Source organism: Dreissena polymorpha, chromosome 10, assembly GCF_020536995.1.
Source record: "Dreissena polymorpha isolate Duluth1 chromosome 10, UMN_Dpol_1.0, whole genome shotgun sequence".
NCBI classification, from domain to species: Eukaryota; Metazoa; Mollusca; class Bivalvia; order Myida; family Dreissenidae; genus Dreissena; species Dreissena polymorpha.
Window position 1 is genome coordinate 33,639,027 of NC_068364.1, and position 71,330 is coordinate 33,710,356.

Genomic DNA, 71,330 nt, shown 5'->3' on the forward strand with positions numbered 1-71,330 from the left:
TGTTGCCGGTGAACAGGGGCTGCCTGGAGTTGATGGGTTGCCGGGACCTAAAGGTGAAAGAGGGCTGCCCGGAGTTGATGGTTTGACGGGACCTCAAGGTGAACGAGGGCTGCCCGGAGTTGATGGTATGCCTGGTAAGCCGGGTAAAGATGGTTTACCGGGACCGGACGGAGAACCAGGCATCAACGGTGTCATGGTGAGTAGAGGTCATGTTGTTTAATACTGTTCTCTAATTGTCGTTAATTAAAAAAAATAGGTGTGTTGTCCCCTGCTAAAGGTGGTGTGATATAGAATTGGGGTTGTCCATCATTCCATTAGTATGTATGTCACAAAATTTTCAAATTGGCGGGGGATATTAATTCAATGAATTTGTATGTTTTGTTTGATTTTTATTTTAAGCTCAAACTTTTTTTTGGATTTTCATGCAGTGTAACTATACATGTATATTTGTTAAAATGTCAAAGTTTTAGCACATTTCTAGTTTAAAATTGTTTTTAAATGTTGTGGAGGCATAAGTTTCTTAGATTTTCTCGCATTGTACATCAAACAAAATGAAAGTTTGAGTACAATCTTTTTTTATAAGATTGTTCTTTAATAATTTAATGGAGGCTTTATATCCTATTGCAAGTTGTTGATGTTTTTTGTTATGCAAGTTGTTGTTGAAAGATTGGTTTTAATGTTACACAAGTTGTTGTTGTAAGATTGTTTATAAAGTTTTGCCAGTTGTTGTGAAAAGATTATTTTCAATGTCAAAGAGGCTTAATATCCTATAGCAAGTTGTTTTTGTTGTTTTACAGGGCCCTAAAGGAGACAAGGGAGATACGGGACCTGTTGGCCCCGTGGGACCCCCTGGTCCACCGGCGGGTCCTGGAAATCTGGTTTCTGGGGGGGCAGTAGTCACGGTAACCGGGCTTTCTTATTTCAAACAGTTTTTATTTGATTTTCACCAGACTTGACTAAAATGTTTTAGGTGAATCAATTGTAATCTTCACATATTTTAAGAATCTTTGTGTTGCTTGTTTTTAACAAACTATATATTTTTAATACTTTTATTTTATATTTTGATCTGGTAAAGTAACACTTGATGCCCATTGTTTTAAAAGGTGTCATGTAAACAGAGTTATTCACATTAACATTTTTAATTCACTCAAAAGTTGTTTCCAATTTAAATCTTTAATTCACACAAGATTTGTTTCCCATTTAAATCTTTAATTCACAGAAGAGTTGTTTCCCATTTGAATTTTAAATTCACTCAAGAGTTTTCTCCCTTTTAAATCTTAAATTCACACAAGAGTTGTTTCCCATTGAAATCTTAACATCACTCAAGAGTTGTTTCCCTTTTAATCTTTAATTTACTCTATAGTTGTTTCCCTTTTAAATCGTCAATTCACACATGCTTTGTTTCCCATTAACATTTTTAATTCACTCAAGAGTTGTTTACCTTTTTTGCTGGACAAGCCACTAAAACTTGAAGATTTCTTGTAAATTATATAAGCCTCTCTCTGTGAAAAGGGGGTTTAATATATTTGTTTCAAGTGTCGTCACAGATTAGTCTGTGCAGTCCACACAAGCTAATAAGGGAAAACATTTTCTGTGTGTATGATATATTTTGTTTGAAGTCTCTTCTAAGCAAAAATCAAATTGAGGCAGAAAGTGTTGTCGCTGATTAGCCTGTGCGGACTGCACAAGTTAATTTGGGACAACACTTTATGCACATGCATGAAACCCCATTTTCTCAGAGCACGACCCATGTAGATCATTATAATTTTTTTGTAAGCAGTGCTTGCTGTTTAAAAGGTGACATGTTCACCTTGCTTGCAGGGTTATTTCCATTTAAATCTTTAATTCACACAACATTTGTTTCTTATTTAAATCTTTATATCACACACAAGTTCTTTCAACTTGAATTTGTTTCTTATTTAAATCTTCAATTCACACAAGAGTTGTTTGCCATTTAAGCCTTTAATGCACACACAAGTTATTGCCATTGAAATATTTAATTCACACAAGAGTTGTTTCCCATGTAAATCTTTAATTCACACAAGAGTTGTTTCCCATTTAAATCTTAAATTCACTCAAGAGTTGTTTAATATTGAAATCCAATATTCACAAAACAGTTGTTTCCCATTTAAATCTTTATTTCACACAAGAGTTGTTTCCCTGTTGCAGGGCGAGCCTGGAAAACCGGGACCTATGGGACCACAGGGACCAATAGGACCAACGGGAAAACAGGGCGAAATCGGTTACCCTGGATTCCCGGTAAGATTGATAAATAATGACCTGTTTATATATAATCGACTCAAGTGGTGTAAAATGACTTTAGTTTTTAAAGAGACAACATGTACAAGCAATATGACATTTTTATGCCTCAGTCAAATGATTGGGGGTAAATTGTTTTTTGCCTGTCTGACATAGTATGTGTCTGTCATTTTATGTGTCTGTCGAAGTATGTGTCTGTCATTGTATGTGTCTGTCATTGTATGTGTCTGTCGAAGTATGTGTCTGTCATTGTATGTGTCTGTCATTTTATGTGTCTGTCATTTTATGTGTCTGTCGAAGTATGTGTCTGTCATTGTTTGTATCTCCTGGAGCTGCACTTTTTGAGCGGTGAAAGGTCAAGGTCATCCTTCAAGGTTTAAGGTCATTTTCAAGGTTAGAGGTCGAATATAATTAGGAGGTATTGTGTTTCACAAACACGGCTCTTGTTTAAAGTATACTCCAACATTTTTAGGTTGTTCAGTTAAGAGGTAAATAACCGGTTACAATAACAGATTTACCTGTTATTATTGTTTGCATACCTAATAAATATTACCTTGCTGTCATTATCTTTTGCAAAACATCAAAATGAAACTTTCTGGTCCTTTATTAGTTTTGTGTGTGTGTTCTTCTTCATAGAAGAAATAAAATAAGAAAAAAGGGCAAAGATATTAGACAAACTACACACTGAAGAAATCTTGTGCGAAAAGTGTCATCACAGGTTTACCTGTGCAGACACTTTCAGTTTTTATGGTGTTGTCTTTAAAGGAGGTCTCTTGTTAGATAAAATGCAGTTTTAGAGGGAAGTGTCATCTCTTATTAGATTTTAAAGATAAACATGCTTTAAAAAGAGATTAACATGTTATTTTGGAGATGAAAATGCTATTTTTGAGATAAAAATGTTATTTTTTTAGATAAAAATGCTATTTTAGAGACAAAAATGTTATTTTAGAGCTAAAAATGCTTTTTTTAAGATAAAAATTTTATTTGAGAGATAAAAATGCTATTTTAGAGATGAAAATGGTATTTGCGAGCTAAAAATGTTTTTTTTTAGAGATAGAAATGTTATTTGAGAGATAAAAATGCTATTTCAGGGTCCAAGAGGGGTCAGGGGCTTCGCAGGTCGTAAGGGTGATCCTGGAGTCGGAACTCCGGGCCGGAAAGGAGAGCCTGGACAAACAGGTGCACCTGGATTGCCTGGGACTGCTACTGGCGCGGGTGGCAAGGGAGATAAGGTATGGAGGTCATGATTGGTGACTTGGATAAAAGCGTGAGACAAAAGAATGAAGCTCAAAACAACTGTTAAAAATTGCAGATACATAAAAGTTATTTATTAGTTTCCACAGATCATAAATTTTAACCAACAAATGTTTAAACCTTTTTATTTTAAGGTTGATTGCATCAAAAGCCTAAGGCTTATTGAAAAGGTTATGAGTCTGTTTATTGTGTAGAAACAGTACTTGGTATATTTGAGGGAAGGATAAAGAACGCTACCAGAGAGGGGATTAAACCCGTGACCTCCTGGGGTCGTATTTCAGAAGCATCTTGTATTCTTATCCTTAAATTGGGGAATTTTCTTAAGTGTTTCATTTCATATTGCAATAGAGTGCATCAAGATAACCATTTAAATAAACATCTGTTTTCTATAATTGTTTACTTATTTAGTAAAGAAATACAAAACATTGTAATTTTGAACTTAAGGGAAATTATTTATGAAATGACTTAAGATGTTTCTTGAATACCACCCCTGGTTGCTAGGCGGACTCTATTCCTGCAATGCATTGGCCACCTCAAATTATTAGTTATTGGATTCGTTGTTGGAAGTTTTAAAAAAAAAGATCAAGCTGAAAACTATCGTAAATCATAAGCAGATACATAACCCTTTGCATGCTGGGAATTTTGTCTTCTGCTTAAATGTCGTCTGCTAAATTTCTAAAATTAGCATTTTCTTCGATTTTTTTCAAAGAATACTATCAGAATAGCAAACAGTTTGGATCCAGATGAGACGCCACATTCTGTGGCGTCTCATCTGGATCCAAACTGTTTGCAAAGGCCTTCAAAATTCGGTTCCCGCACTGAAAGAGATAGTGGATTTTTTTTGGGATCAATAGATTATTGATTTTAATACACCAATCAATAGATAATTGATTTTAATAAATCATTTTACAGCATATTAAATACTGTAAAATCATTTACAGAATTAATTATGTAACATTTGCATAACATTTTGTGTAAAAAAAAAGAGACTTACATGGAAAGCCTCTTTCTGTCATTTTTGAATGTGTTTGTGTGAAATTTGTGGATCTTCTATGTGACTAAAGATGACTTACTCTGTTTCTAGGGAGACCCTGGTAATGATGGAAAACCTGGACGGGATGTAAGTATTTTTTATAATGTACCCGCTTCATAAATAGCCCTGGGGGACTTACCATTTTCAAAAGAGAAGGGAATATACAAATGCCAGTGAACAAAGTAGTATATGCAGTTGGAATAACATCCATCTTAAATTAAACAGAAAAATCAACAATGAATTATATGCAGTTTTACCTATTGTATTTGTTAATTTTGACAACTTGAGACGCGTTTTGAGAAAACTTGGTATGATGCATATGCGTTATGTGTCGTCCCAGATTAGCCTGTGCAGTCCCCACAGGCTAATCAGGGACTGCACTTACCGCTTTTATGACATTTTTTGTTTAAATGAAGTCTCTAAGCAAAAATCCAATATAGGCGGAAAGTGTTGTCCCTGATTAGCCTGTGCCGACTGCACAGGCTAATCTGGGACGACACTTTTCGCACAAGCATTATGCCCAGTTTTCTCAGAACACTACAAAAATAAAAGTTTATAAGACGCTTGCCTTTTGTAATGGAATCAGTGTCAGCAGAAAATAAGCATGCTGCTACAGAAAAAAACCTGGACCTTTTGTGATCTATTTACAACGTAATCATGGACCATTGAAGCTTCTAGACCCTTGTAGACAACATCTATGGGTCTATTTAACCTTAATCCCCATTATCCTTTGTCCCTTGTGACCCATAGGGATCTAAGGGAGAAGCAGGTGCTAGGGGACCTCCGGGATTGCCTGGAATCCAAAGTGATGACGGTGGAAGGGAAATCGTGGGGCCTGAGGGACCTAAGGGAGAAAGGGTAAGTTTGTGTGGTCAATCAAAAACGTGTTTAATTGATCTTAAAGTTTTATATTCTTTATTGACCATGAAGTTTAATAGTATAATTTAATCTTGAAATTTAAAAGTTTATATTGAGCTTGAAGTTTGATATGTTATTTTGACCTTTAAGATGTATATTTCATATTGACCTTGAAGTTTTATATAAACCTTGCGGTTGTATTGTTTATAATTACCTTGAAGTTGTATAATTTATGTTGACCTTTCAGTTTTATATTTTATATTGATCTTTATTTTATTAATAGGAGATGAAATTCACTGTTTTATATAAGAACATTTGATTATGATCATTTTTATTTCATGCAATTCAATATTCAATGTTAGAAAACTTTAACAACCTTTAACCTTTCACCTCTCAGGGTCCACCTGGATACCCGGGTCAGAACGGTCTGCCAGGTCGGGATGGTGTGGGAGAGAGAGGACCCATGGGGCCACCGGGACCACCTGGAGATGCGACTGGACTGCGGGGCCCACCAGGGCCACCCGGAGCACCTGGTCTGCCCGGAACGGGATCTGGGTCTGGAGGTGACGGAGCTGCTGTAAGTATGGGATGTGTTGGTCCGGCCTCTGGTAAAGTTTAATTCAATGTTAGTATAGTATTCCAGCCGTGAGTTAAGTTTAATTCAATGTTGGTATAGTAGTCCAGCCGTGAGTTAAGTTTAATTCAATGTTGGTATAGTAGTCCAGCCGTGAGTAAAATTTAATTCAATGTTAGTATAGTATTCCAGCCGTGAGTTAAGTTTAATTCAATGTTGGTATAGTATTCTAGCCGTGAGTTAAGTTTAATTCAATGTTGGTATAGTAGTCCAGCCATGGATTAAGTTTACTCCAATTTAAGAAATAATATTTTTCTATCATGGTTTGTTGTCGAATAACCCTCAGTAAGGAGTATAGATGTGTAGGAATTAAATCATGAGTGCGAAGCACGAGTGATTTGATAACACGCATCTTTACAACTTACTGTGGGTTATTCGACAACAAACCACCATAGAAAAATATTATTTCGATTCTAACACCATTCTAATTGATTTGGTTCAAGTTTTAGGACGTGAACTCTATTTTTCAAATCCGCCCTTCTTAGTACAAAGTTCACTATTTAGTGACGTCATTGAATTGTACAAACATAATTATGACGTCGTTTTCATTCACAAATATTTTGCAAATGACGTCACTTTCATTGAAAACAACAATCGTAGAAACTTAATGATGTCACGTTTATTGATGCTTCTGAAAAGCTGACATGCTATAAATGTTTTCTGAATTACTTTTCCTAACAAATAACATTCTTAGTAGGCGTGGTTATGCCAATAATCACCAAATATACAATTAGTTGTTTCATTACACTTATATACATGCTACATTTATTACATTTCTTTTAGAGCGGGTTTTAGCACGTGCATTTTACTGCAATATTTTCTTTATTTATTCCGAACTACTTTCGCAACATTAAGCTCCAACCATAAGTTATTGCAGAATAACCCACACTTGATTTCCTTCTTTGTCTATAGAAAACAAGTCACGTGCCGTGTTAGAATTAAGTATAGTCATCTTGCAAATGAGTTTAATCAGATTAGCCTTGCTGTGGACAAAACTGGGCTTAATGCATGTGTGTGAAGTGAGGCTTAATGCATGTGTGTGAAGTGTAGTCCCTGATAAGCCTGTGCAGCCCACGCAGGCTTATCAGGGATGACACTTTCGACCAAAACTGAATGCTTGTTTGTAAAATATTTCCTATAAAAGCCAGATGTGTGGTCCCTAAGCATCCTGACTGCACAGGCAAATCTTGAACAATTCTTTGCAACATTCAATAAGCCTATTTTGTCAGTGCAAGGCTCGTTAATTTACTGCTAAAGTATTTTGATATATGCATTCAGTTTGTACTGTGTCTGGTCATATTTCAGACCCCAGCTCAATTTGTCATTTTAGTTCATTAATGACCCTAGTTAAGTTTGTCTTTGGATTTATTTCATACTCCAGTTAAATTTGTACTCTCTTTTGGCTCAGTTCAGACCTTACTTTTGTTTTTACTGTCTTTGGATTAATTTCATAAGTTTTTAGTGTCTTTGGGTTCATTTCAGACTCCCAGTTCAGTTTGTCATAATTGGGTTCATTTCAGACCCCAGTTCAGTTTGTCTTTGTGTTCATTTCAGACTTAAGTTCAGTTTGTCTTTGGGTTCCTTTCAGACTGGAGTTCAGACTGTTTTGGAGCTCATTATAGGTTACAATACACTAAATGATCGCTTCATATAGGGCTGTACTCTCTAAAAAAATATCATAGTTGACAGGAAGGCATGTTTTACACTTTTTACCATTATTCGGGTGTTATCTTGCGGAGATAATGGTAGGGCATGAATAGGTGTTCACTACTGAATCCCTGAAATATGATACACATGAAGACTATAGTAAACCATTGCACTAGAAAAGGTTACATTCCACTAAGAAACGGCCGGAAAAAAAAGTTGCAAAAACAGTCTATTTTGATTTGTGTCAAGTTCTTTCTTGCATTGTACATGACATATCTTTTTTATTGCATAAATCGATTCCGCTTAGAATGGCCTTTAAGAAAAGGTGTGGTTATGGGGGTCTCTATGTGCAAAATGTTGCATTTATTTTCGCTCAAAGTTGTCGCTTTTACATTGAATTATATAGGGAAACTATTTAGTGTATTATGACCTTCTAGACCCCTGTTTAGTTTGTAGGTACTATCTTTGGGTTGTTCTCAAACACCTGTTCAATTTGTCTTTGGCATTATCTCAGACCCTAGATCAGTTTGTCTTTGGGTTAATATCAGACTCCAGATCAGATTGCACTGAGTTTGGGTTTATCTAAGACCCAGTTCAGTGTGTCTTTGGGTTCATTTCAGACCCCGGTTCAGTTTGCTGACGAGTCTGAGCTCCAGAGAGCAGCTCGCAAAATTCCAATTGGAACGCTGGCCTTTGCACTGAACACAGAACAAGTGTATATACGCGTTTCCCAGGGTTGGAGAAGTATAACGGTGAGCATTTCAGAGTTATTTCCTTTAGTAAAAATGTGTACCTGCAAGGGGCAGATGAAAATAAACCCAGACTAGAATTTTTTTCTTATGATAAATGTATTTTACTTGCTGGAAAGAATTATTTATTCTGAGCACAATCAGCCGTTTTAATTGTTTTGTAAAAAATAATAATGCAGTTTTGTCTAAATGGAGTAATCTTTTAAGAAGGGGTATTGTATATATTGGGATTACGCACTTGGTTCTAAAGATGTGTCAATGTCGTGGGTAGAACTTGTTCTTGATGTCTTTGGGGAGATCTAAAGAATGCTGCCAAGGTGGGGATCAAACCTTTACCTCACAGATGCTGGACGGGCACCGTATCCACTACAACACCACAAATTCTTGTCAAAGCATGACAAATCTTGAATCTTTGTCAGAATTTGCATTTGAAAACAAAGATTACTTTTTGATATGTAATACTACAGTTATGTGTTGCATACAAATTGTTTTAATTCCTAATGATTCTACTTTGTAGCTTGGAAATGACTTAATTCGCTTGCTGCCAGAAACACCAGTGGTAAGTTACTTCCCTTGGCTGTAATCTTGCCATTTATAACTTAAATTACCTCCCTGTGCCATTATCTTACTATTTATATATAGACATGTTTTTCGTACCGGTATTCTACGTTAAATTTAATTCAAATGATCAACACGCACAAATAATTCACTTACACCAATTCACACAGAAGTAGTTAAGAAATCTGATTTTAACACATATTTAGGGATTTTGTTTGACTCCATAAACATGTAACTCGTGTACTCCTTACATATAAATAGAAGCATTTGATTTTTTATCAAACCAGCGTGAAATATAATTTGATAAAGTTCATGTTTAGTACTAGATGGAGTGTGGTATTGTAAAGTTATATTGTAAACTTATTCTAGAATGAATGACACTATTAACTAGTATTTTTGTTGCAAGCAAATGGTAGGTCCTATACATTTTTGCGTGTGACATGTTAGATTGTATGCATTGACTAGATGTGTAGGATTATACAAATAAAACAAAAGTATTGGAATGCCAATATTGCAAATACTAGGTTAGTGTCAAGTAGCGGTCTCTCTATTGGTCATTGTCGGCCTGGGTACTACATACAATGTACTTCGGGTATTCTCAAGTATACTTAAATGTACCCTGGATACGGAAAATATACTAGCACGTACCCGGCCAATTTAGACCATACCCGATTTTTATTCCGGCCTAAAATCCGATGTCATAAAAAGCGCTACGGAATGCAAAACAAAATTCTTGTTGAAAAAAAAACAACAAAAAAACCTCAAAATGTAATATAGAGGCCATTTTACACATTATTTTCATAAATATGAACATAATTAATTTGAAAAAAAAAGCCGACAAGGACCAATTTAGCGTAAGTATTCCTGGGTACGTTTCAGTATATTTTCTGTACCTGGGATACATGTAAGTATACTTTAGTGTACTCTGGGTACATTTAAGTATTACCCGAGCAGACGATGACCAATCGAGCTATTACTTTGGGGAGTTAATTTCTACAACTCAAGTCTTATGATATAATACAAAAATGATAGTATAGTTGTGACATAAAAGTATTAAATTTTTAACATGTCTTCATATCGTATAATTATGTTTTTACTATCATAATAATACAATTCTCTTAAACTTGAACATTCCTTGACAAATCATGTTTTTACCCATGTTTTTTCAGACCACTGACAATGTCCTCCCATTTAGAAAGGTTATATTTGTTTTGGCACATTATGTACTGGAACATGTCTCTACATACTGCTGTGCCCCCTTTCAAAGATTGCGGGGCACAGTAGTTGTTATAATCCGGCAGGGGCATGGCATTTTGGGGTCTGCTTTTTCAGTTTTGTAGCACAGTTTTAACCATGCACTTTTATATTTACTATGGAATTGAAGTTTTAACCATGCACTTTGTATTTACTATGAAATTCAAGTTGTAATCATACACTTTGTATTTACTATGAAATTAAAGTGTCAATCATATACTTACACTTTTTTCTATGAAATTCAAGTTTTAATCATTTACTTTATATTTACTATGGAATTCAAGTTTTAATCATGCACTTAATATTTACTATGGAATTGAGGTTTTAACCATGAACTTTGTATTTACTATGGAATTCAAGTTTTAATCATGCACTTAACATTTACTATGGAATTGAAGATTACAATCAATACTTTCTCAGAATAATTGTGTCTTGATCTGGAAAAAGTGGGCTTAATGCATGTGTGTTACAGTACTGTTACAGACTAGCCTTTGCAGTCTGCACAGGCTAATCAGTGAAGACTTTTTCTTTTTTTATGGAATTTTTCGTTTATAGAAAGTCTATTCTGCACGAAAGCCCAGTCTAGATGGAAAGTGTCTTTCCTGATTTAGCCTTGTGCACACTGCACAGGCTAATCTGGGACACGCACATGCATTAACCCAGTTTTCACAGAAGACTGCTCATTTCTATAATGCTATGCTGCGGTCTTCAAACCTCAAACAGTTGCTCAACTATTTTCTTATTCTTCTTTTCTGCTTTTGGTAAGGTTAATTATTGTCTGGCTTCATTTAAAATTCATGGTAATAAAAAATAATTGACTTCAGAAGCCATTACGAAACAAGACATTAATTAAGATGTGCTACAAAGATCTTAACTTTAATAATATTCCGTAAAATTATTTATATTTGTTGGCATAAATTACGTGTTGTTGTTTTTTTTTAAATTCATTTTTAGACTCGTTAAGTCGTGGATTTCTAATTTTTGTGGGGAAAAAAGAGGAATTTTCGTTAGTAATTTTCCTCTATTTTTGGGTTAAATGTATGGATCAGTAAACCCACTAATTGAAAATTATTTTCCCACAAATAATAAAGAGTTTACAGTATTTTAGTTTAAGCTACAAATGACAAGCGATGTTATCCATAGGAGTTGGGATCTTTGTCATTATTTATGGTGATATACAAAATTAACTTAACACTTTCCCACTCAGAAGCAAAGTTAAAATGGCTATGTGCCAACAGCATAAAACCAAAATAGCCTGCGAGTAACTCGCAGTCTGTTAAGGTTTTATGCTGTTTGCTGCTCATCAGTATCTAAGGGTTGGAAGTGAAGTCTTTAAAACTTAAATATATTAAGACAGGTCTTTAATTAAAATAAACTTTCTAAGGGACAAAACATGCATAAAAATACGTATCCAGTGCCTTCCCCAGGAATTTGTTCAGGCGCCCCGGGGGTGGGTTCGGGAGGGGTGTCCCCTGCCGAAGTTGATTTTTTTTTAATTTAACGTGTCAATTCACGTTCTGTGGTGCGTTATAACTCAAAGAAAAACAGCGTCAAAAGACGTCATTTGGTGCACTATGACTCTTCAAAAAAATCCCCCAGTCATTTAAAAATTTTTTTTTTTATTGTTTAATTGTTTTAAAACTTTTCCGCACAAATAGTAAAATCCCGACTCGAACGATTCCCCAATACATCCGTTTCAACCCGACTCTATTACTGTATGCTTACTATTTTTCAAGTTTCTATTTATTACCCGATAATCCCGTTTATTCCGTTTTTATCAATCTCTTTCTGGTAAATATTTACGATAAAAGCTTTCAGTTATTTCTTTAACACAAACCTTGCCATTTTTTAAGTGACTATTTATAGATTTGATGAAATATTGCCTCTGAATATGCGTCAATCCCCTGACCTGTTGTGTGCTTGTTAAAACGCTCAATACACGTCATTTGTATGCAATAGACGCGACGTTGTACATGCTGCATAATTTTCGCGCTCTTTTTAATTGAGAAAAAGATTCGACACAAAATAAATTTGCACTGCTTATTTGAAGCAAAAATATTTAACGTTGCGGTAACATTTACATTCGGAAGTGTGTTTCGGATTAAAAACGCGTTAACATCGACTTACGGTAATGGGTTTCGGATTACAAATTTAATTATTCCCATTTGAGATTTCAACAAATATTAACCGTTGCGTTATAAATTCAACGATAATTTGTTTACACACTTTACGAGTCGAATAAATGTTTTGACGGAATTATGCATGAAATTCACGTTGTCCACGAGGATCACGGCCGGTTGCCATCATCAGTCTTCTAACTATCGATTATCGGACGAAACATTTACAAGTGTGCGTAATTAATTCAACGAAAATTTGTTAAAGCGCATTACGTGTCGAATAAATGTCAAAAAAACGAGGTGAATCAGTTCTACAAATGGACATGTTGAAATATACATGTTCTTGAATTAAATAAATTGTTATTACATAATTGTAACCGCTATAATAATTAATTGTTTACCACTTGCAATTAATTTCTCGTATTAATTATGAGTCATAGGTAACACTTGTTTACAGTAAAAAGGTGTGATGATGATGCCCGAAACCGTCTTTAATGTTGTGCACTGTACTAATTACCGGTTTTATATTACTCAAATGGTACAACTATTTGCTAATCAAGCTGCGATAAACTCTTATTCATGCCCGACGTCAATCAAAAATAATGGTCGATAGTTAACCCCGCCCCCATAAGCATTCGCGTAACCGATTGGACGATGAACTTCACAGTTTGACGACTGGAAAGTTACCAGATACATCCTTGTCAGCATTTAAATGACCTTGTTATGATAGAATAATCGATACGCGCGTCATGCTATTCTCTTATCAGTGGATTATCCATTACCCCATGTGGTGTTTATGGCGATTACTTGTGAAAGTAGGTACCGAGTGCTCTGAATATTGATACACTGATAGGGAAACCTTGATTTTTTTGGACAATCTCCACTTTCTTTTACTGAAGAATACACTAATCGGAAAATTTCAAGCGCCCCGGGGACTCTGATTTCGAAATTCAAGCGCCCCGGCAAGGGGCGCTTAAATGGCCTGGGGAAGGCACTGGTATCTAAGTGGTTAAGGGTAAACCAAACACTATTTTTACTGGGTGACACTGTAGAGGGTTGAGTGTGAAACAATTGTATCTTGTATAGAAATGTGAAGCAGATACTTCAGTCTTGCATATTTGTAAAAAAAGTTATTAAACAATTGATCTCAAGAATTAAGTTGTTTTGTTTCTTACTTCTAATGTACAAACTTGACTCCTTGAGGTTATTATTTGTTCTTAATCTACCACATGTTGTGTGGAATTATTTAAATTTTGGAGATAAAAAAAGAATAATGTGTTGCTGATATTCTAAATTTAAGCACTGTGATTTTAAGTCTCTTACAGTCATTTATGCATTATTATAATGTATCAATTGCCTATATGTCTTGCTTGGTATTGCACACCAGCTTTGAAATATTTGTTAATCATACAGCATATACCCAGCTTCACAGGTTGTATAAATGGGTAATCATTTCATTTTCAATTTAAAGAGACCTCTTTGCATATTTGGCACGTATTGAAGTATTTTATTAAATGCTTTACATTTGACAATTTTAAACAGCTCCAGTAAAAATCAAGAATAAAATAGAAGGAAAAACAAAAAGAAAGAAAAAAAGTAATCCTTAACTGGACTTGAGCCCCTGAGCCATGGAGTAAAAGTCTTAAATGTTCAGTTTTACTGTTTCCTAGCAAATATCATTACGAAAAAGAAAATTTGCAAATCTGAGACAATTTTTTTCAATTCTGTATATACATTTTATTACATGATGACATTTCTTTAAAATGTTTTGCATTCCAGGTCATTGTTCCACCAACCTTGGTAATATAATGTTCTTAAATCAAAGTCTGTGTCCGTTCTTGTTTTTGTTCTAATATCGCATAATTTGTTATCATTTCTTTGATGCTTCATTTTTATGCATAAATGTCTCTTTATTTCCACATGTTAAATGCTATATTTTTTGTTGTAGAATTGTTTAGATACGTTTCTTAGCAATGCATTTTTTAACGGTTGATTGTGTTTCTCATAAGAGTGATACAATGATAAACTTATTCTAGGATAACGGGGCTTAATGCATGTGCTTAATTAAGTATCTACCCCAAAGGCTTATCAGGGATGATACTTTCCGTCTAGACGAGATTTTTGTTTAGAGAATACTTCCTTTAAGTGTTAACCTTGATTAGCCTGTGCTGAAAATACAGGCTAATTGGGAATGAGACTTTTTACACATGCATTAAGCCCAGTTTTCCCTGAACGAGGTTGAAAGTATAGCTTTATCTTTTAAGTTATAACATTGTAAACTAAATGATTTAAAATGATTTTAAGTCTTCACAATTTGTGTGTGTGACAAATTCTAGTTCAATACAAAATGAACAAATTATGGAAATTTCCTTACAAAAAGCAGTAAATGCTTAGCATTAGCATTAAGTGTTTATGTGTTATGTAAAAACTATTAAGTTTTCAGCAGCATACATACAATTTGCTGGTGATTTTCAAAAAAACTTGTACAAATACAACAAAATCATGTCAAGATGTTAAAGTTATGCAAATTTAAAAAGTAAGGTAACTCATCAAACAATTGAAATGTTCACCTTAGCACCGATCTCTTGTTGTGCATGAACAAATGTAATACATGTACAATGGTTTATTAACAAGTTTAAAAAATAGGAACAGATGTAATACATGTTAAAATTGTGAAAAAAAAAATAAACACTGAAAAAAGTTACTAATTGTTTAAGATGTAAAAAAGTAACACATGCTGAGAAAAAAACAAGAGGAAAAACTAGGGCCTGGAGCCAGTCAAGTTATCATATTTATTATAGAAATTGAACAAATTATTCATATGAATTTAACATAAAAATCACAGGTAGGAATTAAACATATTCATATGAATTGAACATATTAATCACAGGAATTAAACATATTATTCATATGAATTGAACATATTAATCACAGGAATTGAACATATTAATCATATGAATTGAACATATTAATCATATCGATCTAGCATATCAATAATATGAATTGAACATATTATTCACATGAATTGAACATATTAATCATAGGAATTGAACATATTGAACATATTAATCATTGGAATTAAACATCTTAATCATATGAAGTGAACATATTAATCATAGGAATCAAACATGTTAATAAAAGGAATTGAACATAAACCATAAATGGGACAATATTAATAATAAATATGAACATATATATAATACATGTGAACATATTAATCATAAATGCTAACATTTTAATCATGAATATTAACAAATGAATCATAAATGTGAACATTTCAATAATAAATGTGAACATTTAATTCATAAATGCGAACATTTTAATAGAAAATGTGAACATATTAATAGAAAATATGAACACATTAATTGTTAATGTGAATACATTAATAATACATGTGAACATATTATCATTAAAAAAACAACATATTAATCGTAATGTGAACATATTTATCATTAATGTTAACATATTAATCAGACTGAAGTCATAAATTTGATAATATTTCTCATGTATGTATGTTTTTTTATAGAAATGTAATGGAAACTCAATTATGTCATAACATGTTTTATAAGATACAAATGTACTTGGCCATGAAATCCTGTAATTTCATTGGTATGAAACCCTTCAATTTCATTGGCCAGAAACCCTTCAATTTCATTGATACTGAAACTCTTCAATTTCATTGGTCCTCTTACAGCTCAGACCTCCTCCTACCACGGTAATATTACTTTTGTAGATGCAAAGTTCTTTGCAGTTATATGAATTCTTTTAAACACTGTTTTGAAATTAATTCTTTGTGTTGTTTTGATTTTTTTGCAGTTTGCATGGATTATAAAAATATGTGTTTAAAAGTAAATAATATCAACAAAAACAACTATGGAATGAAGGTTTATTAATTATTTTAAAGTTGGCAGATACAAATGCAAAGGTTTCATGAGTTATGATACTGGTTGATAACAGTTTGGTACCTATTAAATACAAAGTTGTGTATGGATTACTAATTATAGTAGTTAGTTATAAATTATAATACAGATTTTAATTTACTCACTCATTTGGCTTTAAGCACCAACCACATTTAGTCGCTTGGAAGCCAAGCTATCAAATTTGAATGTAGGCAAAAACAGCTGATAAGCTTTTCTGGCTTTCACTGGATGATGATTAGCAACATTCTGGGGAACTGGGCTTAATGCATGTGCAGTCCGCACAGGCTAATCAGGGGCAACTCTTTCCACTTAGACTCAATTCTGCTTTAAAAGAGACTTCCTTTAAACCAAAAATCAATTAAAGTGGTATGTGTCCTCCCTGATAAGCCTGTGTGGTTTGCAGAAGAATCTTGGATGACACTTAACACACATGCATTAAGCTCCATTTTCCAAGAGCGTTGCTCGTGTATTTTTATCATATTTACATGGGTTGAATGAACTAATATTGTTTCTAGCATTTAACATAGTTGCCGCTTTTGCGACTAATACTTTTTGCATCATTTGTATTTAGTTTGTAGGAGTTGGGTTTGTTACATTTACTACCGTAGTTTAATGCTATACCATTAAGTACAGATTTTATTTCATTTGTGAAATATTTATTTTGGAGTAAATATTCGTTTCATAAACAGATGCTCTGATCTTTGATGATTATGTCTTTGAGTCAAATTGTTGACATAGCATTGTGTTTTAACCCTTAAAGCGCTGGAGCTGAATTTTAAAGGCCTTTGCAAACAGTTTAGATCCAGATGAGACGCCACAGAACGTGGCGTCTCATTGGGATCCAAACTGTTTGCTATTCTGATAGTATTCTTTGAAAAAAAATCGAAGAAAATGCTAATTTTAGAAATTCTGCAGACGACATTTTAGCAGACGACAAATTTCCCAGCATGCAAAGGGTTAAAATGTAGTACGGTCACTTCTTTTACAGTTGCATCTTGAACGTCTGTTGTTGTGGAAACCATTTTGACATGTGTGCATCTTAAAATGTAGCAAACTGTTATTTCCAGAATTATTGCTCCAACTTGACATCATTGCCGACCCCCGCCCTCCCCCCCTTTGAAGAAAAGGGGTATATTGTTTTGCTGGATGTTGGTCTGTCTGTCTGTTCGTCTGTCGGTAGACCACTTTGTTTCCGATCAATAACTTCTCAACAAATTGACCATTTTGCTTGATACTTCAAATGTGCATCTGCGTTGGACAGTAGATGACCCCTATTAAAATTGGGGTCACTAGGTCAAAGGTAAAAGTCACTATAAGAATAAGCGTGAAAATCGTTTTCCGATCAATAACTCTTCAACGAATTGACTGATTGGCTTGATACTTCCCATGTGCATTGGACTTTCACTGGCATACTGTAAGTTACAGCGTGTAACGTGCTACCATGTATAATGTTAAGCAGGTGTTTTTTTTACGTATGTTCACTCAGTACTGATAAACAAGCTAATCCAGAAAAAATGAGTTGTTGATTGACCGCCTGGACATGACTTTAAAACTGTTGAAAAACGGTGAAACATTCAAATAAGACAAACAAAAATGACTGCATCTTGTTGCTCTTTTATGACAAAAGACAAGCCTTCATAACTATAATCAGGTTAGAATTGACCCAAGCATTTCAACCAGTAACCCATATACTTTATTGCAAACAAGCAAGAGTTGGTAATTTAAAATTCCCTTACATGTGAATTTTTGAATTGTTCAGTTGACATTCTGGTTTACATTTCAGCCTCCTACTACTACGCCCCCTTCGCGAGTACCAGAAAACCAGTCTGATGGAAGAATTACAGGATCACCAAGGGTACTGCATTTTTAGAGTAGATGTATTGCTTTTATTACTTTATATGATCTGCGTTTTGGTAAAACTTGGCTTGACGAATGTGTGTGAATAGTCATCCCTGATTTGCCTGAGCAGTCCGCTAGGGCTTATCAGGGACGACACTCTCTGCTTAGACTGGATTTTCATTACAAAGAGACTTCTTTTAAACAATAAATAACAGAAATGGGGAAATTGTGGTCCCTGCTTAGCCTGCGTGGAATGCTCCGGCTGATCTGGGATGAACTTTACTCACATGCATCAAACTCCAATTTACCCAGAGCAACGTCCATATTGTATTAAGGGTTTTTATTTCTGTCATGATGAATAGAAAATATTTTAGTTAGACTTTGATTTCAAATCATTTCTGTTCATCTGTAAATGTAAGTGGTACTGGTTGCTCAGATGTAAGAATGCTGCCCTTCAAATCTGAGTACATGTAGCATATAGTTTTGATTGAAGGCCCAGCCACAGAAATCGTGTGGTGCATGCATGGTCATGTAATCAATTATATGGCCATTCTCCCTGTACTACTGATTTGCGTAGGGTATAAACTGTTGTCATTTCTTTAAACAAGTATGTTCACTTACTATTTGTTAAGCAGATTACCCTGAAAAAGTGTGAATTAATTGTCTGCGGAGAAAAATCCATAAAAAAAAAATAAAGAAAAGAAGGGAGCTAAAATGTTTGTATTATCCCATTTAAACATGATGATTAACAACAATAAATCATAAAAATATAAACATGTAAATACATAATATATATATTATATATATTAGATCTAAATTTCAGCACCACTTGTACACAACTTGTTGTTTATAAGACAATATAAAATTACAGAAAATGGGATTCATATTTATTTCATCTTTAATGGATCCACCTTGTTCATAACTCAAAATCATTGTTTATTCTGCAATACAAAATTAATACTTACAACATAATTTTTTAGCTTTTCTTAAATCTTTTTCTAGTTTCACCAAATTTTATTAAATCTATTTTTAGCTTCACCTTGTTGCACTGAACAATCCCCAAAACGGCCACATGCGTGGAATCCGGGGCGCGGACAGTCAGTGCCATAGAGAGGCCCGCGAATCTGGGATGAACGGAACTTTCCGCGCGTTCCTGTCTTCGTCTGACCAGAATTTGGACTCTCTTGTGTACTATCAGCTGGACCGAAGTGTTCCCATTGTCAATTCAAAGGTTTGATGATATGAAATTGATTATTTACTTTGGTGTCATTGTAAGAATATTATAATCTGTCATTGCTGTTAAGGGGTCAAATTTGGGGCAGCAATTAGGCCCCATTCCCAATCACAAAGACTATATATGTCTTGTTCTGATAAAACTGGGCTTAATGCATGTGCGTAAAGTGTCATCCCAGATTAGCCTGTGCAGTCCGCACAGGCTAATCAGGGATGACACTTTCCGCCTAAACTTGATTTTGGGTAAGGAGGTATTTCCTTGAAACTAAAAATACCATAAAAGTGGAAAGTGTCATCCCTGATTAGCCTGTGCGGACTGCACAGGCTAATCTGGGATGACACTTTACGCACATGCATTAAGCCCAGTTTTCTCAGAACAAGGCTCATATTTCCCCCTAAAGACTTCCTACAATTTCCAATTGGAACTTTACAAAACACACACATTTTTCAAAATAAATTGAAACATATAGTTCATCTCCCCAACCAGCTCCATAAGTTGAACTTAAAGTAAATATAACATTTCACCTATGTTACACCTATATTACATCGATATTGCATCTATATTACAGGGCATAACATTTTTGTTACTACGCTTTTCTAGGATGAGTTGCTGTTCAACTCCTTGAATGACATGTTGAATGGTTCTTAATACAATGATTATCTAGGATGAATTGCTGTTTAACTCCTGTCATTGTGATTTCTAGGATGAGTTGCTGTTCAACTCTTGGAATGACATGTTGAATGGTTTTTGTCACTATTATTATCTATGATGATAGGCTGTTTAACTCCTCTCACTATGCTTTACTAAGATGAGTTACTGTTCAATTCATGGAATGACATGTTGAGTGGTTCTTGTAACTTTGATTATCTAGGATGAATTGCTGTTTAACTCCTGTCATTGTGATTTCTAGGATGAGTTGCTGTTCAACTCTTGAAATGACATGTTGAATGGTTTTTGTCACTATTATTATCTATGATGATAGGCTGTTTAACTCCTCTCACTATGCTTTACTAAGATGAGTTACTGTTCAATTCATGGAATGACATGTTGAGTGGTTCTTGTAACTTTGATTATCTAGGATGAATTGCTGTTTAACTCCTGTCACTGTGATTTTCAAGGATGAGTTCCTGTTCAACTCGTGGAATGACATGTTGAATGGTTTTTGTCACTATGATTATCTAGGATGAATTGCCGTTTAACTCATGTCACTGTGATTTTCAAGGATGAGTTACTGTTTAACTCGTGGAATGACATGTTGAATTGTTCTTGTTACTATGATTACATGTATCTAGGATGAATTACTGTTTAACTTGTGTCACTGTGATTTGCAATGATGAATTGCTGTTTAACTCCTGTCACTATGATTTCTAGGATGAGTTGCTGTTTAACTTCTGTCACTATGATTTCTAGGATGAGTTGCTGTTTAACTCCTGTCACTATGATTATCTAGGATGAATTGCTGTTTAACTCCTGTCACTGTGATTTTCAAGGATGAGTTACTGTTTAACTCATGTCACTGTGATTTCTAGGATGAGTTGCTGTTCAACTCCTTGAATGACATGTTGAATGGTTCCTGTCACAATAATTATCTAGGATGAATTACTGTTTAACTCGTGTCACTGTGATTTGCAATGATGAATTGCTGTTTAACTCCTGTCACTATGATTTCTAGGATGAGTTGCTGTTTAACTTCTGTCACTATGATTTCTAGGATGAGTTGCTGTTTAACTCCTGTCACTATGATTATCTAGGATGAATTGCTGTTTAACTCCTGTCACTGTGATTTTCAAGGATGAGTTACTGTTTAACTCATGTCACTGTGATTTCTAGGATGAGTTGCTGTTCAACTCCTTGAATGACATGTTGAATGGTTCCTGTCACAATAATTATCTAGGATGAATTACTGTTTAACTCGTGTCACTGTGATTTGCAATGATGAATTGCTGTTTAACTCCTGTCACTATGATTTCTAGGATGAGTTGCTGTTTAACTTCTGTCACTATGATTTCTAGGATGAGTTGCTGTTTAACTCCTGTCACTATGATTATCTAGGATGAATTGCTGTTTAACTCCTGTCACTGTGATTTTCAAGGATGAGTTACTGTTTAACTCATGTCACTGTGATTTCTAGGATGAGTTGCTGTTCAACTCCTTGAATGACATGTTGAATGGTTCCTGTCACAATAATTATCTAGGATGAATTGCTGTTTAACTCCTCTCACTTTGATTTTCAAGGATGAGTTGCTGTTTAACTCATGTCACTATGCTTATCTAGGATGAGTTGCTGTTCAACTCCTGGAATGACATGCTTAATGGCGGGGGCGGGGCTTTCAACCACGGCGCCTCCATCTACTCCTTCAACGGGAAAAACGTGAAGGATGATCGTCAGTGGTACGTACTGTTCACGCCTCTTTTGATCTGGCAGTTTGATCAAAATACTTATCATATTAAAATCCTACCCTTTGCTTAGTACCTGGTTTGCCCTGGATTGTGAAATAAACGCTGTGTATTAACTCTTTCAGTGCAGGAACCGAATTTGGAAGGCCTTTGCAAACAGTTTGGATCCAGATGAGACGCCACAGAACGTGGCCTCTCATCAGGATCCAAACTGTTTGCTATTCTGATAGTATTCTTTGAAAAAAATCAAAGAAAATGCTAATTTATGAAATTCAGCAGACGACATTTTAGCAGACAACAAATTTCCCAGCATGCAAAGGATTAATCAGGCTTTCGTTTGCCAGCTTAAGCATTATGATCAAAGGAATCAAAATACTTAACACCCTGTGTAAATGGCAATGAAGACGTCCTGCACAACCTTAACTTCAAGGTGGTGACACAATTAAAGTTAAAATTCAATAGCTTGAGAAATGAGAAAAGTGTGATCCAAAAACTTAAAAACATTAAATGCATCTGCCTTAAAAATTGCTAAGTTTAGGAAGAAAGTGTTGTCTCTGATTAGCCTGTGTGAACTGCACAGGCTAATCTGGGACAAAACTTCACACACATGTGCATTTAACACCATTTTCACAGGGGGCGGCTCATATGACAAAACTCTATTGTTGCTCGTTGCTTTTTTTCCAGGCCTATATGAAGGTGCTCTGGTCGGCTTGGACAGGAAGGGCTTTTTATATCCCCAGCTTTCCAAACATTCCTGAATTATTTGCCATTTAACATACCTGACAAATCCGTTTTGGGTTCTTTTTACCAAATGACAATACTATATCGTTGCTCTTTTTTGCAGGCCAATGAAGGTTCTCTGGCACGGCTCTGACAGGAAGGGTAACCGCATGGAGGATAAGTCGTGTCGAGGCTGGAGCTCGCACTCTCGGTACGCCAGCCTACAACATTGTTAACCCTTTACCCCTTTTATGCGTATTTAACGCTTCACCACTTAGATACGTATGTAACCCTTTACCACTTAGATACGTATTTAACCCTTTACCACTTAGATACGTATTTAACCCTTTACCAATTAGATATGTACTTAACCTTTACCACTTAGATACGTATTTAACCCTTTACCACTTAGATATGTATTTAACGCTTTACCACTTAGAAACGTATTTAACCCTTTGCCACTTAGATACATATTTAACCCTTTACCACTTAGATACGTATTTAACCCTTTACCATTTAGATATGTATTTAACCCTTTACCACTTAGATACGTATTTAACCCTTTACAACTTAGATATATATTTAACCCTTTACCACTTAGATACGTATTTAACCCTTTACCACTAACATACGTATTTAACCCTTTACCAATTAGATATGTATTTAACCCTTTACCACTTAGATACGTATTTAACCCTTTACCACTTAGATATGTATTTAACGATTTACCACTTAGATACGTATTTACTTTACCAGTTAGATACGTATTAAACCCTTTACCATTTAGATACGTATTGAAAGCTTAACCACTCACATACATATTTTGATGCATTTGTGGTCCATTAGAAAGTTAAATTTAATTAAAGACCTTTCTTACAAGATTCAAGTTTTAAAGGCTTCATGAGCAGCAAACAGCATTAAACCGGAACAGTCTGCAAGTTACTCACAGGCTGTTCTGGTTTTATGCTGTTTACACATAGCCATTTTCACTTTGCTTTTAAGTGGGAAAGGGTTAACACTGTAGAAGTCACATTTTTAGTCAAATGTTCATGAAACTTTGTAGGATTGTTTGTTTTAATTCAATCTTGGCCATGATCAAAATGGTTCCAGTCTGTTGAAAAACATTGCAGACAGGGGATGGGGCAAATTTCCTGTTATGGTTATAGTAAAACCTTGTTTACACTTTAGAATTACAATGTAAGGTCCAATCTTCATAAAACTTTGTCAGAATATTTGTTCTAATGATATCTCTGCTGAGTTAAAAAATGGTTCCAGTTCCTTGAAAAACATAGCTACCAGTGGGCGGGGCAGTTGCTCTTATATGGCTAGTTAAACTTTGCTAACACTTCAGGTATTCAAGCGGCCTGGGCAGCTCTCTCATGGATGGCAAGATGATGGATATGGACGAGTACAGCTGTAACAACGCCTTCGTCATCCTGTGTGTGGAGATCACCAGTCAACAGAAGTTGCGGAAATGAGGCGTTGTCTGACTTTAGTTATGTTTTTAAAAAAATATCTGGTCTTGAAGTTGAACAAACAAACACAAAACTGATTTTAAAGGGATTTTTTTCCTATTTAAAATGAAGATGATTTTAACGGGATTTTTTCCCATTTTTTACATGTTTTTTATTCTGTGTATGGAGATCACCAGTCAACAGAAGTTGCGGAAATGAGGCGGCGTGTGACTTTTTAGATGGAACTGTTTAAAAAAAAAAAGAATCCTTAAATGAAGTGAGTTACTGTTTATTTGGAGTTGTTTTAAAAAAAATCTGTGGAAATGAAGCACTTTACTATTAAGCTGGAATTGTTTTTATGTAAAAGAATCAGCTGGTCATGAAATTCAGCGAGAAATGGGAATTTTTCATTGGAATTGTGAAACAAAATCTGGTTATGCGATTTATTAAACATAAACATGATTTAACAGGAATATTTTCCTATTTTGGATAGGATTTTTGTATGATGAGTTATTGTGGTCTAAAAGATACAAAAAATATGTTTATAGCCATAGCTATATATTTTTTGCTGGAGATTTTAGATAAAACTATATTGATATCAATTAACTTGTGTAAGTTGATAAATGGTAATTTTGAAAGAACAATCTGTGATAACCTTACTTCTGAAATCAATATATGTACTGTCACTCGTATCTGCAGTGAATGGATTTGAAAAGTAAACAGTGATCTGATTGGAGGATTTGAATTTCGGTTGACCAATGAAAATCCAGTATTTGTGAGTTGCCATAGTGTCAATTGACATAAAAATAGATTAGAAGTTTTAGCTCGTGCAGACATCTTATCAGTATCCAGTATCTACAAATGAACAAAGCTTTAAATAGAGAATATATATAGTGCCCACAAATAATTGTAAATGCGCATAATGTCCGCTTCTGAATAAAATATTTTGTAATCGCGTGAACAGACTTTTAGTGTATAGATATTTAGCTAATGTACATGTAAATAATTCCATTAAAATGACAACTATGCTGAATTTAGTGTTGAGTTTTATACTAGCGTATCTGGGATTAAAATATAAAGGCAGATGCATAAGTTTTAAACTCAAACCTATATAATATTATATATTGGCAAGTGAACAAACTTTTAAGCTTTGATCAATGACCAGCACATAGTTGAAACATAAGAATGCAACATTTAATGTATGTTGTTGTGTTTCGATGTTTTTCTGTCGAGTTCAATAATGACGTGTGTCTGAAAAAAGAATTTAAAGTCTGAAGAAAATTGTTATGTAACTGCTGATAAACAAATTATGCAAATTTTGTGTAGCCTTGATCATTTTCCATATGTATAATATCAATAGCTGATATTATGTGTTGCCACTGCGTTTAAGCTTGCTATACAAAAAAATATTTTTAATTCAGGTCAGTAATTAGTAACACTTGACTGATAAAAGACATGACAATTTTACGTTGTATATAGATTTTTATAAATGCACAAAAGTCTTCAAATTGCATTATGTCACCTTAATTAACCCTTCCTGTGCGGCAACTGGATTTATCCGGTCAGGCAATTCTTAACCCGGCTCATGCGGCAACCGGATAAATCCGTCAAATCATAAAATTTCACGAACTCCATTTAATATGTAGATGTCCTGTTAGAAATAAGATTGAAACTGACAATGTTAAGTGTTAGAAAGATGATTTAAACACAAAAAACTGGTTTTTATCGTTGTTTCTATGGTAACCATGGCAACCAATCTATCAAATTTGTATACGGTATGATTATCGTCAAACGAAATGTGTGACCAGTTCACATGGCAAATTTTGTATTAATTGGACAGTTAAATCCAATGTAACATGTAATGCAAGTGAAGTAGGTACTTTTAGCATAATAAGGCCTAAACAAGTCAGCAATGGGATATATAACCTTATAAAACAATTCAGCACAGGAAGGGTTAATTAAGATTGTCAAAAAGTGTGAAGGCTTAAGATTGTTTTAAAATGTGAAGGCTGAAAAAAAAATTAGAATGCTTAAGATTGTAAAAAAATGTGAAGACTGAAGATTGTTAAAAATTGTGAAGGATTAAGATTAAGCTTGTTTAAAAAATATGAAGGCTTACGATTGTTGAAATCAAACACTGAGACTGATGAAGGCTTACGATTATTTGAAATCAAACACTGAGACTGATGCGTGTTCAAATCGTTGTATGTTGCTTATAAGGTTAATTGCAAATGTAACAATATGAATGGAATATTGCATTACTTAATTGCTTGAATATACCTTTCTTCTGTTTAAAATTCTTATTTTCTATATCTATGTTGAAAATGGCTTTACCAAAAGTGCCTTTTGTCATTATATGGACTTTCAAGCATTGTTCATTAATATTAATCATTTTAATTAATTAATATGCCCTGTACATGTATAGTTTGCTTTAAACATGCGTTACTTGCTTTCATTTTTGTGTATTTTCATCATAAGACTTTACTTGTCTGTATCTATTCTTACCATTGATAAAATGCTTGTGTTTAGTTTCCAAAACAGTGCCTACTAGCTTATTGTATATCAATTCATGTCAGCTTAACATGTGTGTATGTTTTCAGAGGTCTGAATTTTAAATTGCATCTTGAAGTCAGATTGTTTCAAAAGTCTTTTATTTCGAGTGGCTTTTTAAGCAAAGCATCAACATTAATTGTTAAGTTATAATTTCTTATTATAAGCTATAAAAATAGTTTCATTGAAATTTATTATATGTGTTAGAAACGGACTTAAATGTAATATGCTTTATTTTTTTTTGTCTTTTTTTGTTTTTGGGGGGTGGGGGGGGGGAACTTTTTTCAATTAAATCAATTTTAATTTTATTTTTACGTTTTCAGATTGAATCAGATTTCAGCAGTTTTAAAATGTGAAAGGTAATGCATTACATTTGAGCTCTTTACATGATATTGTTTGTTAGAGCTGCCATAAGAAATTGATCAAATTAGATTGCCATCAAATGAGCCTCCCTCATGGAAAAACGGGGCTTAAGGCATGTGTGTAAAGTGTTGTCTCAGATTAGCCTGCACGTTCTGCACTGGCTAATCAGGGACAACACTTTCCACTTTTACAGAATTTTGTTTAAATGAAAAAAAAATCTTCTAAAGAAAATCCAGTCTAGGTGAAAAGTGTCATCCCTTATAATTAACCTGCGCTGACTGCACAGGCTTATATGGGACGATGCTTTACACTCATGCTTTAAGCAAAGTTCTTCCTGAATTCCGTTTATCCTACATTCACTCTGATGGTCTGTTTCAACTCTATGTTGGGCACTGTTGGGCCGCAGGCCATGTGTACCTTAAGGAGAAACAGTCGTGGTAAATGTAGATAAGTTCCAATGTTTTACTACATTTTGTGTTGATCTGTCTACATATAAGTTTGCAAACCTGAGGGCCGTTTCATAAACGATCGTACAACAATTTTAACTTACAAGAGAATTTTGTACTCTTCATAAGTAGAGGAACTAGCTTGCCATGCTCGTCAAATATATACGGTGCTTGAGATGCCAATGTAATTAAGTACTGAAAATTTATTAACATATGATATGGACTTAAGCAATTATGTATCTTCGAAAAATGTACATGTATCGTATCGTGAATGTGTACTACGATGTTTATTGAAACGGTCCCCAGACCTTAAGTGAAAAAAACGTTTTGTAGTAAAAGTAGCAAAAGAAAAGTTTTGTAGTAAAAGTGGGAGGAAAGTTATCTTTATCGTGTAAAATAAGTGGGGTTTTTTTGGTCATGTAACAATTAACACACACACACAGATCAGCTATAGCCTGTTTCGGGAAAAAAAGTTTTGTAGTAAAAGTGGGAGGAATGTTATCTTCAGCGCATTAAATTAGTGTGTGTTCTTTTGTCATGTAACAAGAAACACACAAAAAACACTTGTGCCTGTTTTGGGCTTGAATTTTATTTGTGGGCAGTAGTGTCAAAAAATGTTTTCTTATCATCATAAAATGTAGTATTAAATCCTGACTCTATCTATTCTAAAGTAAAAATGTATGACAAAATTTACTTTTTGAAATCCATTGATTTAATGTTTACCAATGGTTGAATTGTTATTTATACTTACTCGAAATATAATGTAAAAATACATTCGCGAAATATTCCCATCAAAGACTAACAGAAAAGTATGGCTTTATTTTCTAAGGTAACATAGTGAGGGAATTATATTTTTACTCAAAAAACAAAACATATTAATTTGTTAACCACTTTTTCACAAATGATGTTGGTATTTCAAGGGTATGGTTAGAATACTTTAATAGATTTCCCCTTCTCGAGTGAATGCACCATTAGTTGTGAATGCGAACATATTTCAACCGTGCCAAAGTTGTTTTCAATTCATGTAGAACATTGTTTGTTTATGTTTTGGGAATGAAACAGAATGCAAATACAGAAAACTAATTTAGTTGATAACTATGCTTATGTTGGGTTATGAGTGCTGAGAGAATATTATCCAGTGAAGATGCTATGTATGTTACAATTTACTGCTTCTATTTCGATACTGCTTGTAATTTATTTTTATTACGACTATTTGTGTAGCATAATCATATTATTTAATCAATTTGTCTGTTTGTTTTGTTGCTAGATGTGCATTCTTTCTGGAAAATTAGATTGTTACTGTATACCACTGTATAAATTTTCATGTAAAATATACTTATAATTAAATAATGTTTCTACATGTATGCTTTGAAACTTACCCATACAATTGTTTTGACCAAACTATAGTTCTCCTTCAATTTGTTTTGAAAAAATTTAAACAGATATGAAGTGCAACTTTAAGGCGATCATACTGCTGTATTACTGATACCAAAAATAGAATTCATTTTTCAAAATTATCAAGGAATATTGCAAAAAGAAGCTTTATGTTCTCTTTGATTTATTGTCGTATTAGAGCAAACTTTTTTAAAAATGCTTTGCTGCATGCGATTAATTGGCCAGTATTATTTTTTGTATTTTCTTTTCGTACAAGTATTTCTTCTCCCTTTGAAATCGAGTAGTAAAAATAAAACAAATGACGCCTGATAAGGTATCATTACCGGTATGTCTATATTTCAATAAATCACTAAGGGGAAAACTATCTTATTCTTTGATTATTTTTACCAACAAATTTCATGATTTTTTATAATAGAAGTAAACTCTTACTATGTCCAAAACGTTCAACTGTAGCATGTTGTACCATAGCTTTTATTAGGGTGAGCATAAACATTCATTTATCAGCATTTTTATTTTTGTTTCATACACCAGAATTGCTTATCCATTTTTTCAAGTTCATATGTATGACTTTTTTTATAAAAAGTGTGCGTTTACCAAAAATGTTAAATTAACCCTTTGCATGCTGGGTAATTTGTCTTCTGCTAAAATGTCGTCTGCTGAATTTCTAAAATTAGCATTTTCTTCGATTTTTTTTTCAAAGAATACTATCAGAATAGCAAACAGTTTGGATCCTGATGAGACGCCACGTTCTGTGGCGTCTCATCAGGATCCAAACTGTTTGCAAAGGCCTTCAAAATTCGGTTCCCGCACTGAAAGGATTAATATAAGTAACAATTTGGTAACTAAGTTAACTAGCTTTCACAATGTGTTTCTGCCTGTTATATTCTCTGATCTGACAACAATGTCAGATTCACTGATTTTGTACAATGCTATACAGTTTGTAAATGAGTCAGCAACCTTACTAAGGGCCGAGTTTTCATAATCGCTATGGGAAAATGGGGCTTAATGTGCATTAAGTGTCGTCACAGATAAACGAATACAGTCCCCTCAGGCTAATTAGGTTAGACACTTTCTGCTTTTTCGGATTTTTTCGTGTAAAGGAAGTTTCTCTTAGGAAAAATCCGGTTAAAGCAGGGCGACACATCACACACATGCATTAAACCCCGTCCTCCCAAAGTGCGGCTTATATGCAAGCTGTGTAGTTTCTCATAACTTTTCTCTTAAGCATGAAAATTGTCGCACATCATTGGCTACCTGTATTCTCTTAATAAAACTTTGTAAATAACATTTACTTGTTTTTCTTAACTCCACTCTGACCCCCTCCCCTACCTAAACGCCCGATATTTTGATGCCGTGGGTCATTTTGGTCTGTACGAACAAGATATTATTATCGCTTTGTCGCCTCAACTCTTTCACCGTTGTTGCTAATGGCATTTCTGTCCATATCTAATTTGCCCAACATGATTTTAATGAACCTGACCTTATTTTTAACCCAAAACGTTTTTCCAGGGCAAACCAGTTGGGCGTCTGAGTTAATCAAAAGCGACATTTTTGTGTTACTTCGATCGATTTTTGCCATTCCAGCAAACACACGTCGGCAGGTTACGGGAAGGAGTTTGTGTGACGTCACATCCGTCGTTAAATACGTACGCGCAAAATTGACGTCATAATTGGAATTCCCAAATTCTCTTTAAACGTGTCAGACAAGATGGGGTGCGGTGCGGACGAACAAGCAGACAGTTACACATGCAACATCAGAAAAAAATCAAGTTGCAGATACAGTCGAAACGCGATGGCTCGAACTCGCTAAAACTTGTATAGCTAAAATTGTAATATCAGACTACACCTGAGTTTCGCTGAAACTTTGTCTAACATTTGGTAAAAATTCCCCCAAAATAAATGTTAAGCCTGCGCTCTAGTGCAGTGACTAAATCCGCCATATTTTGAAGTTGTTTTTTATATAAAGTAGTGAACCGATCGGCACAAACATTCACTCCAATCAAGTTAGACGCAATATGCATTTGCTGGCATGTTTTACGTCAATTCGACGATTTAGCACTCAACAAAACAGACAATGCCTACAGCCTCCACCTGCTCTGAACAAAAGTCCAATTGCTTTTAAATAATATTTTTTCGGTAATTCGTTTTCTTAAACAACTTCAATATATTTTCAAGCAAAATGATACGAATTCTTTGTGTCTCAAAGTTGAATGCGTATTATCGTACATAGATTTCCTAACCGTGTCATGTATTGCCATTTTAATAGGTCATACACACTAGAAAGGATTATATATTGAAATAATTTCCGGATTATCACGTGTCAGTGTTGTTAAGTAAATCATTTGTCTAAATCAAGACAACAGTCCTACTCGGTTACTCCTTTCTCCATCGGTTACTCCTTTCTCCATCGATTCAACAAGATCAGGGCTAATCTATTTAACTGTTCAGGGGTCATTATCAAAGTGGTGTGAAGCACTGATCACTGTTGGAAGTGATAACATGAGGGGATTTATTGACCATATCTAATTACAAGATACTGGTGTAGAATGCTGAGAATTCAGAGGGTTAAACATTGCTCACACACTAAATGAATAAGATTGTAGAAAAATACAGGGACATGCATTTTAACCCATATATGCCTAGCGTCTAGAAAAAAGGCTTTGGCAAACGGCGTAGACCCAGATGAGACGCCGCATGATGCAGCGTCTCATCAGGGTCTGAGCTGTTTGCTGAAAAGAATTTCAGTAAGAAATATTCTAAATATAGAAATAAATATACTAGACATCCCTAATTTTGTAAATGGATTGATCCAATTTAGAAGGATGGGAGAGTCCACTAGGCATTAATGGGTTAATAGGTATCAAAGAGTTAATATTAATTAACTAAAGCACAGTTTAATAAAGAGCATCAGAACTTGTACATAGTTTATTATTGAATTGAACAACATATTAATTAATGTTAATTAAACTATGTTATGGCAAGTATATAATGCGAAGAGTATGTAATTATCTCAGAGAATACTGAGTAATTATAATTGTGTTATATAAAATTATACTGCAGATATTTTCCATTACACATAATTATCAAATTATTCAGAAGTAAACAATTGAATATTCCTTATGTTTTCAATGTACATCTATTAACCCATTTATGCCTAGTGGACTATCCCATCCTTCTAAATAATTGGATCAATGTATTTCCGAAATTAGGGATGTCTACTTTATTTATTTCTATAATGATATAGAATATTTTTTTACAGAAATTCCTGAAGCAAACAGCGCAGACCCTGATGAGATGCCACATCTTTCTGTAAATAATGTGTTGTTTTACCTTGGAGTTGATTGTGCCTGTGGCCGTAGTTTGCGCCTTCGTCCTTTTTGTGGTGTTTCCTCTGGTTTCCGTTTTCCTTTCTTCCTCAGCCTGAGCGCCAGTTCTCCTGGATCTGTAACCACACATTCCCCAATACGGTTGATATGTGAATCTGGACCTAGATCGAATTCTATCTCTCCTTTGTCTGTTTTAGTAAGACTACCACATAGCAGAAAATTTGGCATTTGTTTCGAATGGTCCCCAGCGGTCAAGTAATAGTCTATGAGACACTGGACATTCTTGGACATTTTTTCGATTGTACTTATTGGGGGCATCCAAAGCTGTGGATTTCTGTAATCTTTCAATGACTTTGCATTAACTGGCAATATTGACATTTGACGTATTTCATCAAAACTGAAGTCGTCCGCGTTTAGCTTCTTTGCGCAATACAAGTACTTTATAAGTTCCGTGTATATGTCTGGGTTCAGCTTTACGTGTATGGTGCAGTCAGAGGGGTGTTCAAAGTCAAACAGTGACGATCGCAAGTGGGGGTATTGCAGGAAGACCTCAACTGTTTTTGTATGTGAAATTCCATGCAACTTTGGAAGGAAGTCATTGCCAGCCATACTGAGAACAAGGGCTAATTTCATTCCAATGTTCTTGTCATTCCATTTTTCCTCCAATGCGGTCAATATGCCTGTCACATGGTATGTGTCATAGAGACCGACTGGCTTCTAAAGTATAACAAAGACACTATTTTTGAACTTTCCGTCTGATGTACGGGGCCAACCATGTGACAAAGCAAACATGTGGATAACAACCGCATCAATATCCCCAGATGTGACGATGCTAACACAGGCGTTTCCATCTAACAAACGATCCTGGTATTCAGTCAGCCAATCAACTTGGGACATTTCGGCCTCCCCTTTTGTTTGTTTAATATATGTAAGGATGTCAATGTCTGGCTCTTTGTCTGCATACATCTTGGCACATATTGGATGAGCATATCTCGGGCAACAGCAGCATTTAGGATGTTCTGGGCATGAGCAATTTGACATGTGTAATTCGCTGTCTATGCTGATGGTGATAGGTTTCTGTACTTTAATTTTGTGTATATTTCTAGCCAAGTATGTGCTGATGAGACTTTTTCCCTGTGGTGTTGTGACAATTGAATTTTTGTGGAACGTTTCTGAGGACAGCATTTCTTCTGAAGTTTTAAGATGGGTGACACTGTATGCTTTTTTTGAAACTTTTTGTGATCTTGTTGCAGCCTTGAAATCATCAGGAGTAAACTGATATTTTTCTTCACAGATTGCTAACTCCTGCACATTTGGCAATTGCAGTTGCGTTTTCTTGATGACACCGTTTTCAATATACTTTAAATACTGTTGACCAGACGATGCATTTGTTTTAAATTTCACCCCAGCAAATTCAATTGTTGCATGTGATGCAGTCTCCATTACTGGTTTTGGAATGCTTCTTTTTGAAAGGAAAATGAGATTGTGTTCTTCCAAAATGTTGTTGTTTTCTTCATTGGTGTTGCTAATTGCCTCATGTACTGTCTTCACCAAGGCATTCTTCATACCGGATGATTTCAAAACTTTTGGTTTCGTACAGTCTGGTTTGACAATTGCCTGGCAAGCATTCATCTCTGAACTAAGACAATCGAACCGCTGTAGCTGTTTTTTAACAGTCTTCTTTCTGACATCTTCTCGCCTGTCGCGATCTGTTTTGGTTTCAGTATCAACTTTCGCAAACATTCGCCTGATAGTTACTCCTTTTGTTGATTTCACTTTTTGCAAAAGCTGTTTCGGTCCAGCTACATCATTTACATTGGGTATGTCTGATTTTGATGTACCAAACAATCCTTCCTGGGCTGCATACTTTTTAATCAAGAACTGGCCAAGCTCTTTTGTTTCAGAGTCAAGCACTGCAGGAGAAAGTACGGTCTTGTTATTATCATACACATTGTACACCTTGTCATCTTCATCTAGGCATATACCGCCTTGTCTCAAAATCAGGCTAAGTATTCTTACAATGTATTTCTCATCTGTGTTTGTTGTGCTAAAACCCAGCAATTCTTCCTGAGTTTTTTCTATCTTGCTATGTGCTGTTCTTTCATGGGTGTCATCCAATACATCTATGAGAGACATTCTGGGCAAGACGGACGCCACTGTCGAACCGGATCTGAATGCCTTAAGTGCATCCTTATGGTCCATCTCTCGCTGGGTATCTAATGCAAAGTTTACTTCACTTCCTCTATTGGGGGTACTGAAAAGCGAGTGTTTCATGTTTTGGTAGTATATTCCACTTTTGTAATACTCGTGTAGAAGTTTTGTAGTAAATGCTGCGTAAGAGGATGCACCATTCAGGAACGAAAATGGCAGGCTAGATTTCACAGCAGCTAATAACAAGTTGTATCCCTGAGGACCTCCGAGACGTTCAGCAAATGCTATTGCGCATACTTCATCACAGTGAGTCATGATGTCCCTATGAAGAGCAAACGTTCCATTTCTTCGGGAGCCTTCCTCAAGAAAGGAAGTGAAGCTCATCCAATGTGCATCAATATTCTTTGAATCCAAGACATCGGTAATGACTTCTTTTTTTTTATCAGCATGGTACTTTTGAAGAAAGACGATGAAGAATGCAAGATGTAATGCTGTGGACAATCGCCGTATGTATTTTGTACCCATTTCTATGTGATCAGCTGATATCAGCTTCCTCCATTCCTGAAAGTCTTCGTCACGCATGTATTTTAGTATGTGAAGAACTCCGGCATCTTTGTATGCACTGCACAAAATGGTAATTTTTGATTTCCGTAAATGTAGTGCTGGAAACTCTGGCAGAAATCGTTCATACTTCTTACTAGTATCGCGTAGTTTCAGTAAATTGACAGCAATTTTGTGGTCCGGGGCAAATAGAATCTTATTTGATGGTTCTTTTGTGTTGTCGGTTTTTACCAATACATCGTCAAGAATTTCTTTTAGCTTTTGAATATCATCATCGCGACCAACAGCAGGGGGTGGGTGTCGTGATAAAAGCGGAGGCAGATTGTACTTTTTAAAGCCAAGATGAGACAACACTCTGTTTTCATAATGATCTGCGTTTCGTGTCGAACTAACAGAGGCTTCTGTTGCCACTGTACTTGAATAATCCATTGGGTGTTGTTCAACATCTATATCTTCTTCAACATCACTATGTACTTTGAAAATCAGGGAATCATCCAACGTTGAATTCATAATATCAGTTCCAGGCTGCCCATCATTTATGCTCCGGTCAAGCTGAATGCTCTCAAGCTCCTCAATTGCATCCGGCTCTATTTCAATTTCATCCGTTTCTGTTATAACATCTACCCCAATGTGAGACAATTCCTGCAAGTCTTCATCCTCCTGTAGAAAAAAAAACCCATAAAGACGAAATTAGACCTTAAATTCGAAACATGGAATGTTTTTTTAAGGGCTACGAGAACCGAAGTAGAAGTACAAGACAAATCATAGCTGTAAGTATTTTAAAATCCAATGCCCAATTTTGTGTGATAGTGATGTCATTTACACCTAATTAAATATCCACTATGTCAGCAATTTGTATTTAGGGTTGTGTTTCCCTTTAAAATTAGTAAGTCTTGAAATATGTTAATCCTTGTAACTGCAATGTAACCCATTTGTCAGTCAAATATTGTCGGTTTAATGTGATATTCAACAAGACAGTGATCATTGAAAAATCACACATTTTCATAAATCTAAAAATTGGTAAATGTCAATTCAAGGTACCTGCATATCAAATATCTAAGATATCAGCAAATAAAGGAGCTATGAACTCAAGTGGAACATATGAATTAATGGTGTAAGACAACATAAAAAGGTGCTTTCAGTGTGCAAATGTATTGCATAAGCACTTACTTCTACATCACCCAGCTGTAGTGACGCAAAGGATTTATCTAAAGTGTTACTCTCCTGTCTGGTGGGGGAAAGTAGATGCATTTTTTCTGAAACAACAATAAAGGTCGATATAAGCACATGTGTATTGAACGATAGTATAATGAAATACATTGATTGTCTGTTGATATACATTTGTAATTTACATGTTTGGTAAAACTTGCTAATTAAAGGATAATGCCCTTACATATATGTAAACTTTAATTACATTAGTAAAGTTGAAACTTCATCAGATAAATGCAAAACTTCATTTTATAAAGATTAAACTTCAACATTTGTATACATTAAAAACTTAATTCGCCTTTAAATTATATAGATAAAACTACACTGTTAAGACATTCAGCATGGATCCGGTGCCTATTTACATTGCAGGTCGGAAAAGTGTTATGTTCCAGTGTCTCTAAATAGGGGTCATTTACGTAAGAATTGTGACTAACCGATGCATGTTTTATAATGCAACATTAAACCATCGTGTAGGTGATGAATTTCCCTTTCCAATGAAATATCATTCATATTGCGTTAACAATATAAAAGTTCTTAATCAATTTGCATTTTTCCCGAATGCCCCTCTTAATTTACATACTGACGAGACAATTGGTCCCATATATAGGGAGACGAGATAATTTTTTCTGTCTAACATCTATATTACTTTACAATATATTTTTTTAACCAAATGTTAAATTACCTTTCAACACTGCTTTCCAGATGTCACTGTATCCAAATGTCACTAGCTTCTTGAAGTCATTAAACCCTGATTGTTGTTTTGTAGTTAAATGTATTAACAAGTTGTCAACATCAGAACTGTTTAACACTTTGTCTTGCTTACACTTGCATATAATATCCACACAGGCTTTGCAATCAGCATCATGCCAGTTCACACATTCTAATGCATCTTTTGGAATTCCTTTAATGGTGATTGGCAATGTGCAGATTTGCATAGACCGGCTTTCTCCTGGATCGGGATCCGCATGCTTTTTAAGCCGTACTAAGTTGTCCATCATTAAGACTAAGACGCAGTCTCTTAAACAAACTTTTTCTGTGCTTTCACCAGCGCTTGTCTCATATGTCAATGCATATTTGTTTAAATATGTGTTAAAATAGGTATTTTCACTGTTTGCCATGTCTTTCAACTTTTGTTCAGCTGTTGTTTAACTTTGGGTTAGCCCTTCTGCTGACGTCAAATTAAATACTGCTGACAGGGAATGATAATTCATCGACAGTTCCTGTGTGCTTTTGTCTTGAAGAATTCCACAATACCTTTTGTTTAAAATATTCAAGAAACTGTCATATTGCATGTACAACCTTGTATATTTCTTTTTCAAGAACTGTTTGGTCTCTTCTGCTCTTTTAAGTGACCTTTGGTTGATGAATATTTCAAACAGAATTTGGCAAACAAGAGGAGTTTCAATATACCACTCCCAGAGTACATTAAATGATTTTGTGGACAATGGCTTTGTTTGAGGTGTACCATAGCAACATTGACATGTTTCATCAGTATCTTCAAAGATAGAACCTGTGTCACAATCATAAGATTTCCAATGATACAAAACAGATTCATTTAGTCTTCCGGACAGAAAATCATCTCGCAGTTTAAAACGCATGTATTCCCCTGAAGAGTCTTTATACTTTTTTATAGTTCCAGAAAAGAACACAAATTCTGAACACGTTTCCTTGTGGTTTGTTTTTACATATGATGATATAATAGTCTTAATATCAGGAATGGAAGCCTGGCTGTCTTCTGAAATGTCTGCATAAACATGTAATGACTTATTATGCGTACAGTGACTGGTACAATCAGACAATACAATTGTATTCAAAAAGCACTGGTCAGGCATTGCATTCATCACTTGTGACTCAATGATAGAAGGACTGTGTGTATTTTTTCCACTGATACATATTCGCTCACCCATTTCAGCATGTTCCCGTCGCTTTGTTCTTTCCGAAATTTCATTTCTTGACTGCTCCATTATCGTCCCGGCAAGTTGGTGCGCCTGTTGCATTTCGGATAAAAATTTAGTTTTTTTTCATAATTGTTGTCTCATATGTATCACTTTCAATTTTAAAATCTCCTTCTCTCATAAAATGCATTTCAAAGAAACATATTTTACTCCAGCTTTCTTCAGTAAACTCATTTTTGTAAAATGAATTTAATGTTGTAATGTCACTTTCCTCAATTTTAAGTTCCGACAAAATGACTTTAGATAAAAAAATCAGCATTAGCTATATGTTTGTATATCTCTTTTGTAGATGTTATGCGGGTTTCCTCTGACTGATTAACTAATATCCCCTTAATTTCCTTTGTAACCTGTCTACACACTTCATATGTGTCGCGATATGACATACAGTATTGCACTATGCTCTCCAGTTTAAATGAAGGTTTTCCTTCAACACTTTTAACACTATGATCTTTTCCTTTCAACCAACTGAAAATGTTGCCACTTTAAATTGCTGGTTCATCTCCACACTTATTGTTTTTTAGAAATGCTTTGAACTCATCAAATATAATATATTCTGAATCATTTTCGTCAAAAACTATTCTAAGTTCCCTCAGTGATGGAATATGAAAAGTCATTTTGGTTGTCAATCTGAAAGAGTAAAGAAAACTATCTTTTAAAATCATATAACTTCTATTAGTTTTAATTTCAATCATTTCATCTTACATGCTCAGTGCTTGTTACATGTCAAATTGAAAATCTAACAAAGGTGAACAATAAATTATTTTACTAACACATTTCAAGCTTACCTGTTTTATACATATCCAAAAAATCAAAATAAATGTTGAATTGGCTATTAATATTTGGCACAACTGCTAATTACACTGGTCGATAACTCTCTGAAACATGTTGCAGCAGATTCACATTTGGATAGATATTACACCTGGGTTCATTTATTATCGCCAAGCAGGCTGTTGACAGGGGAGTGTGCTTTATGACCACAGAACAGTTAACACTAATTAGTTCTGCTGATAAGCCGATGGCTAAAATCTAGCCGTCCTGGGAGTAACTGAGTAGGACTGGACAACCGAAACATTATTTTACCTCAAAGCAAAAGAAATTCGTATTAGGGGAGAATACTGTAAACATTTGACACTCGCCATCTATAAGAGTCGCCTCCCTTTAATTATGTGTGTACACTGTTCAAAAAAGAAAATATATTTCTCGTAATAATTGGCAGATTTTCTGGAGCAACTAAGGTATGCCTTTGATCTTTATCTGTGTTCTCAACAAAAACAATCAGTTGAGCGTTTAGATAGCTAGCAGCTGTCGAAATTTGAATGCATGCCTGAATTTTTTTCAACCAGTCGCATATGTTTCACCAGATAATATACCTTACTGTAGTCTGTATAGATCTAAGTTTTGCATTGGGTCGGTTGTATTTAGTCGAGTTACTTCAATGCTGATCGTACAAAAATGTCAATATGAAGATATTTATGAAACGGCTTTACTCGCCACATAAAGTAGCATTTAGGCGGCATATATAATTGCTGATTCTATCGATACACTCCAGTCTTACAATAAATAATCGCTGCGTTTAAGCTTATGAAATTATTTGTTTTTTTTTTAACGTGATCGTGCTTTTTTTTAGAAATGCATTCAATAAGTTAGCATAAAAAAAAAGAATCGGAATTAATAAAAAAAAATTTCAACCTCTGGCGGGACTCGAACCCGCAATCCCCGGCTTAGGAGGCCGGTGCCTTATCCATTGGGCCACAGAGGCTGTTATGTCTGTTGGCAAATAAATTGCAATATGATCTTTAATTGATGTCAGTCACTCTGTCCCTTAGCAACGATATAAACAAACACCTTTATTTTTCGCATAAAGATAATTTTTATTTTGTTCATAGTTTTGTGTCAATATTTACTGTTTATGTAATTTGTTACTTTTATATACATTCTATACATAGATGGTAACGTCACTACGTTATTGTCAGCAAGACCGGTGTGTATATCTCGTTTTTGTCCGGCTACACACTACTAAAAATAAACATGAGCGGCATTGATTTAAGATCTTACATCTGGGTTATGTTGGAAATTAGTTCTTTTCAGTGAATTCTATATACGTACAGACCCAGAGGGTCGTAGCTGGGAGTTGGATTATTGTAACTAGACGGAAATATTTTTGTAAATTTATCTTTGGCTTCAAAATCACTATTAATAACGCTACGAACAATTATAATACAGTTTAAAGCGATAATAACACGATTTCGTTGTCAACATTTTATCCTCACCATCTCTTTAACCAATACATGAATATGAACGTGGAATATTGAATAGATTAATGAAAAATCTTTATATATATGATACAATAAAAAATATTGTTTACTTTATTTAAATGCATAGTGAATACGAACACGTTTACTCGCTATGCTGCAGGACGAAAATTGTGGTCTATGTGTCGTTTGAACGAATCTGCAGATGTTGCAGTAATGAAGTTTTCTCATCAGTTTACATGTCATGTGCGCTTGAAGCTGTTTTTTTCTGCTCTACGGCAGAACATTATTTGCAATTGAGTACAACTGAACTTTCGTTTGTTTACCCGTTCTACTTCTTCTGACCTTTTATTCTAATTTTCGATTAATCGGCGTTTTCGTTTGTTAACAAACACTTATACTGTACATTAAACTCGCAATTTGTATCCTCTACCATTCAAGGGGAACGGGCAGTGTAGGCGGTTTATTTTGGCGGCAATAACTTATTTGAACAGATAAACAACAGCTTGACTAGCACATTTTTATGAAATAACATAATACGGACATCCAAAATGGTGAAATCTTTACATCTATACATTGCACATTCTTAGATAATGGGTTAATAAATATCATAACACGTGATACTTTTTATGTCGTATTGTTTTAACATTCACAGTGCCGGCATAGACACCGTGGTGCCCATATGCAGTGAAACTTTTAGGGCCCATGCGGTGTTGTTTTTGTTGTGACTATGAACAGTTAAAATTTATGGATTTTCGTTATAAAAAAGCTATTCTTAAAATATTTCAATTCAAAAATGATTCTGTATTCATTCATTTATCTGGTATGTAAATATGGGTGTTTACCGCGAGCTTACCGTGTTACAGTCTAAGTTAGTAAACAAATTCTATCGTCGTTTTCGTATGCGACCCCTATAAGTCGCGGGTCCCATAGGCAGTTGCCTACTTTGCTTAAAGGGTAATCCGGGACTCAACATTCATATTTATTGAGATCTTACGATCACATTGAACGTGATTAAAAGAAAAGAAAAAATCGAGTAAGAATCGGTAGATATATCGGTAATATGTTTAACACGTTGTTTTGAAATAGATGGGGTTATAATAAAACAAACGCATTTTAGTATAAATAACACAAGATATGGAAAGCCAACATAAAAAAAAATCAAACAAATTAAAATCTTACATGTTAAATAAAATGTTTTAGAGTCTGGTTGTCTTAAACAAACATTTTGGTGTGTATTATATTAGTTTATTAGTGTCGCTACTATTATATTAATGGCCGTATCTATTATTAACATTAAAGTCGATGGTGCGTACTTGTTATACAAAAGATATTTCTTGTGCTGAACAAAAGCACATACAAAAGCGGATCTTGTTTCACACAAAATTTTAATTTCCATACCAAAAGGTTATCTATGGTTAAAATAGTTCGGACATTATTTCACTGATAAAATCTTTGCAGATTCACAATAAAGCAACCAGATACTGTTAATCTACATCAAACCAACCCGTGTCGCCGATGTTTACATTGACGGGTAATTGTTGAACCCCGGTTCAAGTAGGTGCGTACATATAATTAAGAAGCGTATCGTATTTCCGTCAAAGTAAATAATTGAATAGGTTGCACGAAATCACGTTTATAGGGAATAAGGCTAGAAACCAGTAGAGTAAATGCCATTACCCGGTATGTCCGTTTAAAACCGCAAAATCTCTCGCCATATTCTTTCCGTAAGATAGTCGCGTCCTGTGTGTCACTAAACATGAGTTTCTCAGCATTCAAAATCAAACACAAGCTAAGTTTAACAATGTTATTTTTAAATAATTATAAGTTTAAAATATTACTCAGCAGGACGGTTTACCTTGAAGTCGTCGGGAATGCGAGAACGACTTGACATATCCGTACCAAGACTTATCCTAACTCGAGCGTTGATTTAAACCTTTTTGTTTTAGATGGCATCGAAAGCCTAATACTTATTGAAACGCTCTCGAGCCCGTTTCCTGGGTAGAACCAGTACTTGGTGCCCATGGTTTGGGATCCTAAGAACGCTCTCACAGCGGAGATAGAACTCGTGACCTCCCGGTCGCTAGGCGGAATAGTTGAATAGAAGTCTTACAATTGGCATAGTTAAATATGACTATTGACATAGTTAAATATAACTGCTGGCATAGTTAAATATAGCTTTTGGCATAATTGAATACGATAAATCCTCATGTGAAGGACGTCAGTGTTATCGACAGTATACTCAAAAGTATATTTTAGTGAAGTTAACCAAATTAAACAAAATTAAATTTATAAATAAGCATAAATATAGCATAACCATCCCAACAAGCTCTTCGCCGTTTCGTTGAATCGGTACGAAGAAGCACACTTATCAATTATATCACAAGTAGCACAATATAATAATTTTCCATAATCAAGAAAGTGGTCAAATGTTAAACATCAGTTTTAATTGTGAAAGCATTTTAACGATGGCTCAAAACTATATGATATGGTAAAATACTATATGTATTTAAAATCAAAACTATTATATGCTCAAAATACTATATTCTCAAAATACTCAAAATACTATTTACTATACGATATGCTCAAAACTATTGACAAAAAAAATCAAAATTCTTCGGCACCAAACAGTGGCTGTCGTATTCAAACACGTGTTTCTACATCATGTTAGTGCATGTATATGCAGTTCTCTCGCCATAACAGGTAATGCTTAAATGAGCGTCGTCTTGTGAAAACAGAGCTTAATGCATGTTAATAAAATGTCGTCCCAGATTAACCTGTGCAGTCCGCACATGCTAATCAGGGACGACACTTTCCGCTTTTGTGAATGTTCTTGTTTTTAAAAAATGAAGTATTTTCTTAACGGAAATTAACCTGTGTGAACTGCACAGCGTAATGTGGGATGTCACTCTACGCACATGCATTATGTTTATTTCCCATACCGAGGCTCACATTGAAATGCCCACATGACGTGCCCTTTCTTAGTGAACACCAGCTGGCATGTTTGCAACGTATGGAAATCTAGACGGTGGTCTGCCTGTGGGTCAAGGGCTGATCCAGGATTTTCGTTTGGAGCTTGTACCATTTTCAAGCACAGTTGCAAGCTATTTATCTTGTATCATGTAATGTCGGTGACAATAAAGCAGGTCTTTTGGCAGGGATAAGACTATGACGCTGCTGTTAAAATCCATCCAATCCGTTTTAACTTAAATAACGCTAGATATAGCATGTACTGTATTCACATGACATTGTCTTTTTTTTAATTGTTGCAATAATCCAACTCACAGCTACCCGTATTCACTCTCCGAGCTGTACGCATAATTCTCATACAAGCTCGGAGCATTCAGGAAGAACTAAACTTTTAAACACAAACAAACCATTTGGCATAACTCAATAGATGATCATAATGGATCAATAATTTATATTCCACATATGTGTGTCTACCATAATGTATTCACGATCTCGATATTTTAATTATTTCTTCCGAAATCAATTGCATTATCCTGTGGACAAAATATATAGCATTGTAACGGTACTGCCTATAGGGCTTTCAAATACTAATAAACCTCGTTGAATGATGAGTAAGCTGTTTAACACCATAAGACGTAGCATACATTTTATTCTTGATTAACTTATTCAGGGACCTATACATTGTTTGTATAGGTCCCTGACTTATTTTCATATTCGATCACCTTCATATAGTATCTTACGGAGGAATCCGAAGAAATGCGATTCATCATAATTCATGTAGACGCATGTTTATACTATAAATAGATGAAAACGTCATTGCGTTATTCAGTTAAGACTTTAGTGTAAACCTCGGTAGTGCAGGTTTAGAGATTTACAAAAACGGAGATTGCACAGGTGGCCGTTTAGCTCAGTTGGTTAGAGCGTCGTGCTAATAACGCGAAGGTCGTGGGTTCGATCCCCCCAATGGCCATACGTTTTTACACATTTTTTTATCATTTTATTTGACTATCGAAATTACCTTCAATATTTTGTATAGAAATAAAAACAACTTATTATAAGTTGAGCTTCCGATTGCCTTTCAGAGGGCGAAATGGTTCCCTGTTATTTCTATCTACTTACTAACGTTTCAATATAATTATTGGTTTTCCACAAATACTAAAAAGGTTCATTCCTCTAATCTGACCCTCCCTGATGATCGTTCGAAATCAATAATTGTCACGAGGTACATTTGGTAACATTATTCGCAAAATTTACTTAACATATATAAATATATTTATATAGAGATAGAGAACAAAATAATTACAGATTTGGAAAATGTATCATGGTTGTTTCCTCAAACATAACTGGCCATGGATCAGGTGGCCGGTTAGATCAGTTGGTTAGAGCATCGTGCTAATAACGCGAAGGTCATGGGTTTGATCCCCCTACTGGCCAATGTTTTAAAGTGGGCGTTAATTAAATTGTGTACAGAACAGGGTATCGTAAAACAATATGCATTCCGATTATCCGACCCTATTTACTAACTTACGTTTTGGTTAACCCTTTCTCCAATAAGAAGCCAAGTGAAAAAGGCTTTGCAAACAGCATAAAACCAGAACGGCCTGCGAGTAACTCGCTTTCTGTTCAGGTTTTATGCTGTTTTCTGCTAATCAGTATCTAGGGTTGAAAACGAAGCCTTTACAATTTGAATCTAGTAAGAAAGGTCTTAAATTAAATCTAACTTTCATAGGGACAACAGCCATGCGTGAAAATACGTATATAAGTGGGAAAGCGTTAAAACCACATTAACACTCAAAGTTTACGAATATGTCGTAAACTATTTCGAAAAATAAAGTTAACACATAAAAAAATCAGTGTTCAGTTCTTTATAGATATCAAAAGCAAAACTGTCAACGCTAGATGTGGTCTGGTAACATAGATTTAGTGAAATATAAAATGCTCGTTTTCATTTTTTTTGCGTCGCAATATATTCTATGTGAATTACCCACGAACATATCCGAACTTTTACGAGCAATATTATATTTTACTAGTTAATATAAATTTCATATGGTTAGAACAATAATTTTATTAGCGGCTGACACTAGAAGTCCATCATAGAAACCTGTCTAATCTTGTAAATAACCCTGGAGATGTAACTCCGTAAATTAGCTCAGCACGCGTTGTTTTATTTTGTTCAGAAATACACCGAAAATTATTTTTAAAAAACATGTGGACAAAACATGAATAAAACATAATTTTAAAAAACTCCAAATTAAGAGTGTGATATTACGTGCAAAATACCAAACCTCAAGGCCTTGCTGATTCAGACAGGGAAACAAGATAGCCCCGGGCCAATTTTAACGCTAGTTTGCATGTTTGAACAAACTTAGTATAGGACCATCAAAACGATGTACATGCCAAATATTACTCCTCACTTGTCATTATATATAATTTCTAAAGGTACCTTTTCACAGATTTTGGAATGTATTGAAGTTTGTCATTAAAGCTTTATTTTGATAAACGTAAACACTGGAACTTAACAGATCAAGTAAACAAAAACAAGAATAAAATTAAAGAAAGACAAAAGTGACCCTCAACCTAGATCAAACCACTGACCCCATGAGTTAAAGTCTACCGCTTAGACAGTATTACAATATTTTGAAATTAATCTGCAAATTATTTTGCATATTATTCGAAATTATTTTAATAATTTGAATAAGGATTCACAACTACAGAACGTGTGCTCAAAATTTAGCGTGCACGTTATATTTTGCGTAAATATTGCACCAACAACACAACAATAACATCGACGCAGTGCACCTTTCTGATTAAATGAAAATGAAGCGATCGTAACAGTATAATGAATAGTAACAAAACAAGAAAAACAAAGATACAACTTTGATCTTGCCTTCCGAATAAAAATGTCGTTCAGTCCCGTAAATTCTAATTATGTAATGCTAAGGTTAATTAAAACAAGAGCATAAATACACGTCTGGCCAATCAGAAAAAATATTAACATCCGGACATTTAGTCTTAGTTTTCTCTCAAAATACCGATTTCCATTGAACCATATTTCTGATTTTCCGATTGATATAGGATAGTTTGCAATATTTCTACACTTCTTGTTTCATTTATGTGTCCTTATTTTTGTTTTACTTTTCTTTTTGATAGCCTTTTAGATTTTCATTCAGTCAACTGTTCCTTTAACATTTACTTCAGCACAAACTTCCCGGTATCTTGCCAATGGACTTGAAACGCCGTCGGCGCTCTCGTTTTTAATTTTGTCAATTTACCGAAACGTGAAAAAGCCCCTTTAAGGCATCTTACTTTACGAGTCTACATAAATCATGTGAGACCTTGGGCGTGACGGGGGTCACCATAACCCAACATAATGTTAACTTAACATAGTGTCAACTTAACCCGACATAATGTCAACTTAACCCAACATAATATCCACTAAACCCAAAATAATTTCAACTTAACCAAGCATTATGTTAACATAAGCCAAAGTAATGTTAAGTTGACCCAATATAAGGTCAACTTACCAAAAACATCACTTTCTCTGAGCAAAAGGTAGTTATGGCGTTCCATGGTTTCTCATTGATTGCACATGCTGTTCGGATTCTATTTTTAGATAAAGTACCATAATTATACACTTGGAGACTTTTCTAACGCATCACTTAATCATACAAGATAAGTATTGATGCAACGCATCAAATGGCGTCGGGAATTTCAGTGTAAAAGGCACTCAATGAAGTTACATGGAACGATTTTTTTTCTACTGTAAATATTAATATATTGGCCGATTATTTTAAACAAAATAGAAAAAGATACTGGTATGACCATTATCTTTAATTTTGTGTTATAACCCCCCAATAACCATTATTTATGATGCCGTGTTATAACCCCTAAATAACCATTATCTATGATTTTATGTTGTAACCCCCAAATAGTTCATAGTTCATTTTATTTATATTGGTTTCCCTTTTTTACTGGCATCCGTGTGCAGTTTTCATTAATGGAACAGAACTGTAAAGGTTTAAAAAAAATCTGCTTCATCTTGTAAGCGTAATTTCATATTTTTCTCAACTTCAAGGGGAGATGATTCTGAACTTATTCTTACGTTGCTCATTTACGATAGGGGTTGAGAACTAATTGATATGAAAACACTGTAATAGTTTGAAAAAAATGAATGGAAACTGTAATTTGCATAAAGAAGCTGCATTTCACAATACTTTGAAATTCAGTAAAAGATCATATTAGATTTATTGCTCCGATATTCATCATTTTCAATAGGGTTCGAGTAATACTGATATAAAAACACTAAACAAGTTTGGAAAGATTCAGACGAAAGTTGTGAAATCTTTTAAACAAGTGGAACTTGTTTATTTTGTCAAATTTAATAAAAAAAAATCTGGACTTATTGTCCCTATGTTTCTAATTTTTAATGAGGTAAAAATGCTCATTGATATGAAGACACTGTAAGTTTGGAAAGAATCTGATGAAAAATGTTGGCATAATCACCTAACCAAGCAGTTTTTCACTTTTATTTTTAAATTCAAAGAGACATAATTCTGGACTTATGGTCCGATATTGCTCATATAGAGTTTGGGTTGGGTCCTCATTGATAAAAAAAAACCTGTGCAAGTTTGGGAATCGGATAAAAATTTTGGACTTCGAACAACGATTTCAAAATTTCTCAAATTCTAAGGAAGATAACAATGGACGTAATGGTCGGAAAATGCTTAAGGGCCCAAACCACCTGGATAGTAATACGTGTCGCGCTTCGCGCTCTATATGTGGTTCTTAAAAAAAAATCCGAGGAGTGCTTGACTCTAGGAAAACGGGTTGCTGGGACACAGCTCCTCCTTGATAAGCGGCTGCTTCCTTTATCGCAACTCATTGTTACAATCAATAATACGTGCCGCGCTTCGCGCTCTATGTGTTTTAGGGATAGTACTTAGGGCCTATGATAGACAACCATAAAAATACATGGATAATAGATGTGTTGTTTGCATTTATATGTTAATATAAAAACATGTGTATTTTTTATAAGATATTTAAGTGATGTAAGAGATTTTAATTAACGTTGTCACCATGCGGCATCCATTAGTTTTAATAAAAATGTCCAATTGTAGTACAATGGATTTTAAAATGTCGACATATAATAAAGCTTTATTATATTTATTATCCTGACTGAAAAAAAAATTGTCAGCCGCCGAACTGTTCCGTTCGTGCCGGAACCCGGGATTGAGACGGGGGCCTTTAGATGATTGTTGCGTAAACAACTTCAGTCTAACGCTCTCCCAACTGAGCTATTCCGGCTGACAGCATTTATGTACTGCTATTTGGTGAAGTTGTGTATAACGATCGTTATTATATGTCTAATAATAAACTAATACATTGTACGTTTTCGTACCACTACGCCTTCCAATAAACTTGCTTGTCCGATAGGTCGTCAAATATCGTACTACATTGATTCTCCACTAAATAAGCAAATTAGAAAAACCACAAAATAAATATGTTTTGATTATGTTTTGTTTTTATACAAAATAAGAAAGTTTCGCGTATTTGCCCAGTCCCTGTGATCTTTCCCCTGTGATCAGTTGTGGATAAGTTATTAATTAAAACAATTAGCTTTGCATTATTGGCAATAAATGTTGTAATAAATGTAATAGGCACAAATGCAGTACTTATTTACACTAGTTTACACAAAAAATCACCACTATGCAAGATATTCTTAAAACAAAATATATACATTGATTCGTAAAATAACTTCTCCTCACATAAGCGAAAAAAAATGCATTACATACTAGTCGCCGCTCTCCAGAGCGACGCCAATCAATATAGCTCCCTTATTTTGGAACGACTTGTGTTGAAATTTGGACGAAGAATTATTCAACACATATCTGATAACTCCTGAAAATTTAATTGAAACTGAAAAACAACAAAATATTAAACTTAACAAATTAAAAACGTCACTTCAAAAGTCCAAGTCGCAAACTCGTAAAACTAAAACGCATAAACTTACACTTCTTAATAACTGACCGGCTTGCAACATGCTGATTGAGCCGTTTTGCATCTGAATATTCATACGAGCCATATTGTTTTTCTTTAATTAATGTTTTGTTTTTCTTGTGTAAAAACTTACCTAGAATTATGAAATTGAAATTAAATTGGAATAACATGTACATCGCCTTTTACTACACTTGGTAATTATTTTAACGCAACACTTTTAAACCTTACATATCTCAGTAATGAGTAAATATTTTTATTTAAAATTGCACCTGTGATCATTTGACTACAATATGTGCAAGCTATCGATATAATCATTCATACGTAACGATCGGACGCTTTAGCAAGTGGGAAAGGTAGCCTGTAAAATGCAAAGTGCTCGATAGCGCTCCTGAATATTCATACGAGCTATACTGTTTTGTAAATTTATTTTATGTTTTCCTTGTGTAAGAACCCACCTAAAATAATTAAATTGAAATAAAACTAGAATTAAATCGCGTTTCAACATTTCCACGTGCAAAAATATGAAACCACACCTACCCCACGTGCTGAAGCGTCCAATCGTCATGGATGAATGATTTTATCGTGAGCTTGCATAGAATGTAGTCAAATGATCGTGTGTAAAATGTTAAATCAATATCTTTACTCATAACTGATATATTCAAGTTTGAAAAGTGATGCGTTAGAAAAGTCCCTAAGTATACCTTTTTATTTTATTGTTGCATTGAAAATAATCTAGGTTTGGTGCAAGCCGAAGATTGAAAGGCGTGTTGGCATTGTTTTCACCAAAAATACAATAATGTCAACAACAATGACGCTAGTCGCTGCGCGCATTGTTGTCTAGGTACCAATGTTGGCAAAGGTGTCAGACGAAACAAACGCTTTTCGAACGAAAAAAACACACACACAGAATAAGGTTACAATACACTAAATACTTTTGGTGTTCAATGCTATACCCTCTAAAAACAAAATCTTCATTTATTTGAAGACACAATTCTCTGTACGGGCACTTGCCATGACTTTATTTTTGAATGTTTCTGTGTTCATGTGGTAGGGAAAACATTGTTGTATACTACAAATTCCCTGTTTTGCTTTTAGGTTGGAGACTACATAAGACTTTGACAGTTGGCGGGAAACCATCATCAACTGGAGAGATGCCGGTAAAAAGATGGCCATAAAACAGTGACCGCTGATTCGCATTGAGTTCTTTCTTACATATTGGATGACCTATGTTTTTTATTGTTTAAATCATTGCGGCTTGGAATGCTCTTTAAGAAAAGGTATGGTTATGGGGGTGTCTACGCGCAAAAGTTTGACTTTATTTTTTGTTAAAGTTATTGCTTTTACATTGAATTTGTGCAGGAAATCTTTTGGTATGTTGTGACCATAAACGGGATTATATAGCGCCACTTTCACGGTGCTTATACCACGTGACTTTTTCGGATCTGTGTTGGGAGAATAAAGCGCGGCACAGTTAACATTTTAAAATAAGTATATCTTTTTTAATATTTCACCATTTTAAATGGATAAAGTGGAGAGCCCGCTCATTCGTAAAAGTTTTCTATAGGTATCACTATCTTTTTAAACAAATAAGTATTTTTCTTTCAGTAAAGTGCAACCGCGCGTTTGAACGGTTTGAAAAATGTCGGATCAGTGTATTTCATATTACACACGCGCGGTTGCACTATACTGAAAAAATACTTATTTGTTTAAAAAGGTTATGATACCTATAGAAAACTCTCACGAATGAGCGGGCTCTCCACTTTATTCCATTAAAAATGGTGAAATATTTTAAAAGACATCATTTAAAATGTTAACTGGGTCGCGCTTTATTCTCCCAACGCAGATCTTAAAAAGTCACGTGATATACGCACCGTGACTTTGTCGGAAGATGACAATGCGTGCATTGTAACATTGCGACCCGATCATTCACGGCGAAAATTCAAGAGATGAGACATTTCTATCCGTGTGACTTACATTCTTAATGTGTTGTCATCGCCTTAATTGTCAAAAAGGGCAATTACAAAATAAACGAAATGTGTGGATATCTACATTTTAACTGTGTGACTTAATCGGTTAGTCAGTCGGTCTGGTGAACAATATTCCTCTTCGTTTTCTTCCTCTCTCCCCCCCCCCCTCCTCATATTTTTGTCCCCTACCGGTTTCACCTAATAATAATTAGCTCGAGTGTACAATGTATTCAACTAATTGACTGTAATAATTAGTTCGGGTATACAATGTATTTGACTAATTTACTATAATAATTAGCTGGGGTATAAATTGTATTGACTAATTGACTATAATAATTAGCTCGGGTATAAAATGTATTTGACTAATTGACTATTATAATTAGCTCGGGTATACAATGTATTTCAAATATGACTTTGAAACGGAAAAATATTTAAAATGTATTAATATCAATAAATTTAGAATATCACTTACACAATTCAGAATCTCTGCACATAATCTAGCGATAGAAAAAGGTCGTCATGAAAACATACCAAAAGAAAATAGGAAGTGTATTTACTGTAATATGAATGCTATAGAAAGCGAATTCCACTTTTTATTAGTATGCCCCCTATATAACGGAATTAGACAACAATACCTAAAACCGTACTTTCGTCATTGGCCAACATTGAACAAATTCGAAATTCTAATGTCATCAAAATCAACAAAGGTATTAAATAACCTATCAAAATATGTTTATTTTGCCCAAAAACTAAGGTCAAATGTAACGTAATATAAAATATATGCCTTCAATTTAGTATGTTTATTAGAACAGATGTAATAATAAGTTAACCGTATTAACTATGATTATTGTTTCCATTTGCCTAATGTTTATATATTTGGATAAAGCAATTATCATTGTATTATTATTGATTCTATTCTTTGAATTATTTTGACATGTCTTTTTTTTTTTCTCTTTTGTTTTACCTAACTATTCGTATTCATCGTTTTGTGTTGTACTTCTCAAATACATGTACCATGTCTTTGCTTTCTCACAAACACATACCTGTATAGGCTATAAATTTGCAATATGCTGTTTTATGCCTAATAAATGTTATGTTATGTTATGTTATGTATTTGAAGATATGAAGATAACATTCGTGCCATAACTGTCCGGTTAGAGCAGTGGTTGATACATGTGCTTCTCACATTGCCGACCCGGGTTGAATACCAGTTCACATTTCGCTGGCCATGTGAGCTAGGTTAGGGGTTCCCATACCGGACATGTGGGATTTTCTCCGGGTAATCCGGTTTCCGATCACAGCACGAAAACCGCATCACAATTAAATTCCTATCTTTAAGTAAACATTAAGCTAGAAAGGGAAGCTTTATTCAAACTGCATCTCAATTCTAGCAATTTCTTTGATAGGAGTGCTTGGATGCTTTCCGGTTTCTGACATAAAGCAGCATACGGTGCGGAGGGACCTCGTAAACTTCAAAGCACAAACACACACTTTCATGCCTATCAAGGGTGCATCGAAATAATAAAAAGATTTGTGAAGTATTGTCAATCAGAATAATTTGAAATTAATGTCCCAGATATATATATATTGTTGATTGCAATAGTGGACCAGTACAAGCTGTTGTATTGAGAACATCTCTCCACGGCATGTACACTGCAGGCCTTTCCCGGGAGTATCTACGGGTCAGTCGAACGGCCCCATTCACAAATCGAAATTTAAAAAAACAAGAAACCGTCGGAGACGGGTGATGCTCCCCAAAGGTTTTTTTTTGTCACAATATTGCACTATATATTCAGATAAAAGGAGGGGCATTACTTTGGACAAAATAATACGATGGATGGTTTAGCAACTTAAAAAATTTAAAGGGCCATAACTCTCTAAATAAATCATCTGACCAGAACCCACAAATAACATGCGTATCTCCTCAAGGTAGTTAAGCTTTCCATAAAGCTTCATTGAATTCCAGTCAGTAGTTGGGGAGAAATAGCCCGGACAAGAATTGCACATTATGTACAGTTTATAGAAAATTTCAAAGGACCATAACTCTGTGAAAAATCATCCGACCATAACCGGCTGATAATATGCACATCTCCTGTTGGTAGTGAAGCTTCCCATAAAGTTTCATTGAATTCCGGTCATTAGTTGCTGAGAAATAGCCAAAACAAGTATTGCACTATATGTACAGTTAATGGAAAATTTCAAAGGGCCATAACTCTGTGAAAAATCATCCGACGAGAACCGGCTGATAATATGCACATCTCCTCTTGGTAGTGAAGCTTCCCTTAAAGTTTCATTGAATTCCGGTCATTAGTTGCTGAGAAATAGCCAAAACAAGTATTGCACTATATGTACAGTTAATGGAAAATTTCAAAGGGCCACAACTCTGTGAAAAATCATCCGACGAGAACCGGCTGATAAAATGCACATCTCCTCTTGGTAGTGAAGCTTCCCATAAAGTTTCATTAAATTCCGGTCATTAGTTGCTGAGAAATAGCCCAAACAAGTATTGCACTATATGTACAGTTAATGGAAAATTTCAAAGGGCCATAACTCTTTGAAAAATCATCCGACCAGAACCCGCTGATAATATGCACATCTCCTCTTTGTAGTGAAGCTTCCCATAAAGTTTCATTGAATTCCGGTCATAAGTTGATGAGAAATAGCCCGGACAAAAATTTTGCACACGGACGGACAGACGAAGCGGCGACTATATGCTCCCCTCCCCCAAATTTTTTTGGGGGGAGCATAAAAATACAATTCACAATCCCGAACGTGTTTTTTTTCCAAAATGGCCCGAACTGCCAAATAATGATGTAAATCGTGGCAAAAATTCACATGCAAATGGGACAAATTATCTCCAAGAAAAAGACTGTACAATGTTATGTCAAAAGCGTATAAGAATTGCACGAAATAGCCAACATGTGCATTTTAATTGTCAGCGTGTTTTTGAACAACGAAATATACATATACAACTTACTTTATAGCTCACTTTATAGTTAAATCTTATCATACATTAAAAGTTAAATTATGCGCTCCATTAAATTACTGTTTAAACAACATCAACTATAGTTGTTCATTCATTTAACAAAAGTATGTTGGAAATAAAATATTAATTGTTCGAATTTATGTTGCAGTTTGCATTAATTTTACTTCAAGTGTAATCTCTGACAAACTCGAAGTATTTATTAACTACACGCTGGAGGCAAACGGAACAGCAAAAATGATAATTGATTTCAAAGGACCAATCAGTAATAGGACCGTTTCTTCCACCCCGCACTACACTTACAATGGACTAGTACGCGAAGAATACTCGCTGGGGATCTAGAAACTGTCTGTGTATGATTAGTGGCGAACAAAGGCAGCCATCTTTACTGTTGGGAGTTAGTAAAATACTTTAACTGTAAGTAAACAGCGTCTATGTGCCTAAAATGTGACATTTCATTTCGGAATAAAGTGTTATAAGTACAAACAAAAATAGCTGAATATTTCTACGAGACTTAACGCACGTCTAACGAAAATGGCGTGCAGAAAATCCGGATTTTTCGCTTTTGTGTTGACGATTCTTGGTTTCGGATTTGTAACGAGTAACGAATATACCAAAGTCGTAAGTGGTGGCGAGGATATGGAACCCCATGGCAGATGTGAACCGATAAATATTCCCCTCTGTAAGGATATACAGTACAACCAGACGATCATGCCGAATCTTTTGACACACACAAAACAAGAAGACGCCGGGATGGAGGTGAGATTGAAATGAAACCCGAGTTACCCTTCCTTGATTGATTAATTAATTAATTTATTAAAGAATCCAAGTTATTCAATTATTAATTATATCAACATTATAAAATATATAAAAATACATATTAAATGCTATGTGAATCATGCAGGGTCTGTTGGTGAACTCGAACCAGATTTACCTTTCATTGATTAATTAATTAAGGGTTATGGAGGTTTCGGTAAATGACAAGTTCGGTAAATTGATTTATAGAGTAAAAGCCGTGGAGGTTTCGGTAAATTGATTTTATAGAGGAGGTATACCTACAACGAGGTGTTAATGACACCTATTATCGGCTTACAATAACATTAGGGGCATTTATTTGCAAACTGTGGATTAATTTTGATGTACATTAATTGAGTTGTTTGGCACTATTTAAATTATCTGTTTAAATGTACGATGTTTGCAAAGTGTTATTATTAATTATCCAGGCTTGCAACCTATTAATATTCTAATCGATGGAGGTAAATTATATATTAAGGTCATGATCGTTTTGTAATTTATATATGTTTTTAAACAATTAGTTGATAAAAACCTTAATTAAAGAGTATTAGTTAAAAAAATATAATAATGTGGCTCTTACAAGAGGTGGCCTCCACAGGATGGCATAGACGCATCAACGCACAAGCGTGTTCAGCCAACCTTGGTCTTTACAAGTTGGCCAACCTTCTCAGAGAGGAATCTGAGACAGTTGATCTACATATACGGCTGGTGAGCCAGCACCTTCTCACGAAGATCAGACGGAAGAAGTATGTTACCATACACGGCAGACTACATCAAGCATGGGATGACTACGAAGAGGAGAAGCTGACAACCACTGAACTTCTGAGGATCATCAGCCTCATCAATGCCCTTGGACCATCCACAGCAGTCCACCACATGCTCGACGACGACGAGTCTTGAACGATGAACGACTAATTTGGTTGAAATGTAACATTAAATTGAACAGTGTCGTACATGTATCTCATTTGTATTAGAAAATCTGAATGATAATAATGTGTCTTATTAATATTGTAGTGCGTCAAAAATGTATCTAATTAATATGTGATTACTCCCTCATTTTTTTTTAAATGACATGAAATATTCAAATATATATATTGTATCCAAGGTTTAGTTGTTGCTTATTTATAATATATGGTAAATAAAACGGATTACAAAGTAAATCAGTTATTATTTTTTTATTGAACCGATTTGTTTAGGCAAAAAATGATATCAGTTATTTTGGCCGTAAAACCCATTGTTCAAGTACAGTAGCCAGGTGCCCGTGTATGAATTTGATAATATAATGATCATCACGGCAGCTTGCTATTACACAGTGTATTCATTCGGCTGACGTTGTGTTAGATGTCATTTTTATCAGTTTTCAATTATGTGTATCTCTTCGCTTAACTCAACGTTCAATGACACGCGCACTTAACATAATTATAAAACATAACGCGTATCATTATATTACTTTTTATTAATTAAGTACACGTATTAAATTTTATATATTGTTTTTTCTTGTGTTTTTCTCAACCAGAAAGAAATAATAAAACATATAAATAAATATAAAATTCAACATGAAATCATTTTTATTAATCATAAGAAACTTTTTAAAATAGCATTAAACTTAATTGAAGAGCTTACATTGATTCCGCCATAAATCATTATTTCTTATTACTATTATGTTACTATTATGTTATTTAAATAAAAGCACCAATTTAAAAAACAAACAACAGTATTGCGTTATTTAAATCGTAAAATTAACTAGAAATTTCCTAACAGAATTCGTTTTTCAGAGGTAGCTCATTCATTTCTCTTAATTCTTTACCTAAGGCATAGCATTAATTACTCAACTCAAAAGTAATCCACAGTTTGCAAATAAATGCCCCCAATGTTATTGTAAGCCGATAATAGGTGTCATTAACACCTCGTTGTAGGTATACTTCTTCTATAAAATCAATTTACCGAAACCTCCACGGCTTTTACTCTATAAATCAATTTACCGAACTTGTCATTTACCGAAACCTCCAGCACCCATTAATTAATACATTGTAGTTATTTAATATTTATGAGATCAATATTATGGAATACAATTTAAATTGTGTTATCCGTCATTAATTTATTAATTAACATGTTCAGGTTATTCAATATTAATAAGATAAATATTATAGAATGTTAATTTAATTGAGCTGCAAGTTCTGTTTATTTGATATCCGATAATTAGCTGATGCCTGCTTGTATTTTACATGAAAGAATGTTTAAGCCCATGCATATGGATAGTGATTCATTGTGATCATTAACCCTTTGCCCCCATAAGAAGCAAAGTGAAAATGGCTTTTGCAACCAGCATAAAACCAGAACAGTTTGCGAGTAACTCACAGTCTGTTCAGGTTTTATGCTGTTTGCTGCTCATTAGTAATAGGTCGGAACTAAGGGTTGGAAATGAAGCCTTTAAAACTTGAATGTAGTTACAAAGGTAATTAATTAAATGTAACTTTCTAAGAGACTACAAATATGTCAAAATATGTATCGAAGAGGTATTAAAGGGTTAATTGATGATGATAATTCATAGCCAAAATGCCTTAGGTTTAACATTAATTGGTATGATGCACTCGTACATAATGTCTATACAGACCTTTTTACATGTTGCAACAATGCGCAATATACTATGATTCATTTCTCAATTTTGAGCATGTTTTTATTTTTAAATTCAAGGTTCATCAATTCTTTCCGCTCGTCAAAGTTCAGTGCAGTAAACAGCTCAAGTTTTTCCTGTGCACGATGTACGCTCCTGTGTGCACAGTGCTTCCAGAAGCCATCCCACCATGCCGTAGTCTGTGTGTGGAGGCCCGAACCGGATGCGAAACCCTGATGAACAAATTCGGGTTTGAGTGGCCTGCCAGCTTGGAATGTGAGCAGTTTCCTGTGACAGGGCTTTGCGTTGGAGAAAACACCACTGATCACGCAATAACAACTACCAAACCACCAAATAAACCGCCTGGAGGTGGTGGAAGTAGTGGAGGATCAGGGTCAGCGGGTGGTGGTAGTGGTTCTGGTGGCAGTGGCGGTGGAGTTACTATCAATCCAAGTCACAGACCTCAGCGGCTGGAATGTCCCCTGGACCAGTTAGTGCTGGAAGGATACGAATACAAACTGCGAGTTGGGCAGGAAGACATTGATAACTGTGGAGCACCATGTAAGGACATGTTCTTTAAGGATGACCAGAGAAGCTTTGCGCGGCACTGGATAGGTATCTGGTCCTTTGTGTGCCTGGCTTCCACCATGTTCACCGTGATGACATTCTTGATAGACATGCAGCGATTTCGTTACCCGGAAAGACCGATAATATTCCTGTCAGGGTGTTACTTCATGGTTGCGCTCGCCTACGTGATTGGATTCTTCCTGAAAGACGAATACGCCTGTAGCGTTTTCACGCACAAAGACAAGCAGGGTGTCTCGAGTATCACGCAGAGTGTCCCGCTGATCACGCAAGGAACGAAGAAGGAATGGTGCACAATCCTTTTCATGTTGCTCTACTTTTTCAGTATGGCGTCTTCAATCTGGTGGGTTATTCTGACCTTAACCTGGTTCCTGGCGGCAGGCATGAAATGGGGTCACGAGCCCATCGAAGCCAACTCACAGTACTTCCATCTGGCTGCCTGGGCTGTCCCTGCCATCAAGACCATAGCCATTCTTGCGATGGGGAAAGTTGATGGTGATGTGTTGAGCGGAGTTTGTTATGTGGGTATTTCGAACGTAGACGCGCTCCGAGGATTCCTTATAGCCCCATTGGTTGTTTATTTAATAATAGGCACGTCATTTCTCTTGGCAGGTTTCGTGTCCCTATTTAAGATTCGGACCATTATGAAGTCTGACGGAACCAAGACGGATAAGCTCGAAAAACTCATGGTGCGAATCGGTATATTCTCTGTTTTGTATACCGTGCCAGCGACGATAGTTATCGCCTGCTATTTCTACGAACAATCGTCCAGAGATGCCTGGATGATATCTTGGTGGGCGGCTAATTGCAAAGGCTTTAAAACATCAGGAAGCGAGTACCTGTGCCAAATGACGGACGTTAAGCAGCTATCACCAGATTTCAATGTTTTCATGATCAAATACTTGATGTCGGTGATTGTTGGCATCACCTCAGGAGTTTGGATCTGGACGGGGAAGACTTTGAACTCCTGGCAAGGGTTTTACGCACGTCTTTGTGGGTCCCGGTCCCACCGAAATCATGAAGCCGTTGTGTGAAAGATAGTGACTACATGTAATAATGGGGTCTTCCCACCAAAGTATTGAACCATGTGCATGTCATAGTGTAAATTACATGTAGTGAGTTGTGAAATTCAAAATGTCATTTCAGTTCAAGAAGTAAGAATGGGATATGGTGTCTTATTCTGAAATGCAAAATTGCAGTGTATCTGCATTCTGCAAACCTGGGACACGTATTTTATGTGCATTTCATAGTGTGAATTGTGAAATTCAAACAGTCAAAAGGAATTTGGTATTTTGTTCTGAAATGCAAAACTGTGTGCACTCTAGCAAAGCTCTGACATTTGTGCATCAGTTTTACAAGACTTAGTGGAAGGCCAGAAACACATTTATCTCATAATCTGGTATCTAATTATGATATTTATCCCCACGCTTTTTGAAAAAAAGGTGGGGATATTGTGGTGATCTCCGCCGTCCGTCCGTCCGTCTGTCCGTCCGTCTGTCCGTCCGTCCGTCCTGGCCACTATCTCCTCCTACACTAAAAGCACTAGAACCTTGAAATTTACACACATGGTAGCTATGAGCATATGTGCGACGGTGCACTATTTGGAATTTTGATCTGACCCCTGGGTCAAAAGTTATAGGGGTTGGGGTGGGGCCGCGTCAGAAATTATCACTCATTTTTTTAGGTTATTTTACATTTACTTCTTTATTTCTACACCGATTCACTTCAAATTGATACTGGACCTCACCTATGACAATACGGTCAATCTCAACCATGCATGGCCCCATTCCCAACCCTGGGGCGCCCCGCCCACATAGGCCACACCCACCAAAAATTTCCATTTACTATAATTTTTTCATTTCTACACGGATTCACTTCAAATTGATACTGAACTTTTGTTATGACATTAGGGTCAATCTCAACTATGCATGGCCCCAATCCCAACCCTGGGGCGCCCGCCCACATAGGCCACACCAACCAAAAAAATCCATTTACTATAAAAAAAATTTAGGTTATTTTACATTAACTTCTTCATTTCTACACTGATTCACTTCAAATTGATACTGAACCTCTCTTATGACAAAACGGTCAAACTCAACTATGCATGGCCCCGTTGCCAACCCTGGGGCGCCACGCCCACATAGACCACACCCGCCCAAAATTGCCTTTTACTATAATTTCTTCATTAATACACTGATTCACTTCAAATTGATACTGAACCTCTCTTATGACAATACGGTCAATCTCAACTATGCATGGCCCCATTACCAACCCTGGGGCACCCCGCCCACATAGGCCACACCCTCCCAAAATTGCCTTTTACTATAACTTCTTTATTTTTACACCCATTCACTTCTAATTGATACTGAACTTCTCTTATGACAATACAGTCAATCTCAACTATGCATGGCCCCATGATCAACCCTGGGGCGCCCTTGGGTCAAACATGCGGCGTGGGGATACGCGTCGGCCTCTGCCGCGCCATTTCTAGTTAAGATTATGACTTGTATTACTAAATGTAATTTGTGTAAAACAATAGCTGTGTGTGATTGCCGGCGCATGCATGTCATGATATGATGTGTGTTGTATGGCCTGTTAAAAGTGACCATGCATTTTGCCAAAGAACAATGTCCATACAATGTATCTGAAATGAAAGTAGCATTTGTTTGAGCGTCAGCCTTTTGTTCTGTATTATGAAGTCTCTTTACTGTAACATCATTTTAGGTTAGTTTTGTGAAAACTTAAATTTGAGATTTCTGACTTAAGGAATCGGTCATTTTCCAAAGTGTTTGTGCTAAATTTGTGGATAGATCAACCCATTAAATCAACGAAAAATAATACAATACTACAAATACATGTAATAATTATTTTACAGTTTTATAAATTCTCTACATCTCCCTGAAGTTATTGACTCCAGTCCTGCTTGTTCATTGTTATGTCAGTAAATTGAGATAGAAAAGTAAAGCATTTGCACTACATGTATTTTCATGTCAGATTTTGTGATGTACATGTTTTTTCAATCCACATAGTTACTTGTTCGTGTTTTATAATTTCAAATTGAATTAAGAAAAACTACTATTATTTTAGTAATAATATTTAATAACTAATTTATAAGAATTAAGATAATGACTTTTGAGGATTTTTAGCCGACGCACTGTTCGGTATATGTATATTATTTTAGTTGTAAAATGATTTTTTTTATTTTAAGTAATTTACTGTATAAAATGGTTATTGTATGCATGTTTGCAGTAGATCTAAAGGGGTGTTGCGGCAGTTAATTTAACCGAGAATATATTTATAGCAACACCGATGATGCTATTATCACAACTCAATTTTTTTGTTATCAGTATCATCAGAAATGACCGAGTTGGTTCATAATTCAATTGTCAGTGGTTCGATCCCAGGTGGGGTTAACTTTTTTTTTACTTTTTAACCAGGTTTTCGAAGGAAAAAACTGGTTATTAGATTGGCGAATGCGGGCGGGCTGGCTGGCTGGCGGGCTGGCGGAATAAGCTTGTCCGGGCCATAACTATGTCGTTCATTGTCAGATTTTAAAATCATTTGGCACATTTGTTCACCATCATTGGACGGTGTGTCGCGCGAAATAATTACGTCGATATCTCCAAGGTCAAGATCACACTTTGAGTTCAAAGGTCAAAAATGGCCATAAATGAGCTTGTCCGAGCCATAACTATGTCGTTCATCGTCAGATTTTAAAATCATTTGGCACATTTGTTCACCATCATTGGACGGTGTGTCGCGCGAAATAATTACGTCGATATCTCCAAGGTCAAGGTCACACTTTGAGTTCAAAGGTCAAAAATGGCCATAAATGAGCTTGTCCTGGCCATAACTATGTCATTCATTGTGAGATTTTAAAATCATTTGGCACATTTGTTCACCATCATGGGACGGTGTGTCCCACGAAAGAATCACGTCAATATCTCCAATGTCAAGGTCGCCACGACTAAAAATAGATTTAAAAAAAAAAAAACTTACAAAGGGGGTTAATTTTTTTTGTTCATTTCAAAAGTTCAGTTTGAGTTTTCTCCCTTTATCAGATTTTTTTTTCACAATGAAAACCTGGTTTTGTGACAATTTTGTCCCTTGTTTTTATTTCTTTAATTTCATTCTTGTTTTATACTGGAGCTTTTTAGTCATGTCGTCTAATTAATCAATTTAAAGCATTTAATCACAAACTTCAAAACAAGCCGAAATCTGTGAACATGTACATGTAAGTTATTAATGATTAAGGTCGAGTTTGATACTGTATGGTATTATGTTTGTGATTAAATATTGTTTTTTATTAATGTCTTTTGGTAAGCTGTTGTGATCCCAGTTGGCAGTTAAAGGGATCTTTTCACGCTTTGGTAAATTGACAAAATTGAAAAAAGTTGTTTCAGATTCGTAAGTTTTCGTTTTAGTTATGATATTTGTGAGGAAACAGTAATACTGAACATTTACCATGCTCTAATATAGCCATTATATGCATCTTTTGACGATTTTAAAACCTAAAAATTATAAAGCGTTGCAACGCGAAACGATTGAATAATTTGGAGTGTTCTGTTTTTGTCGTTAAATTTTGTGAAACTACGAAGATTGCTTATATAATGTACAAAATACGTTAAGAATGTGTACTCGGCGGAATAGCTCAGTAGGCTAAAGCGTTTTTACTTCAGGACTCTGGCAGGACACAATGGGTCACTGGTTCGAAACCTGCTCCGGGCAATGTTCTTTTCCTTTTTTAAATTTTTTTCTTGATTTTTTACTGGAGCTTTTACGATCCAATGTTTACATTTATCAATATAAAGCATTTAATGAATGAGTTTAAAAAATGCCAAAATCTGTGAAAAGGACCCTTTAAGATTGTAAACAATTTTTAATGTTTATGCATATTTCTTACAATCTATGTACCGGTACTTGGGTTTTGCCTAATTGATGTATTTTTATAAATTTTGACGTAGACGGTAGGGATAGTTAAAACAAAAAATCTCGGTTAAAAGTGCGGTGACCCCCTTTTTTTATTAGTGTTTTATGATGACAACACGTAGATGAACATATATGAGCGGTTTTGCAGAATTATATTTGACAGAATTTTTTTATATTACATTTTGGTGGTAAAAATAGTAAAAAATCGATGTTTTTTGGGGTGACATAAAAATTATTTTATTTTTTTTAATTTAACTTGTGTTCTCCATTTTTTTGGCATTGTGTTGTTAAATTAAATGGTATTTTATGTATCTCAGTTTATATAATATCTATATGTTGTCTATTTCATAGGTTATTAATTGGTTTGAGGCATGCAATTAGAGATTTTCCAGTTTAAATGAAAAAGTACATGTTATAAAATGGTGAATAAAATCAAAACAAGGCCGGTGACCCTATATTTTTATTTCATTTTTCATATAGTATTTGCATATACTGTAGTACTTGGTGGAAAAAAATCAGTAAAACTGCAGCAACACCCCTTAAAGCAGCAAAGGCTCTGTGTCAATTGTTTTATTATTGTTTAGTAACTTATGTTTTGTCATACTTCATTATATGTAACTGTTTATGTTAATTGTAAAACTGCTAGCATTTGATTTAATTTTAAACCTTTTACACTTTTACCAACCATACTGGGGAACAGTTTCTTTGTGATAATGTTTCTAATTGGTTCCCTATCATTTTCTGTTGTACCTGGATTGGGTATAATTGCATTTTGTAAAAAATATTTTGTCTTCTAAATACCTATGCATATAATTTATTTTAGTACAAGCCTTGTTTTGGACCAAAAGTTAAAGATCCATAAACAATGCCCAACACCAACTTACCATTCATTTTTTTGGGACATACGTGTACTTCCAAACTGAAAGCTTGCTTTTAATTCTCCCGATTTCAATGGTTTCCATTCCACCAGACAGCTCTAGCAGACATAATGACTAATGAGAAGTTATGTGCTTAGGAAACATCTGCCAACTTGAGGCGTTTTTGAAAGGCTTGAACAAAAATGACATAACAGAGCCCGTTGCACCATTAAGAACTACTGTTTTTGCTATAAACCTTGAGACCTGATAGATGATGGGATTTGCCTACCCTGTTCATATTTTGTTTAATGATTGTAGGATCAATCAGGCAGAATGAAATTTATTCTGGTTTCATGTCCTGCGAATGGTGACTGAGGTACCTTTTGAGAAAACTGGTCTTAATGCCTGTGCGTCAAATGTTGTCCCACCTAAGCATGCGCAGTCTGTTTGCATAGGCTTATCAGAGGTGGCACTTTACACCTACACTGGATTTTCGTTTAGAAGACGCTTCCTCAAAGCGGAAAATACCATTGCATTGGAAAGTGTGGTATCTGATTAGCCTGCATGTACTGCGCAGGCTAATCTGGGACGACACTTAATGCTCATGCGTTAGTCCCAGTTTTCCTAGAGGGTGGTTCATTCATTAAATTTGATGTTTCTGCATTCTTCAAAGGCAACACATTTTTGTACTATCATTTACTTCTTACTGTAAGCGTTGAAAAGCAAAACTTCGAAAACGGCTGCTCAAAAAGGATTTTGAAATTGAAAGATATTGTTTCTTGTTCTATCATTGTTGAGAGAGATTCATCAAACAAAAGCATGTGCATGTTTAGCTGGTCTTTAAATCTCCTACCAGCCAGATGCTGTTGAAGAAATCTAAGAATAACCTGAACAGATGTGTGAATGAATTTTCTTCCACTCCCAAGATATAAATTGGAAGTCTGCCCCCCCCCCCCCCCCCCCCCCCCCCCTAAACTGGCCTTTAGCCACAACTTTTTGTTCAAATTCCAACTTTGGGTTTCAATGATAATTTTTGGTTCAAATTGCAGTTGGATTGAGATTTTTTTGGACATCCAGTAATTAAATACTGTACCTCGCTAGATAAGGATGTCTAGTTACATGTATTTAAGAAGTGACTTTGCTAGGTTATGTTACATGGGCCTTGGCTATTTCATAATAATTGTTTTGTAATTTTTGTTGAGACAAGTTAAATTTTTCCAAAACAATAAGAAAGAATAGAAATGAGTTTTACTTGTTAAATGAGATACATGTATCTTTACAATCAATGTCATATATTTTAAATTATAACTTTCAATGCCTCGCCATATTTGTTTCCCAGTGGATGCATTTTCCAGACCTGTTGTGTTAAAGTGTAAAATGGAAGGGGTTTGGAATGGGGGTTGGTTTTGCTATCAGTTATAACAGTTGAAAGAAAATATTCACATGAATGCTTGTTGGGTTATTGTGACTGCATTCCACACCAGTTAATGCTTCCCGGTATCTATATTCCCTTCATTTTTTGCAATCATACTTCAGAATTTCCAGCAAAACTAGCTCGGACTTCAATATTGCAACAAAAGTAGTCTGCAGTTTAATGTTTCCTGATGTATGTGTATATTGCACTGTACAAGCCGGTATTAGTTTATACAGAATTTTAGCAAACTTAGCTTCAAATTCAACGTTTTTACAAATTAGATTGCAGTTTAATGCGCCCCTATGCTATTTTTGCACAGTGAAAGTCTGTATCCATTCAGCAGCCTAGCTTCCTATCTGTTGGTGGGAGAAATCAATAAATGGGGTGCTTGTTGAGAGAAATGGAGAGAGAATCTGTAGAAACTTGATTGAAAGAGACACCTCTCATCTGGCTCTATCTCTTGTATCTGATGCTTCATGGCTTCACATGAACATTGTTAAATCTAGAATTGAGTACACAACTGTTGTATGTGATTATACAAGTGTGAAGTAGATAAAACAGTTTGGCTGTTGCATCCTTAAACTGCACTTTCCCTGAGTTATAAGCAGTAAATCACAGATCAAGGGGTTTCTGTGTACAAATCTGCAATTTGGTGAGGTACTTGTACAGATTCTGAGCAGAAAATTGTGCTGCAGATTATAAGCTGTTGTAATGTGATACACTGGTTGCTGTTGCATCTGATTAACCCATTTATGACTAGTGGACTCTCCCATCCTTCTTAATTGGATCAGTTTATTTCCAAAATTAGGGATGTCTTGTATATTAATTTTAGTTCTATATTAAGAATATTTCTTACAGAAATTCCTTTCAGCAAACAGCGCAGAGGCGTCTTATCTGGGTCTACGCTGTTTGCAAAGGCCTTTTTTTCTAAACTCTAGGCCTAAATGGGTTAATAAAACTTGGGAGGATGGGCCATTGGTACAACCCAAGGACACTGATGACTTCATTTCTCTTGAAACAATGGTTCTTTCAAAGCTGTAGACATTAAAATAATAATAATAATAACTGTTCCACAATTCAAAATGGCCATCTTTTTCAAGCATTATTGATAACACAAAATAATGTTACTGTTTACAAAGCATTTTGGTTTGGTATGGAACAATATTTTAATGGAAGCTGATCATAAGCATGCTGCTGTTTGTAATGATGCACACAAATAGCAATTGTTAACTTGCCACAATAATTGTACAATTTTACACCGCTTTTGTGTGTTGTAATTAACGTTTTCAAAACTGGGTCGTGCTCATATCAAAGTCAGTGGCATTTTGACAGAGTTCTGACTTTTCAATTTGCATATTTACCATGAAGCAGAAAACATCAAAGGTAATAATTGACCCTTACCGTTTTGATGGTTAGTAAAAAGACTGGTTGGGTTGTTAAACACTGATAACTCATGATAAAGGAAACAATTTGGCTGTTGTGGTAGTGTGTTTTAGAAAAGCCATTAGGAAAAGGCTAAGTTTGGTTTCCACTCACTTGAAAAAATCAAATCTGCATCATGAGTGATGTATATTAAATGTCTGGGTTTTCATTTTCAATTGTAAGGGAACATGGGAAGGTTTTGTTTGGCTGAATGTAGTCTTGCCCTAAGCAAGTTTAGTTTTTTCCCCTGGATCATGTTAACCTTTGAATGTGTTCTTTTGGTTGTAAATTAATGCAATTACACTGTACCTAAGGCAAGGTTATTTATCTTTCAGAGAAGTTTCATAGACCTATTTTTTTTAGCCTTGCTTTTGTAAAACCAGGGTTTATGCATGTGGGTAAAATGTTTTCAAAGATGATTGTATGCAGTCCCCACTGGCTAGTCAGTGACTACACTTTCTGCTTTTAAGGCAATTTTTCGTTTCAAGGAAATCTCTTTTAAAGGAAAAAAAATCCAGACAGAAAGTATCGTTCAACTGAATTTCAACATGTACCTGGATAGCCTGTGTGGACTGCACAGGTTAATCTGGGACAATACTTTACCCACATGCATTAAGCCTGCGCTATTGGGCTATTGGATTGAAGTTTGAAATTTTAGTGCATGTTAGTAATTAACATATTTCTTAAATACAGAAAAGAAAAGAAACAATTGCTCGAGGTTATTGAAGTGATGCTCCGTTTTTGTTCAGTAAAAAGCATTGCCTCTTAGAAAATTGAAATTAGCGTAAAGCATAACTTAAGTTAAATCATTAATGAATGTGGTGTATTGTGTATGTTAAATCTTGCATTAATTGTGTTAGATGTAATTAATTCTTGTCTCCGCATTAAGACCGAAATATGCCTACTTTTATTTACGCTGCAAATTTAAAGAGCTAATTATACCAGAGACAGTTTGCGTGTCACCTCATGAAATTTAAATTCCATTGGTCTGAAGTATCACATGTAAATGATCATTGTAAGTAGGTGTGAAAGGACAGCTGTGGTAAAACAGTAGACAAGCTGAATGAATCTCAAAATGTCAATTGCTGTTTTGACATTTTCATTGTATTCTGTGAAAATGTATACTTCATCCATCATAATGCATGGTGACAATGGATTTGAAATATCAAGGACAATTATTTCTTCAATCTTGCACTTAGAAGCTAGCATTAAACTGTAGAAAGGATATATTTAGTTCTTGTTAAGTGTTCAGTTACTCTTCTAAGATACTTCTATGCTTTCACTTTTGACTTTTGTAATAATTATTTTTGTACCCCAGTTAGTACAGATTGTAGAATTTTTCCTGCATTTATATAGCACTTTACTTTGTCTTAGCAGTTAATAATTCATTTGATGTACATGGTGTTTTCCCTCTATACTTTGTCCACTGTCGAATTCAGATGTTTGTACATGTATTAGCAATGTGGCCAGTAGAATTTTCTCCTTTGTTTATTTTCAAGGGTTTGAAATCTTTTATGCTCACCTGATTGCTCAGGTGAGCTTTTGTGACAGGTCTTTTTCCGTCGTCCGTCCGTGGTCCGTCAGTTAACAATTGTTTCGTAAACACTCTAGAGGGCACATTTCTTTTCCTATCTTCATGAAACTTGGTCAGAAGCTTTGTCCCAATGATATCTCGGTTGATTTCGAAACTGGGTCATGCCGGGTCAAAAACTAGGTCACTAGGTCAAAAAAAAGAATAACCTTGTAAACACTATAGAAGTTACATTTCATGCCCAATCTTCATGCAACTTTGTCAAAATGTTTGTCTTAATGATATGATGGTTGAGTTCAAAAGTGGTTCTGGTCCGTTAAAAAACATGGCCGCCAGTGGGCGGGGCAGTTTTCCGTATTTGGCTATAGAGATACCTTGTAAACACTCTAGAGGCCACATTTTTTATCCGATCATCATGAAACTTGGTCAGAACATTTGTCCCAATGATATCTCGATCGAGTTCGAAACTGGGTCATGCTGGGTAAAAAACTAGGTCACTTGGTCAAAAAAAAGAAAAACCTTGTAAACACTGTAGAAGTCACATTTCATGCCCAATCTTCATGTAACTTTGTCAAAATGTTTGTCTTAATGATATGTTGGTTGAGTTCAAAAGTGGTTCTGGTCCGTTGAAAAACATGGCTGCCAGTGGGCGGAGCAGTTTTCCTCATTTGGCTATAGAGAAACCTTGTAGACACAGTAGAAGTCACAATTTTTGCGCAATCATCATGAAAGTTGGTCAAAACATTGGTTTTATTGATATCTCGGATGACTTCGAAAATGGTCTAGATCTGTGAAAAAACATGGCCGCCAGTGGGCGGGGCATTTTTCTTTATATGTATATAGTGAAAACATGTTAACACTCTAGAAGTCACATTTTTGGCCCAATTTTCATGAAATTTGGTGAGAACATTTGTTTCCTTGATACGAAAGTTGAGTTAAAAAATGGTTCTGGTCAGTTGAATAACATGGCTGCCGGGGTGGGTGGGGCAGTTTTCCTTATGTGGCTAGAGAGAAACCTTGTGATCGAACACTATAGAAGTCACATTTTTTGCCTAATCATCGTGAAACTTAGTCAAACATTGGTTTTATTGATTTCTCTGACAAGTTGGAAAATGGCCCAGATCGGTGAAACACACTTTTTAGCTCACCAGATATCTCAGGTGAGGTTTTAGGATTGGTCTTTGTCCGCCGTCTGTCTGTCCACATTTGGTTTGTAAACACTCTAGCATTCACACTTCTCAAGCATTCTTTATGAAAGTTGCTAAAAGATCTCAGTCAAGTTTGATAATGATTAAAATCACATAATTATTGCCATAATTATTGCCCTTAGATTGTCTAAATTTTCATTATATTATATAAAATCCTTGTAAACACTCTAGAGGTCACAATTTTGTTTCAGATTTTATGAATCTTGGTCAAAATATTTATTTTTGTAAGCAAAGTTTGATGTTTGGTAAGGGGGGTCAAGTCAGAACATAGGTAACCAGATCAAATCTTACAAAAACAAAAACACCATATGCCAGAGTTTTGGTTCAATAATGATGAAACTTGACCAGGATGTTTGTCTGGACAATATCTAGGTCAAGTTTGACGTTAGGAACAGATTGAATGAACCGACTCCTCTCAGGTGAGCGAAGTAGGGCCATCTTGGCCCTCTTGTTACACTTAATATCAGATTTTGATATATAAATATATATTTTCACTTTCAAATCTGACATAAATTGTGAAAACATTGATACATTACATACATTTTCTGTTTATCAAAGCCATTTGAATGCATATCGTATTACTTATGCTTATAACTTTAAGCATAACAAATTAAGAACAAATATGATGGTTACATAATGGTCAAGTCTTGAAGATCTCTGATCACCATGGTTACAAGGTGAAGCTGATATTGGGCAGGGTGGAAAGCTGCACCAGTCTGGACTGATCACCATGGTTACATGGTGAAGCTGATATTGGGCAGGGTGGAAAGCTGCACCAGTCTGGAATTATTTTCATAACATATGTTAAATTCAAAGATTGGAAACAACCACTTTAACACTTGTAATAAATGTCTTTAAGCATTTGCCATTTAATAGATGCAAAAATGTGTCATATTTCAAAATATCTTCAGACTTTGTTGGTTTTTACCAGTTCAGAGGGCAGATGATGGACGGGGGGGGGGGGGGGGGGGGGGGGGGGGGGGGGGGGTAAAAAAAAAGGAACAGGTTGAAGCATTTTGCTCTTTATCTTTCCATTTTCAGTATAATTTATGTATTTATTTTATTTTGTGTGAATTATTTCTTTTATGGACATGTTCACCGGAAGTATTGTGTCTGAAAATATTATGTGAAGATTTAATGTTTGTAAATATGTGCTTAAAAAATCACTCTTCTTTCATACATGTATGCATAGCATAGAGTTGAAATTTGAATGACTTATTTCACTGACACAGTGCCCATAATTGCATCTGGTATGAAACTGAAGTAAATAATACTGGAACGTAAAACATACAAGTGTGCTATGTTAATGGCTTACTAAATAATGTATATAAATATATGTTTGCATGTATTTAAAAAAAAAACTTGTATAATTTTTATGTATGTTTGTTTGTCATTTTTAGGAAGCTTCATATATAAGTGATATTTTTATCTTTTTAACTGTCATCTGTTTTTAACTCTGGAAACTTTGGGCATTTGTGGCATTTGTAATTACAAATACATGTATATGAGGACTACATTTTCCGATTTTTTACTAACTTGTTTAAAAGCATATTCTGCGGATTATACAGTGTCCTAACATGTCTTGTGGGGGCATCAATGTCTGTGAAACATTTCTTGTTATCCCAATATTTTAAGCAAACAAGTTTTCATTTGAATGATAAATATATAATCATCATTGTTCTTTCTTTCCTCACTTGTTTGATTTTTTTTCTACCCTGTTTACAATTTAGTTTTTTCACACTGCATAGCAGTATTTATAATACTGTTGTTTGCCTTTGGCAATAAAACATTTTGTTGAATATACAAGACTGTGTGGTTTTTTTTTGGACTGATACTTTTATATTTTGTACAAAGAGTTTTGTTATCACTTGAAAGGATGTAAAGAGTATTACATAATAGCTCTCCCTGCATTTCTGATTTTTT

General features: G+C 35.0%; 2 protein-coding genes and 3 non-coding genes across 8 annotated transcripts in view; 4 read left to right on the forward strand and 1 right to left on the reverse strand.

Moving 5' to 3' along the window:
- The window catches only part of LOC127847194 (collagen alpha-1(I) chain-like), a 147,929-nt gene extending 117,963 nt beyond the window's left edge, over window positions 1–29,966 (forward strand). The window contains exons 19-34 of one of the 4 annotated variants that reach the window (XM_052378920.1): window positions 1–196; window positions 798–902; window positions 2,170–2,259; window positions 3,351–3,491; window positions 4,598–4,633; window positions 5,297–5,404; window positions 5,802–5,981; window positions 8,306–8,437; window positions 8,952–8,993; window positions 10,162–10,191; window positions 14,143–14,163; window positions 18,067–18,138; window positions 19,156–19,353; window positions 21,632–21,747; window positions 22,598–22,684; window positions 23,825–29,966. The exon at window positions 1–196 is cut by the window's left edge and continues 28 nt beyond it. In XM_052378920.1, the coding sequence (XP_052234880.1) occupies window positions 1–196; window positions 798–902; window positions 2,170–2,259; window positions 3,351–3,491; window positions 4,598–4,633; window positions 5,297–5,404; window positions 5,802–5,981; window positions 8,306–8,437; window positions 8,952–8,993; window positions 10,162–10,191; window positions 14,143–14,163; window positions 18,067–18,138; window positions 19,156–19,353; window positions 21,632–21,747; window positions 22,598–22,684; window positions 23,825–23,951 (1,681 nt within the window). In that variant the 3' untranslated portion in view covers window positions 23,952–29,966. The remainder of the gene's footprint in view (window positions 197–797; window positions 903–2,169; window positions 2,260–3,350; window positions 3,492–4,597; window positions 4,634–5,296; window positions 5,405–5,801; window positions 5,982–8,305; window positions 8,438–8,951; window positions 8,994–10,161; window positions 10,192–14,142; window positions 14,164–18,066; window positions 18,139–19,155; window positions 19,354–21,631; window positions 21,748–22,597; window positions 22,685–23,824) is intronic. The other 3 variants (XM_052378921.1, XM_052378922.1, XM_052378923.1) reach the window with 3 other exon arrangements.
- Window positions 29,967–39,569: 9,603 nt separating this feature from the next.
- Trnar-ccu (transfer RNA arginine (anticodon CCU)) lies at window positions 39,570–39,642 on the reverse strand. The gene has a single exon. It is a non-coding gene; the product is annotated as a tRNA-Arg (tRNA).
- A 4,359-nt stretch (window positions 39,643–44,001) lies between these two features.
- On the forward strand, window positions 44,002–44,075 carry Trnai-aau (transfer RNA isoleucine (anticodon AAU)). Its single transcript has one exon. It is a non-coding gene; the product is annotated as a tRNA-Ile (tRNA).
- Window positions 44,076–44,465: 390 nt separating this feature from the next.
- Trnai-aau (transfer RNA isoleucine (anticodon AAU)) lies at window positions 44,466–44,539 on the forward strand. The gene has a single exon. It is a non-coding gene; the product is annotated as a tRNA-Ile (tRNA).
- Window positions 44,540–54,586: 10,047 nt separating this feature from the next.
- LOC127849025 (frizzled-2-like) lies at window positions 54,587–59,154 on the forward strand. Its single transcript, XM_052381749.1, has 2 exons — window positions 54,587–54,811; window positions 57,542–59,154. The coding sequence occupies exons 1-2, from the start codon at window positions 54,587–54,589 to the stop codon at window positions 59,078–59,080; spliced, it is 1,764 nt and encodes a 587-aa protein (XP_052237709.1). The 3' UTR covers window positions 59,081–59,154.
- Window positions 59,155–71,330: the final 12,176 nt, after the last annotated feature.

What these genes read in the sequence shown, in the direction of transcription:
- LOC127849025 (XM_052381749.1), top strand. Translation starts at nt 54,587, where the DNA reads ATGGCGTGCAGAAAATCCGGATTTTTCGCTTTTGTGTTGACGATTCTT. An exon ending in AAGAAGACGCCGGGATGGAG is followed by an intron (nt 54,812 to 57,541) that starts GTGAGATTGAAA and finishes TTTAAATTCAAG; the next exon opens with GTTCATCAATTCTTTCCGCT.